The 64,182-nt window shown below is 40.1% G+C and overlaps 2 protein-coding genes and 1 non-coding gene across 4 annotated transcripts in view; all 3 read left to right on the top strand.

The window, feature by feature from the left end:
- The first annotated feature begins 8,540 nt into the window (after positions 1-8,540).
- LEMD1 (LEM domain containing 1) lies at positions 8,541-29,293 on the top strand. Its single transcript, XM_070748897.1, has 8 exons — positions 8,541-9,190; positions 11,710-11,874; positions 17,098-17,217; positions 17,879-17,952; positions 21,467-21,553; positions 22,358-22,453; positions 28,058-28,116; positions 28,980-29,293. The coding sequence occupies exons 1-8, from the start codon at positions 9,148-9,150 to the stop codon at positions 29,182-29,184; spliced, it is 849 nt and encodes a 282-aa protein (XP_070604998.1). The 5' UTR covers positions 8,541-9,147; the 3' UTR covers positions 29,185-29,293.
- On the top strand, positions 8,833-8,904 carry TRNAW-CCA (transfer RNA tryptophan (anticodon CCA)). The gene has a single exon. It is a non-coding gene; the product is annotated as a tRNA-Trp (tRNA).
- A 15,725-nt stretch (positions 29,294-45,018) lies between the features above and the next one.
- The window catches only part of KLHDC8A (kelch domain containing 8A), a 20,408-nt gene continuing 1,244 nt past the window's right edge, over positions 45,019-64,182 (top strand). Inside the window, exons 1-7 of one of the 2 annotated variants that reach the window (XM_070748896.1) lie at positions 45,019-45,083; positions 51,369-51,424; positions 52,591-53,006; positions 54,289-54,453; positions 58,145-58,360; positions 61,310-61,411; positions 63,985-64,182. The exon at positions 63,985-64,182 is cut by the window's right edge and continues 1,244 nt beyond it. In XM_070748896.1, coding sequence (XP_070604997.1) covers positions 51,405-51,424; positions 52,591-53,006; positions 54,289-54,453; positions 58,145-58,360; positions 61,310-61,411; positions 63,985-64,178 — 1,113 coding nt within the window. In that variant the 5' untranslated portion in view covers positions 45,019-45,083; positions 51,369-51,404 and the 3' untranslated portion in view covers positions 64,179-64,182. Of the gene's footprint in view, positions 45,084-50,972; positions 51,425-52,590; positions 53,007-54,288; positions 54,454-58,144; positions 58,361-61,309; positions 61,412-63,984 lie in introns of those variants that run through there. The other variant, XM_070748895.1, reaches the window with a different exon arrangement.

Raw genomic sequence — 64,182 nt, 5'->3', positions numbered from 1 at the left:
CTTGTTCAGACTATGGAAGCTGCTTGAATGAGCAGCAAAACATCTCAAACCAACAAGGCAATAAGTCCAATTGCCATGATGCAATTTTCCAAACCACTCTACCTGGATTGAGAATCTTTATGGACATAAACAAGCTGCCTATAAACAATGCATATACAAAATGAAACTCTTATAATTATTTGTCAAATTACTAACTGCATATGGCATACAGCTTAGTTGGGATAAATCCAAGAGGTTTATTGTAAAATGTTTCCAAATGTAAAATAATGCACTTGGGGAAAAGGAATCTTCAATCTGAGTATTACATTGGCAGTTCTGTGTTATCAAAAACTTCAGAAGAGAAGGATTTAGGGGTAGTGATTTCTGACAGTCTCAAAATGGGTGAGCAGTGTGGTTGGGCAGTAGGAAAAGCAAGTAGGATGCTTGACTGCATAGCTAGAGGTATAACAAGCAGGAAGAGGGAGATTGTGATCCCCTTATATAGAGCGCTGGTGAGACCACATTTGGAATACTGTGTTCAGTTCTGGAGACCTCACCTACAAAAAGATATTGACAAAACTGAACGGGTCCAAAGACGGGCTACAAGAATGGTGGAAGGTCTTAAGCATAAAACGTATCAGGAAAGACTTAATGAACTCAATCTGTATAGTCTGGAGGACAGAAGGAAAAGGGGGGACATAATTGAAACATTTAAATATATTAAAGGGTTAAATAAGGTTCAGGAGGGAAGTGTTTTTAATAGGAAAGTGAACACAAGAACAAGGGGACACAATCTGAAGTTAGTTGGGGGAAAGATCAAAAGCAACGTGAGAAAATATTATTTCACTGAAAGAGTAGTAGATCCTTGGAACAAACTTCCAGCAGACGTGGTTGGTAAATCCACAGTAACTGAATTAAAACATGCCTGGGATAAACATATATCCATTGTAAGATAAAATACAGGAAATAGTATAAGGGCAGACTAGATGGACCATGAGGTCTTTTTCTGCCGTCAGTCTTCTATGTTTCTATGTTTCTATTGTTATTTTGATATTCACTGTGTTCTACACAACCTAGCATTTTGTAACACAAGTATAGCAAACCATCTTACCATCAGATCAGTAAAACTCTTACAGTCTGCTGATGGTTATTTTGGAGTTATAAACTTGTAAGGACATGGAACCTAAAGATTTTTGCTGTAACAAGGTGTCTTACAAGGTTGCATTATAGATGCTTATCATGTTTGCATCTTTCACTGAAATGGTTGCCTATTGATTGGTCTTCTTGCTGATTAATTCCCTTATCTCCCTGATGCTTGTTTTGGAACCAGCTAAATTGCTTGACTTGACTTTTTTTCTCTGTATGTTCTAAAATCTATGCTCTTGAAACAAACACTCTCTTGCTCTAACTGTGAAAGCATGCTTAGGAGAGCAGATATGGTAATTGCTGTAATAAACAAACTTTATTATTACATCTCTTCTCAGTTCACAAATTATATCTGCCTCCTTGGTGCTGTTCTTTTACCCCCCCCCCCCCCTTTTATTGCTGAAACTGATGAACTGAAATATTGGGCACACTCCTAAGCTTGAACAAAGGCATAAAGAAGCGATAGGAACATGAAGATAATGCTTGCTGGGTACAATCAGAAATAGAATGTAGAAGGATAATTAAAATGAAAGGCAAATTAGATCACTGTGGGATAACTCAGTTGTTCACTTTCCTTAATACTATTCTATGTAAAGAAAACAACACAGCACTAGTAAGAGAGTCAGGCTTTTGAATAAAATTTTGGACCTGTTTGCACAACATTAACAGCATAAATTATCTAAAGCAGTGTTTCCCAACCTTGGCTACTTGAAGATATTTGGACTTCAACTCCCAGAATTCCCCAGCCAGCGAATTCTGGGAGTTGAAGTCCAGATATCTTCAAGTGGCCAAGGTTGGGAAACACTGTAAAGATCCAAAAAATGTTATTCATGGTAACTAGCTACATAGAGAAGTGATACTGTCTATGTGATAGTAATTGTAAAAGATTAAATGGATTACATTCCCACCACAAATTATTTATACTTACAGTTTGAGTAAATTGCTAGTCTTAGCTCTAAATATAAATATTCAGGTAACACAGCCAGCCAGAAATCCTTTTGCAGAATTAAAAATTCCAGGCTTCAGGAGCCTATGGATGTGAAAAATGGATCCAATGGCCCAACCAGAAGTTTGGAAATGAACATTGGACTATTTTTCACCCTCCCCAGGCTTCAGGAAAGACTCCTGAAGCTTGGGAAGGGTGAAAAATGGCCCAATGGCCCATCCGGAAGTTTGGAAATGAAAGCTTTTCTGAAGCTTGGCAAAGGTGAACAAAGGCCCAAACATAGGTTTGTTTCCAAACTTCCAGTTGGGCCATTGGGTCCATTTTTCACCATCCATAGGCTCCAGAGGCTTCTGTGAAGCCTGGGGAGGGAGTAAATGACCTCCCCCCCCTCCAGATGGCTGAAAATCAGCAGGCCAGCAAACACATGCACACTGGAGCTGACATAGGGCAACATCTCGCATGTCTCAGATACGGCTTTGCATGCCACCTGTAGTACATGTGCCATACTTCCCCATCTTGAGTCTAATAGGTTTGTATAGGGGTTTATTAACCACCAAACCTATCAGGATGTATCCAGTAATGGGCAGCCAAACTTTTTACTGCCACAAAGTTAGTGTGGCTTATTTTGTGGATTTATTTATTTATTTATTTATTAAATTTGTATGCCGCCCCTCTCCGTAGACTTGGGGCAGCTCACAATAGTAATAGAAAAAACAATGTACAATACAAATCTAATAATTAAAACTAAAAACCCATAATTTAACAAAACATACACAACATACCATACATAAGCAGCATAGGCCTGGGGAAGTTATCTCAGTTCCCCCATGCCTGATGGCAGAGGTGGGTTTTAAGGGGCTTACGAAAGGCCAGGAGGGTGGGGGCAGTTCTAATCTCAGGAGGGAGCTGGTTCCAGAGGGTCGGGGCTGCCTGGGCCCCGCCAAACGTCATTGTTTAGTCGACGAGACCTGGAGAAGACCAACTCTGTGGGACCTAATCGGTCGCTGGGATTTGTGCAACAGAAGGTGGTCCCGGAGATATTCTGGTTCGATGCCATGAAGAGCTTTATAGGTCATAACCAACACTTTGAATTGGCAACCAATGCAGACTGCGGAGTGTTGGAGTAACATGGGCATACCTTGAGAAGCCCATGATTGCTCTCGCAGCTGCATTCTGCAAGGTCTGAAGTTTCCGAACACTTTTCAGAGGTAGCCCCATGTAGAGAGCATTACAGTAGTTGAATCTTGAGGTGATGAAGCCATGGGTGACTGTGAGCAGTGAGTCCCGATCCAAATAGGGCCACAACTGGTGCACCAGGCGAACCTGGGCAAACGTCCCCCTCGCCACAGCTGAAAGATGGTTCTCTAATGTGAGCTGTGGATGTGGCTTAATGATTATGTGACTGGGTAGGAGTGGCTTGCCAGCCATGTGACCAGGTGGGAGTGGCTTGAACGATCATCATTGTTCAAGTGAATTGCTAATTCCTTGACTTACAACCTTATTAGTGTCGATCACCGGGGTGACAATTTGCTTCGCGTTTCACGCGCTGTTCTTCCTGGGTCGCTCCCCCACCTCAGGCTGGGTAGCTAGGCAAATGGGTGCTGCCAGAAGCAAAAATGCTGCCAGCGCTGCTTCCATCCACCTCCGCCTCCTGAATATAGATGATATAATTCTCATTATAGAGAAGGCTCAAATCCTGCAGAGATCAGTGGTACACTTGGAAGCTGTCCTCAGCCAACCTTCAGCTATTAATGACGCAGTTGGTCAACAGGGTTTCTCAGATCAACATAAACCCCATGGACAACCCTTAGTAGCAGCTGAAGTCATGGAAACTGCCAGCCAGTCTCCAATGGCAAAGCCCCAGGGCAGACACCTTACCATGAAAGAGATACAAAGTCAATGCCATGTATTTATAGAGTGCTACAGTATATACAAAGTCAGTACACATGTATTTATGGAGAAACCCACCAGGTTAAGCAAGGATCCATCCTCAGGAAGTTAAAGATGCATCTATAATATACATCTACCAGATGAAGGGCAATTGTCAAGTATATGATAACCACTGAGGAATCTCACTGCTCTCCATCACAGAATAAAACCTTGCAAAAGTTCTAGTAAACCATCTGGTTACTCATCTGGAGCTGGGCCTGTCTCTACAGAGCTGGGATACTTAGTACCCTTCTATAGCCTGTGAAACATGGACTGTCAAAGACATACAAGACAGCTTAACCACTTCCATCCTGGTTTTCAAAGAATACTAGGCATCAGATCACTAGATAAAATACTCAAATACCAAAGTTTTCTCTAGACCAACTCTACATCAGTCTAAACATTGCTAATGAGAGACTAGACTAGACTAGACTAGACTAGACTAGAATAGAATAGAATAGAATAGAATAGAATTTTATTGGCCAAGTGTGATTGGACATACAAGGAATTTGTCTTGATGCACAGACAGGTTGAGCATCTGTATGCTGGACAAGCATGCACCTAAGCAGCTCCTTTTTACACCTACACTAGATGGAAGAGTAAATGTTACAAAGATATATTAAAGGCATAATTGAAGTTACTTGACATAGAGACTATGTTAATATGAGAGTGGAGGCTAACTTGTACAATGAACAGTTGCAGGAACTGGGATGGTCTAGTCTAAAAAAAGAAAAAGACTAGGAGTGACATGATAACATGATAATAAAATAAATTTAATAAATAAATAAATAAATAAATAACAGTCTTCCAATATTTGAGGGGTTGTCACAGAGAGGAAGGGGTCAACCTATTCTCCAAAGCACCTGAGGGCAAGACAAGTATCTTAGGGAAGCTTATCAAAGAGAGATCCAAACTAGAATTAAGGAAAATTTCCTGCCAATGAGAACAATTAATCATAGAAATTGTGGGTGCTCCATCGCTGGAGGTTTTTCAGAAGTGATTGGACAGCCATTTGTCCAAAATGATATAAAGTCTCCTGGTTGAGAAGAACACTAGAAAAACCTCCAAAGTACCTCCCAACTCTGTTATTCTCTATGGAAATATTTATATTTCAGTTATAAAGCTGTAAGCTGCCCAGAGTTGCTGCAAGGAGAGTTGGGTGGCAATGTAACAAATAAAATTTGTTAAATAAAATCCATTATTCTATAAGAAATCCTGATGCAAAATCACTCTACCAGGTGAGGAGGGGAGGGGGGCTTATCCATAAGGGATGTCAAGTTGATAAAGTAAGCTGCACTTTGGAAGCACAACGAGTTGCACAAGTCTAGAGCTATCGGTATAACAACCACAGAATCTACACGTTTGCCCAAAATGTGCCAGGACATTCCCTGCCCAAAGTGCCTGACCAGTCATCTTCAGACATCTTGCCAGACCAATCCTTGAATACAGTTCATCTGTCTGGAACCCATACCGCATTTCGGACATCAACACCCTAGAAAATGTCCAAAGATACTTCACCAGAAGAGCCCTTCACTCCTCCACTCGAAACAGAATGCCCTACGAAAGCAGACTATCAATCCTAGGTCTAGAAAGCTTAGAACTACAACGCCTAAAACATGATCTAAGTATTGCCCACAAAATCATATGCTGCAACGTCCTGCCTGTCAATGACTACTTCAGCTTCAACCGCAACAACACAAGAGCACGCAACAAATTCAAACTTAATATTAAATGCTCCAAGCTTTACTGTAAAAAATATGACTTTAGCAATCGAGTTGTCGAAGCGTGGAACTCATTACCGGACTCAGTAGTGTCAAACCCTAACCCCCAACATTTCTCCCTTAGACTATTCACGATTGACCTCTCCAGGTTCCTAAGAGGTCAGTAAGGGGCGTACATAAGTGCATTAGCTTGCCTTTCGTCCCCTGTCCAATTGTCTCTCCTTATCTCATATATGATATATCTTTTCTTCCATTCATATATCTTCTCCTCTACTTTTATATCTTTTCTTTATATATAATACTTCATGTCTATCCTCTTCAATATGTATTGTGTATTGGACTAAATAAATAAATAAATAAATAAAATATCCCATTTGGGTTTTAATATAACTAGAAATGTTGAAGTCTTTATTAACCACAATGGACAAAGTAACAACACAACAATTTATCTAATCTTTTAATAGTCAAAATAGCTCTATTTATTCTGGGATCAGCAAACCACCCTCGATTTTTTTTAAAAACTATTTTTGCAGGTTTAGTGCAGACATTTGAAAAACATGATTAGCTAGTCTCTTTTTGCATTCCCCACTGCCTGGAATAGCTTGGAGACAGATCCGGAAAGTAAAAAAGGACCAGACAGTGCCATCTGCCGGGCTTTTCTTCTCTGCAAAAATTCAGCTTGAGGTGGGGGGCATCATTTGGAAACTTGTTACATTCCCTGAATGAAATTCTCTGTGGCATTTCTTGATCCATGTTAGAGATGACCAACACAGAGACAAAAATAAAAGTGGCAGGATTTTAAATTTCTCTGTAATTAAGAAGGTGTGAGCTTTGTTGAGAAAGAAATATAGCAGACATTTCATTTGGCACATACTCACAGTGATGGGGTTGCCAAAATATTTACTGCCACACTGTAAGAATATAACAAGAGCCGTGCTGAATCAGGCCAAAGCCCATCGAGTCCAACAGTGGACCACCAATTGTCCATGGGGATCCTGAGCAGAAAGGCAAAACCCTCCCTTTCCCTTTACCCCCAACAAATGGTACTCCAGGGAATCCTGCCTGCCTCAACCAACATAGAGGTGGCACGTGGATATCCGTTTCAATAACCATCGATACACTTGGCATCCATGAATCTGTCTAATCCTGCCTTGAAGCTATCAAGGCTGACAGCTGTCATGACCTCTTCTGGAAGTGAATTCCATAAACCAACGACCCTCTGGGTGAAGAAATATTTCCCTTGATTTTTCTTCACTATGAGCTTTAGAGAGTGCCCCCTCGTCCTAATATTGTGTGATAGAGAAAAGAACTTTTCTCTATCCACCTTTTCTATCCCATGCATGATTTTATAACTTTGATCAAGTCATCCCTTAAACACTGTCTTTCAAAGCTGAAGAGACCAAGGCATTGCAACCTGGTTTCATAAGGGGGATGCTCCGTTTCCATGATTATTCTTGTTGCCCATTTTTGTACCTTTTGCAGCTTCAACACAAGGCTAAATTTTTGAATGATGGGGTTTCATAAGATCCCAATAGAGTACATTATAACTATGTACTCTATTGCAGTGTTCCCCAACCTTGGCAACTTGAAGATATTTGGACTTCAACTCCCAGTTTTACCCAGCCAGCATTTGCTGGCTTGGGAATACTGGGAGTTGAACTCCAAATATCTTCAAGTTGCCAAGGTTGGGAAACACTGCTCTATTGTACATAGAGCAGATGGCATGTTTTGAGAAACTAAGAAAAAGCAAAAGCTTAAATCTATATCAAAGATCTTGCGAAATGGATGTGGCACCACCCACCCACACCTACATCACCACATAGCCTTTGAAATGAAGGCACAGATTAATAATGAACTAAAATGCTTATCAGAAAATTTGAACAGGAAATTCATGTGCTGAAGATGACTGCATGTTATGCTCCAGTATATTTAGTGCATAAGTTTCCACCATGGCATTTTTTGTTGTAAACAATATAAAAGTTAATTCTTTTTCTGATGAAGGGCAACAATCTTGCATCTATTTGGTTCCTAACTGTTGACAAGGATTTGATGGCAGATAAGCAAATCAGTTTCCAGACAGATTCTGATTCCCATCAATCCATACTCTGCTGGCTGGGGTAGATGGAACCTAAAATCCCGCAAACTGTAAACCACAGATTTATTTCTTATTTTATTTATATATCCCATCTTCAGTATTTTTAAATAAATATCTCAAGGCAGAAAAAAATATCTAATATTCCCTCCTCTCTCGTTTCCCCACTACAGTCCTGTGAGGTGAGTTAAGCTGGAAGTGGAGCCTTCTTTCGTCAAAAGCATGCCACAATTTGGCGATACAGAATGACATTTCCAAGCTGTAGTCCGCAAGAACTGATATTATCTATTTCAGGGCTCTCCAACCTTGGCAACTTTAAGCCTTGTGGACTTCAACTCCCAGAGTTCCTCAGCCAGCTTTGCTGCCTGAGGGACTCTGGGAATTGAAGTCCACAAGTCTTAAAGTAGCCAAGGTTGGAGATCCCTGATCTATTTCTATTAACGTAATAAACCCAGTAGTCGAGTTTATACTTGAAGAATTTGTAGGGGTGGGTGGGTGGAGGGGAAGATGCCTGCCTTTGTTACAATAGATCAAGTAAATAGCCTTGAAGAAATGCAACTTTATGGTCCAAAAGAAAACCACAGCGCAGCACACCTCTCTCAACTTCTAGGGATCCCGAATCAAAACAAAAAGTTGTCTCCCCCCATCGGCAAATGGTAGCGTCCGCTATTACGTCTCTTACCTCACTTTTATTTTTTTCACCTGCGGGAGGCGTGGTCTACCCATTGATTGACAGGGTGGCGTCCGACAACGGACTTGGGGTTGGGGGCGGGGTGGCACGTTTGGGGATCGCTTCTTTGCCCTCAGAAAAGACGAAACTCTGGTTTTACTTTTTCACACAGTGAATTCAGCGGTAGAAATAAAGGGAACACAGAGCATGTTTTTAAGCGTATCTAATAGCTGCTTTTAATATAGAAGAACTTAGGCGCATGCGCGAAGAGAAAGGAAACAAAAAAAAAATCGGAACTCGGACGGAGCCGATCAGTCTCTTGGATGTTTGCTTCCAGCTTGAGCCGCAAGACCTCGTGGCGCAACGGTAGCGCGTCTGACTCCAGATCAGAAGGCTGCGTGTTCGAATCACGTCGGGGTCATAAGGATCCCCCTTCGAAAGAGGGATTTATTTTACCCCCTAAATATAGGCCGTATCACTTTTCTCTTCCCCTTTAAAAGCGGCCTCGCGGGTTATTTGTTGGATTGCAACAAGGGGGAGGAACGCTAACACGTCGGAAGGCCTGAAGTCAAGAAATACGTAATAAAGGTGTTGGGGTCAACGGGAGGCGGCTCACGTTGTCCCCATAAAGCGCCATGAATGCAATTGAAATCATGGAACATAGATGATCGAGCGGGAAATCATGGAAGGAAAAATAAACAAAGAAGGTACAGTGGCCCCTCTTGAAAAGGGAGGAGAAAGGAAGCGAAATCTTAAATCAAATAGAGCAGGAAAGAGAGATGCCTCTACACGTTTACTATTGAAGCCGTTTTATTAAATAATTAATAGTAGTAGTAATAATAATAATAATAATAATAATAATAATAATTTATTAGATTTGTATGCCACCCCTCTCCGAGGACTCGGAGTAGCTCACAACAACAATACACAATGTACAAATCTAATTTTAAAAGAACAATTTAAAAAGCATTATTATTATTATTATTATTATTATTAATAATAATAATAATTTATTAGATTTGTATGCCGCCCCTCTCCCAGGACTCGGAGTGGCTCACAACAACAACACACAATGTACAAATCTAATGATTGCCTTTGCTGATTAATTTTTTGGGTTGACCAGTGTTAGAGTAGTTTGGGGAATGATCTCCAGGAGCACAATGAAAAAAAGCACTTTAACTTTAAATCTGTTGTGATTAGGGTTGTTTCTGAGGAATGCTTTTAATAGTAAACCAGCTGGAAAGTGGGTAAGAAAATGAAATAACAGTTTGTCTGTTAATGATTATTAATAAAATGAAACCCCAATGACCAGGGGCAGATTGCCATTACTGCTGCTACCAGGGCGCTGTGCGTGCAGCTTCAGTGCAAAAATGCACTGAAATCCCACGAGGGGATGCGCACATGAGAGAGATTCAGGCGATTTTCCCCCTTCTGCGCATGTACAGAAGCAAAAAAATCGCTGAAATGTTGCATGTGCACATGTCCCCTTGCGAGATTTGACGTTTGTGCATGGCATGAAGCAAAAATATGAAAAATTGAAAAAACAAGATGGCGGCACCCATAGGACTGGCATCGTAGCGGCCGCAAGCAAATTGCGCAAGCCGGCGACCTCTACCGGTGCACTGTCCCCTACCGTAACGGTAGCAACCCACTACTGCCGATGACCCTCAGCAGTTCGAAGACTTCCCACTTTAGAGGATTACAGGGATAGGTTGGGGAGTCTGCTTTCACCCCAATAAATCCTTCAGTTGCCACTATAACAAACCAGAGACAACTGGAAATTGATCCCAGGGGCTGATGGCAAACTACATGCTTCTGGCAATGGTCCAGCAAATCAGGAGTACAGTACCTTAAACTGATACCCTATGGTCCTAGGGATGCCCTCCGACCGTTCATGCATCTTAATTAATCTTAAAGCAATATTTGAGTATTGCTCAAATATTCTTTACTGGCCAAGTATGATTGGACACACAAGGAATTTGTCTTTGGTGCATATTTCGGAGAGGGGCGTCATACAAATCCAATAAATAAATAAATAAAAATAAATATTTGTCTTTAGAACTGGGATTCCCCCCGCTTTTAATTGCTAATGAAATATGCCACTTTATTTGATGTCTGTGTTTTTATGAATGTTCACAGAGCTGACAAAATGAAATCCAACATAGAAAAAAGTAAAGTCTTACACTTAGGGGACAGAAATTAAAAGTACATGTACAGATTAGGTGAAACTTGGCTTAATAGCTGTAACTGTGAGAGGGATCTTGGAGTCCTAATGGACAATCAATTAAATATGAACCAGCAGTGTGTGCAGCAGCAAACAAAAAAGGCAAAGCAATCCTAGGTTGCATTAACAGAGGGATTGAAACAAGATCATGTGAGGTAATCCTGCTCTATAAAGTCTTAGTGAAGCCACATCTAGATTACTGCACCCAGTTTTGGTCACCACACTGTAAAAAGGATGTTGAGAGACTAGAAAAAGTGCAGAGAAGGGCAACAAAAATGATTAGGGGCTTGGAGGCTAAAATATATGAAGAAATTAGAAGAACTGGGCATGGCTAGTCTAGTGAAGAGAAGGACCAGAGGTGACATAAAAGCAGTGTTCCAATATTTGAGGGCCTGTCACAGAGACGTGGGTGACAACCTATTTTCTAAAGCAGTGTTTCCCAACCTTGGCAATTTGAATATATTTGGACTTCAACTCCCAGAAATCCCCAGCCAGCAAATGCTGGCTGGGGAATTCTGGGAGTTGAAGTCCAGATATCTTCAAGTTGCCAAGGTTGGGAAACACTGTTCTAAAGCACCAAAGGCATGACAAGAATCAATGAATGGAAACTGATCAAGGAGAAATTTAACGTGGAAATAGGGAGACATTTCCTGACAGAACGATTAATTGCTTTCAGAAGTTGTGAGTTCATCGGCTTTTAAGAAGAGTCTGGACAGCCACTTATCACAAATGGTCTGGGGTCTCCTGCTTGAGCAGGGGGTTGGACTAGATGACCTACAAGGTCCCTTCCAACTCTCTTATTCTAAGTTATTCTGATCAACATTGACATAGTGTTCGTTTGATAATACTGATACATCATTTTGAAATCATTTCAAAATTGGCAGGAATCTAGATGCATTAGTTAAGTAATAGGTGTTTATTAAATACAAAAGCAATTAATGAATATTTTTTTCAAAGTCTTGAAAGAAAAATTCTTAACCAGCATTATGCCTTCTTTTATAGGCCCACTATCTGGAGACATGGAGAATGTAGATGTGCATATAAAAAGCAAGGAAAAAGACGTAGAAGGACAAAGTGCGAAAGAAGAACTTGATATTAAAAGTCTGACTGACGCTGAACTATGGAAGCAGCTTTGCTCATATGGAGTTAACCCTGGACCAATATTACGTATGTATCAGATCCATGATGACCTTGGGAGATATAAAAGAAAGCCGGCTCACTACTTACTACTCACTATAACCAAGAGTTGGTATTTTTCCTAGCACTACCACCACTGCTTAACTGGTAGGAAATGGTTCTTGAAACACATCCAGCTTTGAGGCAAGCTCATTTTGATAAGGGAATAGAAATGCAACTGTTTGTTCCTTGTGTGTGTGTGTGACTATGAGACAACAGTGGAAGCAAAATATGTATATACCTTCGTTTATATTGAGGTTTATATTCTGTTTTATCTTGTGGGCTCTGGCTATACTTTTGCATACTTTGCTTCAAATTTTCCAAATCATGAATGTTGTTTAATGTACTCTTAGTTAAAAAATAAGGTTTAGTACATCCAAACTAGGCTGATAAGCATTTGCTAAATTCTCTAGTTCTTTTAATATGGTATTACTTTTTCTGGTTTAGGTTTAGGTTCTTCCACTAATATTTTCAGCGTTGTTATAATGAATGATTTAGCTGAAGGGTAGAATAAATCTTTTATTGAATTTCCACATGACATTACAAGGAAACACTTTGAAGAGAGCTGTACAATTCAAAATGGAATTGTATCAAAAGGAGATGGTTTCTCATTTTTTGTATTGTTTCTGAATTTGGATAAAAACAAATTGCATAATTGCAGGATGAGAGGCACCTGGATTAATGGAGATAGATTTGAATATCATTGCAAGGTTGACATTAGTTTTTGATAGGCCTTTAAGAGTATTATTGCATTGTTGTTGTTGTTAGTTGTGAAGACATGTCCGACCCATCATGACCCCATGGACAATGTTCCTGTAGGCCTTCCTGTCCTCTACCATCCTCTGGAGTCCATTTCATACCTACTGCTTTAGTGACCCCATTCCGCCACCTCATTCTCTGTTATCCCCTTCTTCTTTTGTCCTCAATCTTTCCCAGCATTCGACTCTTCTTCAGTGAGTCCATCCTTCTCATTTGGTGGCCAAAGTATTTGAGTTTCATCTTCAGAATCTGACCTTCTAAAGAGCAGTCAGGGTTTGATCTCCTCTTGACTGACCGGTTTCATCACTTTGCAATCCAAGGAATTTGCAGGAGCTTTCCCCAGCACCATAGTTCAAAGCCTCAATTCTTTGGCTCTCAGCCTTTCTTATGGTCTAACTTTCACAACTATACATTGCAACTAGAAAAACTATAGCCTTGACCATACAAGTATATTATATAATACAATATAGTGTGTTATAGTGTACTCTCATCACTTCTCTCTATATACCAATGATTGTATCTCAAACGATCCATCTGTTAAACTACTGAAGTTTGCAGATGATACAACAGTGATTGGTCTCATTCGAGACAATGATGAAACCACGTAGAGATGGGAGGTTGATCAACTAACCTTGTGGTGCGACCAGAACAATTGGATCTGAATTCACTTAAAATCGTAGAAATGGTGGTAGACTTTAGGAAAACCCCTCCCATCTTACAATTCTAGACAACACAGTATCAACAGTAGAGACCTTCAAATTTCTAGGTTCTATCATATCTCAAGACCTAAAATGGTCACCTAACATCAAAAAGTCATCAAAAAAGTGCAACAAAGAATGTTCTTTCTGCACCAATTCAGGAAGCTCAAACTGCCCAAGGAGCTGCTGGTACTGTTCTACAGAGGAATCATTGAGTCTGTCATCTGCACCTCTACAACTCTGGTTTGGTTCTGCAACCCAACAAGACCAACACAGACTTCAGAGGATAATCAGAACTGCCGAAAAAACAATTACTGCCAACCTGCCTTTCATTGAGGACCTGTATACTGCACGAGTCAAAAACGGATGTGAAAATATTTATGGACCTCTCACATCCTGGACATAAATTGCTTCAACTCGTACCCACAAAACGTCGCTATAGAGCATCGCACACCAAGACAACTAGACACAAGAACAGGGTTTTTTCCCCGAACACCATCACTCTGCTAAACAAATAATTCCTTCCCCACTGTCAAACTATTCACTAAGGCTGTATTACTATTACTATTAGTTTTTCTCATCATTCCTATCACCCATCTCCTCCCATTTATGACTATATGACTATAACTTGTTGCTTGTATCCTTACAATTTATATTAATATTGATTGTTTCCTGATTGCTTATTTGTACCCTATGACAATCATTGTGCTGTATCTCATGATTCTTGAGAAATATATCTGTACACTAGGATTTTCTATACACTACAGTATTTTCTGTACACTGAGAGCATATGCACCAAAGACAAATTCCTTGTGTGTCCAATCACACTTGGCCAATAAAGAATTATAGTTATAGTTTATTAGATTTGTATGCCGCCCCTCTCCGAAGACTAATAATATATTCTATTCTATATGTTGTATGGTATGGGATGGGATGGAATGGGATGGAATGGGATGGAATATTCAAGTATATTACAGTGATCCCTCGAGTTTCGCGATCTCGATATTCGCGATACGCTATATCACGATTTAAAAAAAAAAATTAATTTAAAAAAAACCAACTTCCGGGTTTGGCTTCGGGAGTCAGCTGGGAAGCGGCGCGGCTGTTTTAAAAGGTCGCAGCCGGCCTGGGGGGCTTCCCAGCACCCCCCCGAACCCCCAACCCGGGTTCGGGGGGTGCTGGGAAGCCCCCCAGGCTGGCTGCGACCTTTTAAAACAGCCGCGCCGCTTCCCAGCTGAGTCCTGAAGCCAAACGCGGAAGTTCGACGGCCGGACAAGCGGCGGCTGGACAAGCGGCGGCCGGACAAGCGGCGGGCGGACAAGCGGCGGGCGCGGCAGCAGCGAGGAGCCGAAGATCGGGGTTTCCCCTTTGCGGCGCTGCCGAGCAGATCAGCTGCTGGGCGGCGGAAGGAACCTTCCCTGGGCCAGGTGCGGAAGTAAAAACACCATCTGCGCATGCGCGGCCATGGAAAAAAAGGGCGCGCATGCGCAGATGGTGTTTTTACTTCCGCACCACTATATTGCGAAAAATCGAGTATCGCGAGGGGTCTTGGAACGTAACCCTCGCAATACTCGAGGGATCACTGTATACTATAAATTGGATTAATGATTCCGTGTCCCTCCTGGCTGGTTTCGGCCAGCAGGGAGGTGACACGGCGCTGGATCCAGGAGATTGTCAACGCTTCCTTGGGGAGGGGGTCTTTTCCATCACCCTATAAAGAGGTGCTTGTGCACCCCCTCCTCAAGAAACCTTCCCTGGACCCAGCCGTACTTAACAACTATCGTCCAGTCTCCAACCTTCCCTTTATGGGGAAGGTTGTTGAGAAGGTGGTGGCGCTCCAGCAGTCCTTGGAAGATGCCGATTATCTAGGTCCCCAGCAATCGGGTTTCAGGCCCGGTTACAGCATGGAAACTGCTTTGGTCGCGTTGATGGATGATCTCTGGCGGGCCCAGGACAGGGGTTTATCCTCTGTCCTGGTGCTTCTTGACCTCTCAGCGGCTTTCGATACCATCGACCATGGTATCCTTCTGCGCCGGCTGGAGGAGTTGGGAGTGGGCGGCACTGTTCTTCAGTGGTTCTCCTCCTATCTCTCCGGTCGGTCGCAGTCGGTGTTAGTGGGGGGTCAGAGGTCGCCCCCGAGGTCTCTCCCTTGTGGGGTGCCTCGGGTCAGTCCTCTCCCTCCTGCTATTCTATATCTACATGAAACCGCTGGGTGAGATCATCCAAGGGCATGGGGTGAGGTATCATCAGTACGCTGATGATACCCAGCTTTACATCTCCACTCCATGTCCAATCAACGAAGCAGTGGAAGTGATGTGCCGGTGCCTGGAGGCTGTTGGGGCCTGGATGGGTGTCAACAGACTCAAGCTCAACCTGGATAAGACGGAGTGGCTGTGGGTTTTGCCTCCCAAGGACAATTCCATCTGTCCATCCATCACCCTAGGGGGGGAATTATTGACCCCCTCAGAGAGGGTCCGCAACTTGGGCGTCCTCCTCGATCCACAGCTCACATTAGAGAACCATCTTTCAGCTGTGGCGAGGGGGGCATTTGCCCAGGTTCGCCTGGTGCACCAGTTGCAGCCCTATTTGGACCGGGACTCACTGCTCACAGTCACTCATGCCCTCATCACCTCGAGGTTCGACTACTGTAATGCTCTCTACATGGGGCTACCTTTGAAAAGTGTTCGGAAACTTCAGATCGTGCAGAATGCAGCTGCGAGAGCAGTCATGGGCTTCTCCAGGTATGCCCATGTTACACCAACACTCCGCAGTCTGCATTGGTTGCCAATCAATTTCCAGTCACAATTCAAAGTGTTGGTTATGACCTATAAAGCCCTTCATGGCATCGGACCAGAATATCTCCGAGACCGCCTTCTGCTGCACGAATCCCAGCGACCGATTAGGTCCCACAGAGTGGGCCTTCTCCGGGTCCCGTCAACTAAACAATGTCGGTTGGCGGGCCCCAGGGGAAGAGCCTTCTCTGTGGCGGCCCCGACTCTCTGGAACCAGCTCCCCCCAGAGATTAGAACTGCCCCTACCCTCCTTGCCTTTCGCAAACTCCTTAAAACCCACCTTTGTCGTCAGGCATGGGGGAACTGAGATATCTCCCCCGGGCCTATATAATTTATGTATGGTATGTTTGTCTGCTTAAAAATGGGTTTTTTTAACTATTTTAAATTTTAAATTGTAAATTATTAGATTTGTCAGGAATTGTTTTTATTGTGTTGTGAGCCGCCCCAAGTCTACGGAGAGGGGCGGCATACAAATCTAATAAATAAATAAATAAATAAAATAAATAAATAATTCATTACATATAATCAGATATAGTGAAACAAGTCTAGTGACTATTTGAAGTTGATGGTTATTTAGCGGCCTACAGAAGAGACAACCAAGATGGGGACATGGTAGTATTTGAAGAATGCTTAAGACAGCAGATATACTATAATGTTTAAGATGCTGGACTTGGCATGCAGAGATTCAGGTTCAAATTCCCAGTGTGGAGTAGCACAGTAGGCAGTTTTAAGAGAGGCATTCTCTTTCATCTCAACTTACAAAGTTGCAGGGATAAAACATGGCCTCACATACTGTATATACTGCCTGGAGCTTTCAATGAAGGAAGTGATGTATAAGCGTGAGATGCCTTCTATGTGCTTTGAATATTTAAAATTTGAATTCCATATATAATATATAATATATAATATGGAATAGAACAAAAAAGTCATTAAAGCCAAGAATCATGTTGGTCTATTTGTTTTAGCATCCACAAGAACCGTTTATGAAAGCAAGCTTCAGCAATTGATGAAGCAATGCCCAGGAGCAGCAGCTGGAGAGAAGAGACGGAAGGTTGATTGTGAAAAGGAAAATGTTGGAGCAAAAGGTAATGCCTACTAATCATTCGCTGAATGGAATGTTGCTCTCTCTGTGTATGAATATAATGATTACTTAATCTTTGCTATTATCAGCAGATAAAATTAACATTAATTGGCTTTGCTCCTGTCTAGAGTAAGGTAATTTAAGGCCCATTGATTTCAGAGAATATACCGAGTGAATTATTTTGTACAACAAACAATTTATGTCTGATGTATAAGTAGCATGCTTATCAACATTGCTTTGTTCACATCCCAGAAACTTCTTTATTAGAACAAAATAAAAAAACAGATCACCATGCAAAACCCTATAATCTTATATTTCAGCTGGAAGCTCTTTTCATAGAAATTCACGCTGCCCAATTGCTGGGCAGAATTAATTATACAGATAATATTTGAACAAACGTTGGCAGAATTGTCCAATTCTCATTGTGTCTGGAGTAAGTCTATTTCATGAAATGTCAAAATTAATGGCTTTCTTTAACATATGACTGAATAATGACCCAAACGTATGCAAATAAACCCTAGCTAATATTAATTGGTTTTAGATGTAATGACAAGTAAACAAAGTTGCTGGTTTTCTCGTGACCACATTGAAGAAGTAGAAGAAATAGCTACTGCTTCTGAAATGGGTAATGGGAGAATTGCTCAGAGGACCTTATTTTACCCTAGGACCAGCTGCAGACGTCGTTCTTCAGAACAGTAACTTCAGAGTATCAGCAGAGTGTGCCTGTGGTTCTGATAATGTAAGTTACACCAATTATGGAAATCTTGTGTCTATAGATAAATGCAAGGCAATTACAGGTGAATATAAACTGATGTACTTTGTGTCAGACTCCTGACAAGTGAAGCAATTACTCCATTCACATAATTAGAAAGTATTTCAGTGGATTCTGTTAATGCATTAGGGCCTCGGGAGATCGGGAGCAAAATAGACTGGAGTATTCAGGTGTTTAAGAATGAGCCAATTTTATAATAAGATAATTCAGAAGGAATTATTACTAGAAAGGTGGAAAACATTCACACACACACAAACACACACAGACAGAGAGAGAGAGAGAGGATTGTGGGAATATTGTTTTGGTCTTTCTGTTTTTCTGGGCAATTGTGGGGAAGAGGCTTTAACTCCCTTCCCCATGGATCCTTTCTATAGATCCTTTGCATTTCTCCTCTCCACCTACAATTGCTACAGCTTGCACAGAATGCATCTGCAGCTGTTGCATAAGCTGCACTGATTCCCAGTCTGCTTCTAGGTCCAATTCAACGTGTTGTTTATGACTCTTATTGCATGACTCCAGGTTATCTTAGGAACTTTCTCACTCTAATGGGATTGGACCTCTCATTCTGGTAGAGGGGGTTTATTGTGGACCTCATTGGTCTAGGAATTCTGACAGTCAGGTTCCAGGAGAAGGGATTTTTCTGTTTGACTCCCACTTCTAGGACATTGTTCCCTTCAAGCTGAGATCCACCCTCACTTTCCTGACTTTCTGTAAGAGCTTCAAAACCTGGCTTTGCCCGGGGAGGTCTTTAATGGATTAAATAGCAGATCTCATCTCATTCTGGTTTTATGCATTTATTTATTGGATTTATTGGATTGATTTATTGTATTTTTATCCAGCATTATTATTTTTACTTATTTAATGTCTAGTGTTTTTATTATGTTTGTAAGTCTCTTGACAATGAGATGGGTGGAATATAGAGTGTTCCCTCGATTTTCGCGGGAGATGCGTTCCAAGACCGCCTGCGAAAGTCGAATTTCCGCGAAGTAGAGATGCGGAAGTAAATACACTATTTTTGGCTATGAACAATATCCCAAGCCTTCCCATAACACTTTAAACTCCTAAATTTACAATTTCCCATTCCCTTAGCAACCATTTAGATTATTACTCACCATGTTTATTTATTCAAGTTTATTTAAAAAAATGTTTTTTAAAGGCAGATGAAAGTTTGGCAATGACATGACATCATCGGGCGGGAAAAACCGTGGTATGGGGGGAAAAACCGTAAAGTATTTTTTAATTAATATTTTTGAAAAAACGTGGTATAGACGTTCTGCGAAGTTCGAACCCGCGAAAATCAAGGGAACACTGTATATTAAATAAATGTCCCAATTTTCTCAAGATTAGAAAATAAATGAAGTCTTTTTGTTAAGGAAAGGGAGTCTCCATTCTTACCAATTGTGCCCATAATTTTTAATCCAACAATTAGCTCTGCATATGATCTTTAGAACCAAAAGATTGTCTTGCTTTTAACTATTAACTTTTAAGAGCTATTAACCGGCAAATAAATTCCTTCTTAACTATGATAGGGATCACTTCAGGAGAATGACCTGCCCCAGAGAATCGGCTTTCTTGAGCATTGAATGGCAGCTGTCTGATTTCATTTGTCCATGTTTTCAACCATCACATTGTACCTATCAGAATCCAGACCAATGTAGGCTGTGGCAAAAATGTTGAACTTTAACAATTCATGCTTGTAACTTCAGTCCATCAAATGTGTCAACGCACAAGACTCCAAACTGTATCCCCTAAAGGCCATAAAAAGAAGTAATGCATGCTTTTCAAGTGAACATTGTAGATCACTTTTTAAAACCCCTCCTTTATTTTCATCCTCCAAGAATTACTCCTGTGTTTAAATAAGTGTAGAATGAGGAAGGCACAGCATGGTCAATCGCTCTGTTCAGTCCCCGCCAAGAAAATAACACAATACCCAGTTTATGTACACATATTTAATGCAACCACCACTAATAAATGTCTTAGCATTGAATATGCACATACCAATATACAAGCAGTCTTTTTTGGAAAGCAACCAGCTACTAATTGATCTTCATTAATCGCTTGTATCAGTTGAAAGAGTTTTAAAGAAGAGCTTAAGATTTAAGATTTAATTGGATTTGTATGCCACCCCTCTCCGAGTACAAAAAACCAGAAAATAGTAATAACAATCCAATTAATAATACATTAAAACAATCTTTAAAATCCTAATTAAAAAAACTATCAATACCATTCATTCGACAATCATACTAAAAACATTCATTGGTCAAGGGGGGAAGATCTAAAACCCCCAGGCCTGGCAGCAAAGATGAATTTTCAAACACTTTCGGAAAGTGAGGAGGGTGGGGGCAGTGTGAATCTCCAGGGGAGCTGATTCCAGAAGGCCCCCCCCCCACAAAGAAGGCTCTTCCCTTAGGTCCCGCCAGCCGACATTATTTGGTCGATGGGACCTTAAGGAGACCAACTCTGTGGGACCTCACCGGTCGGTGGGATTCATGCAGCAGAAGGCGGTCTCGGAGATAGTCTGGCCGTATGCCATGTAGGGCTTTATAGGTCATAACCAACACTTTGAATTGTGTCCGGAAACAGATCAGTAGCCAATGCAGTCCACGGAGTGATGATAGATATGGGCATGTCTTGGAAGGCCCAAAACTGCTCAGCGGCTGCATTTTGGACAAGCTGAAATTTTATTAATTAATTAATTAATTAATTCATTAATTCATTAATTCATTCATTAGATTTGTATGCCACCCCTCTCCGAAGATTATGTCTTATGTAGCTTCAGAGAGTTGGCAAAATGCCTAGAGGTAGTTCTTGACCGAAACGGCAGCAGAGAAAAACAAAGCAGAAGTCTTTCAGACACTATCATCAGGCAGGTTTCTCACACATTTTTCTCTGCAGCTTGTTAGCTGCATCTGATGTCCTTAAGTAGATTAGGGGAGTGTCCAATTAGCCTCCAGTCTTACTTCTGAGAAGACCTCCTCTGGTGTAACCATTCCTGTCTCTTGGCAGCTCTGCGGGCTCTTGCATCAAGAAGAGGAGAAACCTCTTCTTCCTCATTGCTGCTCTGAGGTGCTGGAGGTTCGGAAGGCCTTGGCTGAACCTCTGCCTCTGGCACAAGTCCTCCCCATCCTCCCCACTATCTGACTCAGGTGCCAGCTGCACAGGTTGTTGGCTCATCACCAAGTCGGTCTCCTCTTGAGATCCGCTATCAGCTGCATGGACTGCTGGCGGGCCACAACACGCTGAAAATGTGCTCCTAAAATATCCTTCTTATTAATAAATAGGTATACTTTTTGAATTGTGGTGTGGGTAAGCCTAGACCTCTTGTATGTGTGGCTGTACTAGTTATAGTTACCAGTCACCATGTGAAAAACACAGGATTTTTATAGCCTCACATTTGAAGAGTTTTACTATCCCAGCACCATGCACCTGATACAAGTCTTATCTTTTTGCAACCTCAGTTATGCTTTCTCTTCTACCTTAGAAAGCACCTGTAGATGAAATAACAGAACGCCAGAAGAAACTCTTGTCGCCTGATTCTGAGCACAGTTTAGCCAAAATAGTAGCAGAAGTAAGTACTGTAACTGCTTGATCGGGTTCCCAAAGATGTAATGTGTCTTCTGGTACATACCTTGGCATCTGGATCCTCCCCCCCTCCCCCCCCCCAAAAAAATGAGTCTATGGCACACACACCACAGGTAACAAATTTGATTTCCGTAAGTATAGTTATGAATTAAGTAGGAAGTTTGTTCGAATAACATTTCCAGTAGTGCCAAAAGAAACCAAGTAGACTCCGAATGCATTTTGGGATGGGAAAAAGGTGGGTGGCTTGGTACTTTATTTGGAAAATAACCAAACTAACAGAAAACAGTCAAACAAAAACAAGCTGGTCATATGTAGAATGGCAGTGATTTTGTGAGATGATTGATAATATTCACTTAAAATCCCAGAAAGAGCATCTGTGGTGCTTCAGAGTCAAAGAGAAAAAGACTTTTTGGCGAGTATAGGGCACTTACACTGCACTTATAGCAACACTTAAAACAGCAAGGGGATTCCCCAGGTAGCACAGCTGCCTTTCACAGCAGTGGTGGTGGCAGCAATACGATCCCAGGAAAATATATGTTTTGTTTAAAGGTTTGCTGACAGGTGCTGTATGAGTGCCTTTGCATCTGCTAAAGCTCCTTTATTTCTTTCAAATTGAAAAGTCAAAATGGCCCTAGTGTTTTTTTAAAGCAGGTACATTTTAAATTGACATGCAGTTCTACTCCCAATATCTCTGAAATGTGATCAGAGACAATAGATATTTGCTGTGGAAGTTTCATGTATATGCCCTGTTGGTGTGTTTCTTCATTACTAATAAATTGTCTGTTAACAGCTCCAAGAGATATTACCAGAAAGTAAAATGGCACCACATCGGTCACAAGGATTAAGGAAGAAAGCTGGCAACAGCTCTGAGACGAGCAAACAAAAGGTACCTTTTGAACACTATGCGAAACACAAAGTGTTTTTTTTAAACATACAATTTGTTAAGGTAGAATTTTGGACAAAACATAAAAGAAATTATTATTGAGGAATAGCACATAGCTCTAAACAGGCCAAATGATACGTTTCTCTTGAAAATAGCCCAGTTGCTTGTTCTGTCTGGGTCACTCCGGAAGCTATGACCAACCCAAAAAGATAAGCCAGACACACCGGTTGAATCCAAACACAGTTTTATAATGGTAAAGAGAAAAGAAGCCAAAAGAAAATGTCCTTACAGATCAGGAAAACACTGGAACTCCAAATAGATACACAAAGGCAATTGTTCATACAGAAACACAGGATCCTTAATGCCAGACGAGGCTGTTGAGATAACAGACATACACCTCCCACCAGTCTTCAAGGCTGCTGGGCCACAAGCCAGGAACAAAAACGCTGAGAGAAAATGCAGATAACACCAATTTCCCGTTGATAACACTCCACGCTGCCGAAAGGGTTTGCCTGCCTTATAAACCCTTCCCTGCTAATGAGGACCACACCCAACCCCCTGGTGTTCCTCATTCAACGCTGATAATATCTATTCAGTTGATTTCTCCTTTGATCTATGCGTCTCTGTCGCATACTAATGATAGCTTGTGCTTCGTCATCCAATGACTCCAGGGACTCCAGAGAATCCAAGCTACTTGCTTAAGATAGCCCTTCCCCAGGGCTCCCAGGCCTTTCTTCCTCGTCACTTTCCTGACTGCTATCTCCCCTGTCTGACTGCCAAGAACTCTCCTCTCCGCTCTCAGCCTCCCCCGGGCATGGAGCCAGCAGAGACGCAGCTGGTCTTTGATCTGACTCAGGCTGAACCACAACAGTTGCTAGAACTTTCTTTGAACTCAACTAGACCAACATTTTTAAAAAACTCTGCATGAGCAAGAATGTAACATTCAAATCAAAAGAAGTTAAGGGTACTACCTATATGACTTGGTCACAATTGACCTGGCATATGATAGCCAAATCCAGCTCCCTCAAATTAAAGATTTTGGACTAAAATATTATGAGGAAGCATCATTAAAGTACTTCCTTTTTAAAATGTACATATAATCTGGACTACTTTTACTATTCTTTCTTCATCTGAAGCATCCTTAGAGTACTGTCCAGGTTTGCAGAGCAGTAGAAGATATTCTGGATTTTGGGGGGAAAGCTTGGAACTGAATGACTACACTTTTTTCCCATTCCTAGTCTCCAAAGACACACTATATTGCAATAAACTGCTCAGATCCAGGTCTACACACCAGTCCCGACAATGTTTATTTTCCAAGTGGATAGGGGAAAATCCCTGCCTTTTTCTTTTTCATCACTACTCAAAATCTTTTCATACACTTTCCCATAAAGGTGAGTCTTAGAAAGTGCTCTATAGGTGCTTCAGGACCGAAGGCTCCAAATCAATGGTTCTCAACCTTTCTAATGCCGCGACCCCTTAATATAGTTCATCATGTTGTGGGGACCCCCAACCACATGTCTAGTGCCAATTCTCCCAGCAGAGGTTTAAGCTGATTGGCAGGACACCCCCTGTACACACTATAAATGCCTGATTGGTCAGATTGTAAAAATATGTTCCAAGGCGCCAGAATAGAAGCTTTCATTCCTAACACCATGGGAAATTTGTCTTTTCCCATAGTCTTAGGCAACCCCTACGAAACGGTCATTCGACCCCCAAAGGGGTCCTGACCCCAGGTTGAGAACCACTGCTCCAAATGCTACTTGTTAAGAAGAGGATTACAAATTGAAGATGACAATTTCATCTCTCTACATGGGGCTACCTTTGAAAAATGTTCAGAAACTTCAGCTGCAAGAGCAATCATGAGCTTTCCCAAAAATGCCAATGTAACACCAACACTCCGCAGTCTGCATTGGTTGCCGATCAGTTTCCGGTCACAATTCAAAGTGTTGGTTATGACCTATAAAGCCCTTCATGGCACCGGACCAGGGTATCTAAGAGACCGCCTTCTGCTGCATGAATCCCAGCGACCGGTTAGGTCCCACAGAGTGGGCCTTCTCCAGGTCCCATCAACAAAGCGATGTCGTTTGGCGGGGCCCAGGGGAAGAGCCTTCTCTGTGGCGGCCCCGGCCCTCTGGAACCAGCTCCCTCCAGAGATTAGAATTGCCCCCACCCTCCTTGCCTTTCGTAAACTCCTTAAAACCCACCTCTATCGTCAAGCGTGGGGGAACTAAGACATCTCCCCTTGCCTATGTAGTTCTAGTAGATGATATGACTGTATGTATGTTTGTTATATTGGGGTTTCTTGCTTTTAGATTTTAAATGTGTAATTGTTATCTTAGATTTTTTAATTATTAGATTTGTTAATATATATTGTTTTTGTTGTTGTTGTGAGCCGCCCCGAGTCTGCGGAGAGGGGCGGCATACAAATCTAATAAATCAAATCAAAATAAATCAAATCAATGTCTACAAACAATTTTCACAAGACAGAGAAACCATGTGCTAACAACTTCCGGAGCCCTCTTAAACCCTAAACTCTTTTTTAAGCTTACAGGAATGACATACAGTAGCTGAGAAAACTTTACAAACAATCCAAAATATTTATAGGTCCCTGATTTCCCTCTGTTTTAAACCCACGTATTGTATTGAACTCCTTTCTTTAACGAGGAATTAATAATATTCTAGAGGCCTTAAATGTATTTAAAACAGAGTAGACCGCAGGGAGCTAACCTTTTTAGTTATTCTCTAACATCACTTAAAGTGCTTCATTGTTGTCCCTCCTGACCTCTTATTTCTTCTTGTATAGAGAGGATAAAAATAGTATTGCTGAAGGCTTTATTGGCTCAAGAGACTTTAGATCATAAGGAATAAGAATGGCTTTGTTTGAAAAGCATTTTCCCTTGAAGAATGCTTTAAAAATGAGACAAAAGTAATTCTTATTAGCATAGCTGATAATCTCTGAAATATTAGGCAGAAATTGTTTTTAACACATTTTCTATATTGGCTTTTGTGACCATGGATAATGATAAAAGATAAAATCTTGAACGATTAATTCCAATCCACTTCCTCCAAAAGGTGGTGTTGTATCTAAAGACTTTTGCCTGTTCTTTTATGGTTTCCTTTTTCTATCTTGGAGAATTGTGTGGCATGTAGTTTTTATAGTATTAGCATAGCATCCTTTGGAGCAGGGGTCACCAACCTTGGCAACTTTAAGACTTGTGGACTTCAACTCCCAGAATTCCTCAGTCAGCTTTGTCCACAAGTCTTAAAGTTGCCGAGATTGGAGACCCCTGCTTTGGAGGACAGATTCTTGAAGATTTTTGAGGTTTTTGTAATAGGGTCCTTTGGTTTATTGCAGATTATAGTAAATTGGTTGAAAAGTTTGTACACACAATGGCGAATCCGCAGACAATCAATTCTGTAACAACATTGAGTTAGATCCCAAAGCAGAACAACTCTTTATCATGCTGGCTGGGGAATTCTAGGAGTTAAAGTCCAAGGATCTTGCCAAGGTTGAAAAGATAAACAATAGCAGCTCTTCTAGTAATTTTCTTTCCTCGGCCACTAAGGTATTCTAGGTGATTTCCTTGAGACCTTAACTTCATTGTTTATTTCTTGCCCGAGGGCTGCAGTTTGTGTTCATCAAGATTGGCATTTCTATTATGCTATTTGAGTGTAGACAAGTATGTATTTCAAAGCTCAAGCTAGAATTTGGAAAGCTTAGTGAGACAAAACATGGTGCTCAAGAGCAGGAAGAAAAAAATGCATCCAGTAAAGAGACAAGTTTTAGCTTTGAATCAAACCTTAGATAGTGAACAAGAGATAGGTCCTTGCTTAAGATGAAAGCACTATATTTCCTCCTAGGAAGCAACATCTGATTTGAAAACTATAGTGAATATGTCAGTTGGAATAGTGGTGGTTTAATCAAGGGTTGCAGTTTATTAACTGTATATATATACAGTGATCCCCCGATCATTGCGAGGGTTCCGTTCCAGGACCCCTCGCAATGATCGGTTTTTCGCGAAGTAGCGCTGCGGAAGTAAAAACACCATCTGCGCATGCGCAGATGGTGTTTTTACTTCCGCCGCAGCAGCGAGGAGCCGAAGATTGGGGTTTCCCCACCGCCCACGCAAACTCCTCGCTGCCGCTCGCACGCCCTTCGCCCGCCCACGCCGTTCGCTCGCGCCGCTTCCCAGCTGAGTCCTGAAGCGAATTCGCTTCAGGACTCAGCTGGGAAGCGGCGCGAGCGAACGGCGTGGGCGAGCGGCGGGCGAGCAGGCAGGCAGGCGGCGGACAAGCCGTTCGCTCGCGCCGCTTCCCAGCTGAGTCTTGAAGCCAATTCGCTTCAGGACTCAGCTGGGAAGCGGCGTGAGCGAACGGCGTGGGCGGGCGAAGGGCGGGCGGGCGCACGGGCAGGCAGGCTGCGGACATGCTGTTCATTCGCACCGCTCGCTCGCGCCGCTTCCCAGCTGAGTCCTGAAGCCAATTCGCTTCAGGACTCAGCTGGGAAGCGGCGCGCGAAGCGAACGGCGTGGGCGGGCGAAGGGCGGGGCGAGCGGCAGCGAGGAGTTTGCTTGGGCGGTGGGGAAACTCCTCGCTGATGCCCGCCGCTCGCCCTCCCGCCAGCAAGAGGGGGAAGACCCAGGGAAGCCGCCCAGCAGCTAATCTGCCCGGCGCCATCTACGCATGCGTGGCCATAGAAAAAAAGGGCGCGCATGCGCAGATGGTGTTTTGACTTCTGGGTTGAAAAATCGCCATGTAGCCGTTCGCAATGATCGGGATCGCGATACCCGGGGGATCACTGTATTGCCTTATCCCTGGCAACTAAGGAACTTTTCTTTCATTCACCTGACAATAATAATCCATTTTGGTAAGTTGGGACTGGAAGTGATTTATCCAAAGTCATTGAATAAGCTCTGTTGTAAATGCATCTTCCCAATGATGGTCTAGTATTGCCACAATACTTGGCACTGGGCTTCAAATCATTTTAAGAATATATATTCATTGCCTTTTTTTATGTTGAACATGCTTTTAATGAAAAAGAGGATTATGCATTTAAGGATAATTTATTAGGCAGTTTGCTTCTGGAATAAGTTTTTGTGGTGAAAGTAAATGGAACCCACCTCTGAATAGAATCGATACTGAGTGTGGTTGATCTATGTAAAAATACCTTTGGCTATGGATTATATTGTATGGCTTTTATAGTTTATGTTTTTATTGTTCTAAAATTGTGTTGAACAAATTGTGAAATCCTTCAAAGAAGTTAGTTCCTTTAGTTTACAAGAAAAAGAATGTGCATTTCATGTTTTTATAATCACAGTACAGTAGTACCTCTAGATACGAGTGCTCCACGTGCGAGTATTCCAAGTTATGAGCCGAGACGCGAGCAAAATTTCTGTTCGACACCCGAGCTCAAATTTGGGATACGAGCCGAGCTTCCACTAGGTGGCGCAAGAATTCCTTGCTTCCAGTTATCTTGGCGCGAAAAACAAAGTCTAAAGGCATTCGTTCGAGATGCAAGTTGATCGACATACGAGCTCGGGTCTGGAATGAATTAGACTCGTATGTCGAGGTACCACTGTAATTCATAAATCTCTCATTATTTTTCAGAAAAGTGATAAACTGCACCTCGATTATGGTCATCCTGATGCAAGCACCGTAGGAACTAGGTAAAGTTCTTGAGAATTATCTTATCAGTAAAGAAAGTCTAAGAAGTTCTTCAATGCCTTTCCAAGTATCCTTAGCCATAATGAAGAAAAACTAGTGTTTATTAGGCAACCCGGAAGGAGTTGGGCAACTTATAAATAACAAAAATAAATAAGTTAGCAAGTAAGTAAATCCCTCCAGCAAACCTATTTTACTGAAACAAAACACGATTTCCACAGAAATCAGGTATAGTTAGTTGCTCTGAAAAGTTGAAAATATTAAAAACAATTTGTCTACTTGAATTAAATTCATAGAATTTGTCTATGAATTAAAAGAACGTGTTAAGAAACGCTCCAAAGGGTGAATTTATAATATTTTAAAGTAAAATTGAGTAAGATAATGGGAATGACTTTCTAATGAGAAAAAGGCAAATGTAGCTATAGGCTAGTTGAGATATTCAGTGCTTCAGCAATTAGCTTAACAAAACAATTGCTAGATAAAAGGCCTTAAATGCTGTTAAAAATGGGACCAAAAACTGTCACTTTGCATGCATTTTTTTCTTTTGTTATATAGGAGTTCCTGTCACTAACTTGTACCTGTTATATACAAGCCTCATTAAAATTCTGTGGCTCCAGTTTCTTTGTGTTATGTGCTATTATGTTAATTTTCAACCTGTTGTGAATTATTGAAATATTAGTTATTTGTATCCTTTCATAAACATGTTCTGATTTGTAGCAGCTAGGGTTCTCTAATATGCCTATTTTCCAGGTTAGGCAAATAAAGGCCTATTCAGACACTACAAATCGCAACAGAAAAATATTAGCATTTTTTTCCTTTTGGATTTTAGAAATATAATCAACCAATATACTGCCTTTTGTGTTTCTAGTTCTCGGAGAAGAACATTAAGAGAGACTCCTCCTTCACTTAAGAAATGTCCTGAAAGCAAACCACAGCCAACATGTGAAAAAACAGCTGATGGGCTTATACCAATACGGATAAAGATTGCTGTGTTTTGTTTCTTTGTTTTCCTTCTCTTTGTGTATGTAGCTATGGAAACCAATCCATTCACAACCTTCTTTATTAGAAAATGAGGGCCACCCTTCTTGAGAGATGGGTAGAAGACCAAGGAAGGCAGTTCGGTTATCTGTTTAGGAACAAGTTATTTCAGTAACTCATTAAACGGCAATTGGGATAATCCAATCTGTCTGTGTATGTGTGTGTGTTTTAAAGCATTTTTAAAAATGTTTCTCTAAACTATCAGATGGGGCAGCATTTGATTCTTTACTATTTCTGTCTTAACTGGGTAATTTGCAGGAAGATTCTTAACTGATTTTATGAAAGCACTTCATCTGGTATTTTGTCCCTATTTTATGGGTATAAGATGCACCTTTCCCCCCTAAAAGAGAGAGGAAATGTCAGTGCATTTTATACACTGAATACAACCATTTTTGACCTTCTGAAGCCCCACCCACAAGTCCCATTTGTTTTTCCCCAAAGTGAGGTACACAGAGAATTTTGGAGGCCTGCAGAGTGCTCCTAGGAGCTGGGGGAAGGTTAAAAAAAACCCTTTTTATGGAAAAATGGGTTGGTTTTTTTTTTTTGCAAAAATGGGGGTGTTTCTGCCTTTCCCCAGCCCTCAAGAGCACTCTGCAGGCTTCCCAAACCCTCTGCATGCCCCATTTTTCACAAAAAAGGGTGAAAATGCCCTTATTTTTGCAAAAAACGAGCACATGGGGGGTTTGGGAGGCTTGCAGATTGCTCCTGGGGGGCTGGGAAGGACAAAACTTTTTTTTCTTATTTACCTCTTGGAAATCTTGGTGTGTATTATACACCGGTGCATCTTATAGTCTGAAAAATATGTTAATTTAGAAAGTGACCTGCGAGGTTCCAGAAATTAAAAAAGACATGTTGAGGTTCTTCTAAACAGTTTCCTTTATTTTTCCTTGCCTATAGACAGAAACCTTTCCAAATTAAAGCAAACTACTTGAACCATTAAACACACACTCTGGGAAATCCTAAGAAGGAACCCTCTTAACTCTCTTCCTCCACACATATTACCGATATCTAAACCTTGCTGTCTTTTGGTCCTCTCAAATGCACTCCCTCCCTCCTGTGAATCCAGACTACATTCCACCACATAAAGGATTCTCTTAGTAGTTTCGCCCGTCCCCCATCCTTATCTGTATTGTATATGAAGAGGTGAGGTCTTCTTGTCCTACAGAGCAGAGAGCTGTCAAAAAGAGGTCACTATTGCAACCACCCAATCAATGGCCTACCACTGTCTAGTATGTGTAAAATGGGGGCAGAGATCCAATTGTGTAGTTGTGATTCACATATTATGCCAGAGAACTGAGATTGGGTCCAATAAGTTCACCTCAACTTGCTTTCTTAGCTCTGTAGCCATAGCACTTACTGCTTCATAGTGCTTTACAGCTCTCTCTGAGTGGTTTACTTAGTCAGCATATTGACCCAACAATCTGGGTCCTCATTTTACCGACTTCAGAAGGATGGAAGGCTGAGTCAACCTTGAGCTGATCAGAATTGAACTGGCAGTTGGCAAAACTAGCCTGCAAGACTTCATTCTAATCACTGTGCCACTACGGCTCTTCAAACTCTAGCAAGACTATTCCTCACTTTGCATTGGATAAGGGTTCTGGCTGGATCTGAAAGGTTATCTCAGAGTGATAACTTACTCTATGAGAAAACTTTATTGTTAAGGCTTGCAGGCATTGCTTTAATTTATCAAACTCAACACAGAGTAAGCTTTATTGCTTGCTTGCTTGTTTTGTTATTAGTATTTTAAATTGGGCATAAGGATTTAATTTCAGAAAAGTGTTTTTCTTAAACTGTTACTTGTACTATGGTGATATTGTCCATTTTGGACTCAGAATTAGATCTTGAATTATTATTTATTAGATTTGTATGCCGCCCCTCTCCGAAGACTTGAAAACTTCATAGTTGCCTACCAGCTTTACAAACTTGAACCTACGCTTTTTAAAACTAAAAACATCAGTCTAAGGTTCAATTCATCTTTCTTTATTATAATTGGTAGAATAAATTGAAATACAAAGTTGAGCATTTGCAACTGCAATAACTGCATAAAAGTGACATAAAAGTGACTCTAGGTGGATACAAGAAGACTGTACAACAGTTAATATATTAAAACAATCACAGTAGCTTATAGATGAGAACTGAAAAGTTACTCTCTGAAAATGTATTTCCTACAAATGCCAGGTTCTTTGTACCATTTCTACAGTATCTAATGAGGTGCTTTATTATGCTTCTCTCCTCCCATCTTTCTAAATAGCACACCTTGTGGTTTCATTCTGTAGCAATAGAAGCACAAGCAGCAATCTAGCTGTCATAGATTTTCAATGAATACTTCCTATTATTACCTCTCGACATAAGATTTATGAGAAGGAGAGGCTGTTTGGCACATCTTTACATATCCATCCCAATGATATTATACTATTGCACTGTAATAATATACATACAAGAATAGAAAAAATATACACGAGTTGAAATCTAATTTTTATTTATTTATTCATCAAATTCCTTCTGTGTCCAATCATACTTGGCCATAAAGAATTCCAATCTAAATCTAATCAAAGTTGTATGGCTGCCCATCTTGCATAAAAGTGACATAAAGGCGATTCTAGGTGAATACAAGAAAACTGTACAACAGTTAATATTCTAATTATGAAATTTAAAAAAAAGCTAAGAAAGAAGAGTAGACCTTAATAACAATGGAGGTCATCTTTACTTTACCTATGCCCTGCAGACCCAGCCCTGCAGACCCAGCCCTGATGGCATAACCAGGTTTTGAGGGACTTCCAGAAAATCAATAGGGATGGAGCCAGCCTCACTTTTGTAGAGAAGAGTGGGTTACCAGGGAATGAGTAACTGTAAGCAGAGCACCCCAATCTAGGAATGGGTACAACTGGCATGCAATTCAAAGGCCCTCTTAGATGTGACTATTAGCTGCTCATAAAGCATGAGTTGTGAGTCTAGGGCAGGTGTAGGCAAAGTTGTCTCTTCTATGAAATGTGGACTTCAACTCCCAGAATTCCTGAGCTAGCATGATTGGCTCAGGAATTCTGGGAGTTAAAGTCTTGTGGAAGAGCCAACTTTGCCTATCCCTAGTCTAGGGGGATTCCAGAGGGGGCATTCAGCTGGTTTGGACTGGTTTGGATGAACCAGTAGTGGAAATTTTAACTAGTTCTGAGAACTGGCAAATACCACCTCTGCTCTGCCTTACCTCACTCAGTTATTCCTCATTTTCCTTGCTTGCCTGCCATTGCTACCTGCCTTTGCCTGCCATGGCTGCCTGACTTCTGCCATGGCTCTGATCTCCCTGGGTGAGTGAGCCTGCAAGCAAGCCTCTGTTGACTCCCGGGCTGGCCTAGGCTACCATCTTGGGTGGACATGGTGAGGCTTGGCTGGCTTTCAGAGCTGGCTCTCACCATCCTTCCACCCACCATGCCAGCCACCCAGTCGCCCTCTGTCTTAGGTCAGGGGAGGGACCAGTTCCTGGCTCAGGCACCCCGGGGCCTGTGCCCACATACTGCCCTCTCAACTTCCACCTCGGGTCAGGAGATGCTGAGTTGGTCACGCCCACTTAGTCATATGGCTCCACCAAGCCATGCCCACTAAGCCACACCCACAGAACCAGCCATTAAAAAAATGAAAATTTGAATCCTACCACTTGGAGGACTCCTTTCAAGACTTTTAAGACAGAAATAATGGCAAATAGACTCAAAAAAATTTAAGCAAATTTATACATTTAGATCAAAATGGATTTTTACCTAAAAGACAGGCTAAAGACAATATGTGAATGATTTTAAATGCATTAGTATATTATGAACAACATCCTGAAAAACAAGTGGCTTTAATGTTTCTAGATGCACATAAAGCATTTGGCAATTTATGATAATGCAACTTCAAACTATGGATTTTGGAAAAAAGAATTATTAATGTAATCAAAACAATTTATAGTAAACCAAGTATTAGTGAATGGAAATATGACAGTGAAAGAACAACACAAGGATGTCCTTTATCACCATTGTTATTTGTGTTGACGCTGGAACTACTAACTAGAAATATACAACAAAGTGGAGGGGAGTGATAAGGGGGAAAACAGGTGGATAATAAAAGTATGAAGGGTGGATATTGATTTTATTAAACAGAAATGTATAATTATATGTATTTTGTTATGAATTATGGATGTATTGTGTAGAAAAACAATAAAAACTTTATTTTAAAAAAAGACAGCAAAGTCCACATTTTGGACAGAGAGGAATGCTGGTTTTAAAGAGGTTTCCCCCACCCACCCACTCCAACTCTTTGAGATATTTGCTCAATTGCCATGAAAATATCATAAAACCTTAGGAGACTCTCTAGCAGCGCTATCCAATTTTAACTGGGTGGGCAGGCGTGCTATAATTCAAACCATTAGACTAGATTGCCTAGCTTTCCAATGTATACATGAGGCCTCTGTGCATGGTCCAGAAACTTTCTTGGAAATAAAAATTATACAGAGGTTGGCAGCTCTGCTGCATGCCAATGTTCTATTTACAATTCTTTTTTCCTTTAAATTTGAAACCCTATTTTTAAAAGAGGGAGGGCTGGGACAAGGAGTCTGACAGATGCCAAATATATGTGCTGGAGTATTGTTATACACACAAGCAAGTTTATGCTATTACGACCATTAGCTTTTGACCATACAGATTGTACGTTAAAAGTCAACTCTGCTGTTAACCCAGTATGATCTCTGGGAAAGGAATACGCAATGTACAGCATGCAATTTATTTTTCATTTACAAATCCAATGAATTCTTTTGCTGCTATTCCCATGGAAACAAATGCTGGTCTTTTAAAAAAACCTACAACCCTTTTCATTTTTGCACATGGCAATCCACAGATATTTATCATAGCTATACTTTAGCTCTATTTTCACCAATCTGAGTTTATGGTGGGGGTGCACGTGCAAACACATGCCCACACATGCCACATTGCACAAGAGCTGGCTCTGGAAACTGCAGAGCCTCTTTTGTTCAGCCAGGGCATCACATCCCTGTCTCATTGTCACAGTGAAGCATGATCTTCCGTGTGAGAGCTATACAGCAGCTGGAGACAATGAAATCTGCATGCAACTATCCTGATTGTATTTCAGCTTAATAAAGCTGCTGTCCAAATCTTTTCCTGCCACACGTAGTGCACTCTTTCTCTCTCCCCTTTTCCCCTTTAATAATCTGACTCTTAAATCTTTGGGTTGGAGGTGTTTCCATGGCACTGTTATCCATCCCTACACAAAGCTCCTTTTCCACACCCAGCTACCAGTGAAGGCAAAGGAGGCTCACTTCTGCGTGTCCATGTTATCTGTTGAAAAGGACCAGCTATCCAAAGTCGTTTTCTCTTTCCCCCCTTCCTTTGTGTCAAGTGTTTAATATTATACCGGCATGGCTTTTAAGTGACAGCTCTTGTTTGTGTGCGCCGAGCCAGGCATCGAGAAAACATCAGTCCTGTTCTATACACCTTGGATTTTTGTATCGTGACTGAGACGGTCTCGTGATTGTCTTCCCATGTGATTCAGCCTTTTATTTGGTACTGTCCTTCTTTTTCCCTCATTTATATTTTGAGCTGGCATTTCTCTGCGTGGTCAGGTAAGCTCATTTAAATAAATTGTTGAGGACCTATCGCCCTCAATTTCAGTGGCGATAACATTTAACGATATGTTTTACCTGAAATGAGATAATTGCTTATAAAGTCAAGGACTAAAATGATCTTTAGCACTGATTTAAACATAGATTATTATTATTATTATTATTATTATTATTATTATTATTATTATTATTATTATTTGCAAACAAGGCTCTATGCAAGTTCCCCTCACTTGTGTGGCCTAAATTTCAAGATGCTGCAGAATTGGACGTTGGGGTCTGGCTTCTTTAGGATAGAATGTGATTAAGCAGATTTTTTTTAAATTTACAGACCTAGCACAATAAATAAAATGGAATTTGAGGAAGCCATTAAGATGCTTTTACCAAGAGTTTATTTTTATTTTCTACCTCTATGTTTATGTCCATTATGGGTAACTTAGAAATAAGGCAATTTCATTTAGAAACAATTGTGGAAATTTCTTATAGATGAAATGCCTAAGCATTTTGTTCTGACAATGAGCAAATTCCTCACAGGAATTTATGGAGAAGACGCTAAAGCTCATTCCTGTTCATCTTTTAGATATAGAACTACGATGTGTGATTTTATATATGCACAGAGGAAAAATCAAATTTATACTATGCCTGCTAAATATAATGGAAATAGATATAAACAGAGATATAGCTCCTGATAAATTTTGAACTGTAAAATGGAGGGATCGATTAAAGCTAAGGTGTTCTTCCAGCCCTCCTCCCTTTTTTTTTCTGTTGGGGCTCTGTATGAATAAAGGTTAACATCCTGGATTCTATCAATTTTTAGAATCCTAGAGTGGACTCATATAAGGCAAGCTCACATTTACATTCTGATAGGACTTTATTGAAACAATTGTTCATGCTACTTAATATGCTAAGCGCTTGTATGACTAATATTTTAAATTGAACACATGTGGCGACTTCAGCAATTTGACATTATCCCTTCTGAAAGCATTTCTATTTGCTGTCTTTGTTACCCAGATCACTGGAAACAGTGGTTGATTGGTAACAAATTGTTTCTCAGTCATGTGGGTTTCACCGATGATATCAATATCATTCTAAGGAGAGGAGAATATAAAAGAGAGATCTTATAGTTTTCTGCAGTTGTTAAAACAAAACTGTTGCGAGTCTTATGGGGTTAAATACGCATATATGGGTACTAGATTTAGACTTAAAGGTTTTTTGGGTTTCTGAAAAGTAAACATAGACATAACAGATTTACAAAACAGTATTTTAAATACAGTAGTATTTAGTATAGCTTGCAGGAGCTGTCCAGCAGTTCTGCAGGTGCTCTGAAATGGTTCAAAAAAGCAATGTGAAAGTTAAATATAAATGTTTCTGTCACTAACTTAAGATTTTAGTCTTCACTGCCATTTTTATGAACCTTATATAATAGCTACTGATATTTAATCCAATTTACTGTTACCTTGGCTGGGAGAGATCTAATGTGAACATAGCCTTTGTGTTGGCAAAGTCTTGCCACTTCAATTACAGTGTCAATGTGACAGGTTAAAGTACTTTGGAATTCTCTATATTGTGGGCAATACAATTATTTGCACCAATACACCTGAACAAGCTTTTATTTAGCAACAGCCTAAAAGCATATTAATTTGATTGTGTTTTCTATTTCATAATTTTATATTTGCAAATGAGGCTTTAATTACTATTTTAGCATTTTAAGTTAGATTACTTCCCAAACATTATATATATATGGGGAAAAGAATTTGCCCTTATATATCCTGCTGTCTATACATTTTTAATTTTTTGCCTTGCTCTCAAAACCAGAATTGTTTTACACATTGAAAATTTTTATCAATAAACTATATAGATAAGGGGAAAATAGTTACATTTCTTTCTTAATTTTTAAAAAAAATCTTTTTCATTATTGACCATAACTGTACAGAATCTTTTATGCCTTTGACTACATCCTAAGTTTAGCATTAGCCTAAAATCTTGTGGAAAGTTAATATATTGTATGAATATGCAAAGGTCTTGCAGTAAACTAGAGTAAACATGCAAATTTTAAACTTGTTTGGTGAACAAAGTTCTATGTATTTCATGAAATAATATGGGTGAGGGAAACTGGGCCTCATGAGTGGCATATGCCCATGTTTCACCATCACTCCGCAGTCTGCATTGGTTGCCGATCAATTTCCGGTCACAATTCAAAGTGTTGGTTATGACCTTTAAAGCCCTTCATGGCATCGGACCAGAATATCTCCGAGACCGCCTCCTGCCGCACGAATCCCAGCGACCGATTAGGTCCCACAGAGTGGGCCTTCTCCGGGTCCCGTCAACTAAACAATGTCGGTTGGCGGGCCCCAGGGGAAGAGCCTTCTCTGTGGCGGCCCCGGCCCTCTGGAACCAACTCCCCCCGGAGATTAGAACTGCCCCTACTCTTCCTGCCTTCCGTAAACTCCTTAAAACCCACCTTTGCCGCCAGGCATGGGGGAACTGAAACATCTCCCCCGGGCACGTTTAATTTATGCATGGTATGTCTGTGTGTGTGACTGTTAGCATATGGGGTTTTTTAAATATTTAAATATTTTAAATCTGTCGGATTGCTTATGATTTGTTTTTTACATGTTGTGAGCCGCCCCGAGTCTTCGGAGAGGGGCGGCATACAAATCTAAGTAATAAATAAATAAATAAATAAATATGTAGACAGTGATGAGCTTCTATGGGTACGGTCAGGTATGCAGTACTGGTAGAAAAAATTTGGTCAGGTACGCAGAACTGGTAGAAAAAAATTGCATTTTTTTCCTTTTTTTCCCTTTTGGGCTCTGGGTATATTTTTCCTATCGCAGTAAATGAGGTTGAATGTATATAATTTTAGCAGAGCTGTGTGTGCGTACATACACATACAGTTTATATAGTAATGTATATTTTTGTGTACCTGTGCATAATATGTATGTACACATATGGCCTATGTACATAGAATTAAATAGTATATTTTGGATGTTTAGTAATAATAAATATAGAGGGAAATTGTATTGCACGAATCCCAGCAACCAATTAGGTCCCACAGAGTGGCCCTTCTCCGGGTCCCGTCAACTAAACAATGTCGTTTGGCAGGACCCAGGGGAAGAACCTTCTCTGTGGTGGCCCCGGCCCTCTGGAACCAACTCCCCCCAGAGATTAGAATAGCCCCCACCCTCCTTGCCTTTCGTAAGCTTTTTAAAACCCACCTCTGCCGTCAGCCATGGGGGAACTGAAATATTCTTTCCCCCTAGGCCTCTACAATTTATGCATGGTATGTTTGTATGTATGATTGGTTTTATAACAAGGGTTTTTAGCTGTTTTAGTATTGGATTGTCACATGCTGTTTTTATCACTGTTGTTACCCGCCCCGAGTCCACGGAGAGGGGCGGCATACAAATCCAATAAATAATAATAATAATAATAATAATAATAATAATAATAATAATAATAATAATAATAAATAATCTCTTTGAGGCAAGGAGAACCCTAACCCTAACCCAGCCCTTGACGTGAGTGACGTCAAATTGGCCACCTTTAAGCTAGTCACATGTCCTTTAAGTCACTCCATCACATGATTATCAAGCCACTCCCACCTGGTCACATAGCTGGCAAGCCACACCCACAAAATAAGCCACACCCACAGTGTGGTAGTAAAAAAATTTGTAGCCCTTCACTGCATGTAGCCCTTGTGCAAGTAGCAGGCCAGCATGCACACAGAGAGCTCCCCTTACATGAGTGGTGGACTGCATGCAATAATTTGAGTGCATACATGTATACACGCTCTGGCCAGCCAACTGCATGGCCCAATTCTGAATAGGCCATGACCCACTAGTCCCAGTAGTCCCCACAGGGTTGGGGACCTCTGTTTTAAACAGACTATATGATTAGACAATAGCATTGCTATTGGGAAAAAAAACCTACATTCGTCAGTGCATTTTCTTCATCTGTTCAAAACTGTTAGAATAGTTCCAGTCTTAGACCCAAAATTCTATCTGCAAAGTTTCACCAATACCCTAATGTTAATGTTTATACCTCCCCAACAGTAATTCCTTTACCTTGACTAAGCAAAAATTTCCTATGAGGTAATGTGGCACTTTTTATACAGTCATGCTTTATATTTGTCAATTAGGAAATGAGTTATGCTTTTTGCACATATATATGTTCCAGTTTTGAAGAGGTGATCCTTGATATCAAGATCAAAGCAAAACATTTCTTCTCAGCTTTACACTGCTGAAACCTTAGTTCAGTCTCCAATGCCTGCCATATCTTCCTTTTTGAAATGAGACTTTAGAGAAGTTAAAGAAAACTGTTCTTATCTAGTGATGCAATATTAATTAATTAATTAATTTATTTATCAATATCTGGGGGGAGTTGGTTCCAGAGAGCCAGGGAAGGCTCTTCCCCTGGGTCCCGCCAAATTGCATTGTTTAGTCGACGGGACCCGGAGAAAGCCAACTCTGTGGGACCTAACTGGTCGCTGGGATTCGTGTGGCAGAAGGCGGTCCTGGAGGTATTCTGGTCCGATGCCATGAAGGGCTTTATAGGTCATAACCAACACTTTGAATTGTGACCGGAAACTGATCGGCAACCAATGCAGACTGCAGAGTGTTGGTGTGACATGGGCATATTTAGGAAAGCCCATGATAGCTCTTGCAGCTGCATTCTGCACAATCTGGAGTTTCCGAACTCAAAGGTATCCCCATATAGTAGTCGAGCCTCGAGGTGATGAGGGCATGAGTGACTGTGAGTAGTGATTCCCGGTCCAGAAAGGGCCGCAAATGATGCACCAGGCGAACCTGGGCAAACGTCCCCCTTGCCACAGCTTAAAGATGTTTCTCTAATATGAGCTGTGGATAGAGGAGGACGCCCAAGTTGCGGACCCTCTTTGAGGGGGTCAATAATTCCTCCCCCAGGGTTAAGGACGGACAGATGGAATTGTCCTTGGGAGGCAGAACCCACAGCCACTCCGTCTTATCAGGGTTGAGTTTGAGTCTGTTGACACCCATATATGTATTTTATAAGATAAAATTACTCAATATATAATAAAAAGATAGGCTAAACCTTACAGTAGAGATTAGAACTTTGTCTAAGCAAAAATCCAATATTGATATAAAAGAGAAATCAACTTGTCTAAAACTCCAGTTACAAATCTAAAGTATCCAGTGACAAATTTCATAAGTACCCTAGTTGATCTATGGCCTATAAGTTACATGTGTCCTCAAATCCCTATCTCATGGAGTACTCTGAGTGCCCAGATTTATGATTTCACTGTTGCTGACTGAACCGCTACAACAGGGAAAATTATAACCTGAGATGGCATCTTCCTGACTTCTCAAACAGCAATGTTAAAATTGCCAGGAAGACTATTCATACTGGTGCCCAATAGCTTATGAACAAGTATTGAAAAAGTGAATTGCACCTAATACTCTGAATATATTTTGTAAAATATAATTAATCATAAGTCCCACAAAATCAATCATTCATTGGGCTTACATTTTTATTTGAATTCTTCTTACAAGTACTTCACAATTCTTACCTGCAGTCTAGCATCTTGAAAAAGGACAGAAAGAGAGACATGCATCATACCATTCCCATTTTTACACTCAAAGATGAAGGTAAGAATATAGTAAGTACATGTCTGCTTTCTAAAAATCATAACACCAGGGCGCTGCTGGGTATTCTTTGTCAACTAATCAGGTTCGACTGTCATAAAATTGTCTTTCCCAGGAAATCAAGTTTAGGTAATCTGTATCTATCAAAATGCTTCAGGAAAAGCACCAGCCAAGTATTTGATCATTAAAGATTATTACTTTTCTCTTTTAAAAAATAAAAAAATATTCAACTATTGTAATAACATTCTCTGACACATAAAAACCAATTTTTCATTTGTTATACTGTACTCTTGATTTTTCAGATCTTGATTCCACAGAATTTGGATATAATGGATAACATCTGAATAACAGATTTTACCCCAAACGAGAGACCAAGTCTGTGGTTTGGTGAAGCAATTGAAACAACATTTGCTGCTTCTCCTAAAATGTGGCCATGCTTCTGCATATACTTCATTTTAAAGTGAAGACTTAGCTAAAGCAGGATGCTTTTTTCAAATTAATAGGTTGTCCAATATCCTCCTCCTCATCATCATCATCAATGAAACCAGTACCTCCACAACAGATAACTAAAGGTAAGAGTTTTTTTCTTTCAATGGTATGGACAGGTTTTGCAGCTTAAAAAAAATCTAATTTACAATTGAATGGACATTTGAAATGTATTTCTTTCTTTCTTTATTAATTTGATTTCTATGCCGCTCTTCCCTAAGACTCACAAAACGTAAAAATCTAAATAAAATTTACAGATTAAAATCCCCAAATTAATTGATATTCCATCTCCTGGCTATTAAATTGAGGATTTACTATTTTTGTAGTATGAGAACCACTGATTTTTCAGATTAATGGAAGACATAAGCAACCTCTTATGTTTTTCAACTAATTCACCTGATTTTTAAAAATAGCTTTTAAAAATATTGCAGAGGATAAACAAGTAATTGAATTTCTTGTGGATAGAATGTCATGTACACTAGTTGCATTATACACCTAGTGTGTGATGGGTGTGCATCTCATTGTCCTGTCCTTCCCTTATACAATCACCTCCCCAGTGATATGTAGCTTCCCATATTTAACCTAAATCTTTAAAGAAAACTCCAGAATGAAACTTTCCCCATTGCCTTTTGAATAGCAGTACCTGTGTCACCAATAAAGTAGAGTCAACTGGAGCAACTTGAAGAAATGTTCTATTTTCTCTACTCATATATTTGGAGAAGAACTCAAAATGCTATTTGTGCTCAGAATGGCAATTCGCCGCAGTCTACTCTCCCTGCCCAACCTTCCACAGCCATCTCACCACAATTAACTTGATGCAGGACAACTCACTGCGGGGCAAGAGTTACATTAATATCAAAGAAGTGATGGAATAAAATCATTAAAGAAAGGATGCAAAAGGAGGGGCAGAATGTAATATGCATAGGAAAAATTAAAATCATTTTTATTTATTTTAAATCATTAAACAGAATTTTTAGATTGTCCTGCAATGAGTTGTCTTGCAGCAAGTTGGCCATGGCAAGTTGTCCCATTCCTGTCCCAGATGCTGTGGGTAATTGTAACTCTGGGAATTGTAATTTAGCACCATCTGGAGGCCACCTGGAGGCTGCACATGTTCAGATCACATTTAAGTGCATGTGTCAAGCTTGCTTAGAAATAGATTCTATTAATAGCATTGAGTTGATTGCACACAGTATATAAAATGCAGAACGTATACACAGGTAATAATCACTTAATGTCCCTAATTGGGACTGGTAAACCCATTGCTAACTGACAGACTTGTAAAGTAAAAAATTAGGACTATATGCTGATTTATAACAGCAGTCCCAGCAGATCTGGTTACAGTCGTGAATAACCACAAGTCATTATGTGCAATATAACATATGTGTGACTTTCAACCTCCTGCTAGCTTTCCCACTGACTTTGCTTGTCAGATGCCTGCTGGAAAAGTCACAAATGGTGATTGCTATGTGCTGTGACCATTATAAATGCTAAGCACAAAAAACCACAAACACGTGACTACAGAGACTATTGTGACAGCCACATATTTGAAGATTGGTTGTAAATCTGTTTTTTCAGTGTTATCATAATTTTGAATGGATGCTAAATGAATGGTCCTTAAGTGAGAACTACCTTTATAGGATAATAATCCAGTGATGGTGAACCTTTTAATAATAATTAATAATAATAACTTATTAGATTTGTATGCCGCCCCTCTCCGAAGACTCGGGGCAGCTCACAACAATAATAAAAAACAATATTATAGCGAAACAAATCTAATATTAAAAAAGAAGCATATAAAACCCTATCATATTTTAAAAAAACAAACAACACATACATACCAAACATAAAATATAAAGAGCCTGGAGGAAAGGTGTCTCAACTCCCCCAGGCTCATGTGCCAAAAACCAGCGCACACGAGATCATATTACAAGCGCTAAGAGTTAATAACCTAATCCTACGTAATTTCTTCCCTGGCAATCTACTAACCACAACATACAAAACATTTGCTAGACCAATTTTTTAATATAGCTCACCTGTCTGCAACCTGCAGTGAATATCAGATATCAATACAATCGAGAGAGTCCAAAAATATTTCACAAGAAGAGTTCTCCCCTCCTCTGCTCACAATTGAATACCTTATTCCACCAGACTTGAAATTTTGAGCTTAGATAGCCTAGAACTTTGTTGCCTTTGATCTGACCTAAATGTAGTTCACAAAATCATTTACCACAATGTCCTACCTGTCAATCATTTCCTCAGCTTCAATCACAATACAGGAGCACACAATCGATTCAAACGTAATGTAAACCGCTCCAAACTCGACTGCAGAAAATATGACTTCAGCAACAGAGAGATCAATGCTTGGAATGCACTACCTGACTCTGTGGTTTCTTCCCCAAACCCCAAAACCTTTAACCTTAGACTATCTACAGTCAACTTCACCCCATTCCTAAGAGTGTGCATAAGCAGACCATTGTGCCTACCATCCCAGTCCTGTCTTATTGCCCAATTTACCTTTACCTACCTGTCTAATGTTGCTTGCTGGGATGGCTCAGAGGTGTACAAGAGCCATCTCTTGTAATGTTGAGCAAATGAAAGAGAACCAAGCAGTCCCCAAGCTAACACTTGTAGCATACATTTTCAGGGATCAAAACATTATGAACTAAGAAAAGAGATGTAAAAGGTAGTCAAGCAATGCAGTAGATCTATGGAGAGTTTGAGAGAAAATTCTGATCCATGGCCAGTGGCCCTAAAAAGTGATTGAAATGGTAAGTTCTTGGCAGGCACTGATTGACATCACCTAATAAAGAACTATGGAGTGAAGTGGAAGATTATTTGCTAGTTATCTTAGATCTCTGCACCTCTATAACTGTCTGGTTTGGTTCTGCAACCCAGCAAGACAGACACAGACCTCAGAGGATAATTAGAACTGCAGAAAAAAGCAATTGCTACCAACCTGCCTTCCATTGAGGACCTGTATGCTGTACTACTCAAAAAGAGGGCTGTGAAAATATTTACAGACCCCTCACATCCTGAACACAAACTGTTTCAACTCCTACCTTCAAAATGACGCTATAGAGCACTGCACACCAGAACAAGAGTTTTTCCCCAAATGCCATCACTCTGCTAAACAAATAATTCCCTTAACACTCTCAAAATATTTCCTAAGACTGCACTACTATTAATCTTAGCATTCCCATCACACATCTCCTCCCACAAATGACTGTATGACTGCAAATGTGTTGCTTGTATCCTTACAATTTACCGTATATTGACTGGTTCCTAATATGATTTTGATTGCTTATTTCTACCTGGACTATAATTAAGTATTGTACCTTATGATTTTTGATGAACATATCTTTTCTTTTATGTATACTGAAAGCATGTGTACATGTGTAAACATGCTCAGTACACATATGTACTGAGTGCACCAAGATGAATTCTTTGTATGTCCAATCACACTTGGCCAATAAAATTCTATTCCATTCCATTCCATTCCATCCTAGTTTAGCCTAGTCCAGTCCAGTCCATTTTGTGTTGTAGATGCTATGTTCCACTAAAGCATCCTTTGGGTTCTCGGATACATATGATATATGAAATAATAGTTTCTGTGTGATTTGGATGTACAGTTGGTAAAATAATTGCAGAATGCCTCCAGTAGAATGCATTTTAATCTTGGGAAATAGCTGAATTGTACACAAGTAATTTCTCTAAGCTGCTATTATTGTTATAACTGGATTTGTATACAGTATATTTATTCTAACAGAACTTCTTATGGTTTGAAATCTCTTCGTGATTTCTTTCATTAGCATTTCTTCCATTTTCACCCAAGCCCGCCTTGCATTCCAAATGAAGTATCCCTCCTCCCTGCAATTTGCCCCACAAGAGCCTGCTGGAAATCTTCCTATGCACGTATGGGAACCATAAAAGGCTTATTCTGGCTCTTGTAATTCAGTGTTGGTTCCCCCCCCCTTCCCTTGCTCCTTCACTCCCTCCCTCCCTGTTCTTTAGTTTATTCTAGCCTAGGAACTGAGAAAATACAGGTCATCTCAGTCATTGGGAATACTTTTGCATATGACTGTATTCCAGGGCTGGGTTTATTCAGCTGGGGAATTCTCTGCACCTTTTCTTCTACCAACATATATATAATCTGCATCACTTTTGGATTTACTTCCCACTTATAAAAGACTGCAGCCTCCAGGGAAAACAGAGCACAGATGTGAGTAACCATCCATAAATTCAGTTGGAGGGATTAAGGGGGCAAATGAAAGAATGATAGAAAGATTATGGAGTTCAACTATCTTTTTCTTTTGCAAAAGATCTCATTTCACAAGAATATATAACAGTTGGATCTCCAATATCATATGGGGGGGGGGGGGAAGCTTTTTGAAGTAATAAACACAAACTCCATGCTGTTATTTTTGCATTTCTCTCTCTCTCTCTCTTTTCTTTGCCTGATGGAACATCTTTTTTGGTGCACAACTTTCACGAGATCTTAGATTAATTTAAGCATAGAGGTTATCAGCAATTCATCTAATATTCCTCAGTAGTTACTGAGAAGAAAAATGTGACTCAGTTTGGCAAGCTGCATCCTATCAAAAGACATTCTGTATTTTAAACATTCGGGGAAATGGATATGCATGCTATACATGAGGGAATTGCATGTAAGCCTGCAAAGCTGAGTTTACACACCAAGATAGATTTGCATTGGATATGCAATTGGGGTGTTTATTTTTTTTAAAAAAAACATTTGCTATCCAGGGTGAATTTTCTCTAAGGGCAATTTCAAGCAAAGTACAATCCTTGCAGTAAGTGTTACTGCAGTGCTTTCAAGAGATGTGGGAGAAAGAGGCAGAAAACACCAGGCTAGAAATTTATTTTTTTATTTTTTTTATTTTGTCCAATACACAATGAGGGTTTTAGTGGGTATATATCTATATACACATAGTAAAACACATGATGAAGGTTATAGAGGAGATATCATAGTAAAATATATCTAAGAAATAATAGAAAAGAAGATGTAGTAATAGAACATATCAGTGAAAGAATAGAAGAAGAGATATAGGAATAGAAGAAAGGTATAGGAGACATAGGAGAGCAATAGGACAGGGGAGAGAAGGCACTCTAGTGCACTTGTACTCGCCCCTTACTGACCTCTTAGGAATCTGGATAGGTCAACAATGGATAATCCAAGGGTAAAGTGTTGGGGATTTGGGGATGACACTATGGAGTCCGGTAATGAGTTTCACGCTTCGACAACTCGGTTACTGAAGTCATATTTTTTACAGTCAAGTTTGGAGCGGTTAATATTAAGTTTAAATCTGTTGTGTGCTCTTGTGTTGTTGTGGTTATGTTATTGTATTGTGTTGTTGTGGTTATGCTATTGGTGGTCATGGGGGAGGGGAGAGAAGCCAATGTTTCTCGCAGACGGAATTGCACCTCTAAGATATACAAATAAACTATGGGGAAAATTAAATGATCTGATCATATTCAGTATTGAAAGAATATTGAAGAGCAAAATAGGAATAAATGGTTCCTAGCTATGGAAACAGACCTTAGTTGGAAATGGCACCTGACAGCAAATCTTAGGAGCCTGTGCCTGGTTTCTTGTGAAGTGGCTTCAGATACAAAATTGATGGACCTGAACTGCCATACTGAGTATTTTGAGTTCTAACTGGCAAAAGCTATGTTTATACCTGGTCCGGAGTGAGATGCTTCTGGTTCACTTGTGTTTGTCGGTCGTTGGAGAACCAGTCGTAAAGGCAGCACAAAAATTATTTTCTCTATCACACAATACTAGGATGAGGAGGCACTCCCTAAAGCTCATAGGTAAGAAAGTGAGGACAAATAAAGGGAAATATTTCTTCACCCAGAGGGTCGTTGGTTTATAGAATTCACTTCCAGGAGAGGTCATGACAGCTGTCAACCTTGATAGCTTCAAGGCACGATTAGACAGATCCATGGATGCCAATTGTATCGGTGGTTATTGAAAAGAATGTCCAAGTGCCGCCTCTATGTTGGTTGAAACAGACAAGATTCCCTTGGGTACCATTTGTTGGGGGTCAAGGGAAAGGGAGGGTTTTTGCCTTCTCTTTCTGCTCAAGATCCCCATGGACAATTGGTGTGACACAGAATGCTGGACTCGATGGGCTTTGGCCTGATTCAGCGTGGCTCTTCTTATGTTCTTATGTACAAAGCCCGCCCACCCACTGGACACTGACATTTGGGTTCTTTTTCCCTCTGAGCATGCAAAGAGTGCTTTGCACTTGCACAGAGGATAAAAGAACCCAAATGGCAGCATCCAGGCAGAGCCTGGCATTGCCTTCAACCTACAGGTGCGAGCGAACCGGGAAGCATTTTACCCCAGTACCTGGTATTTTAAATCTATAAATATATGTTATGATCCTTTCCATGCAATGTACTTAAGTATATTGTTCTATGATTACTTCTCTGTATGTTTACACGACAAAGGAGTTTTATACCAGAGTGAGACAATATTATATAGTGCAGATAGATAAAATCCTTATGCAAAAGAATAAATGGTCACAGAATTAGCCTCAGAAACAATACTTTAGAGGCAAGCAGGAGAAAATGACATTCTCCTTCAGCCCTTTAAAAAACAGAAAGTTAGATTAGAGAAAAGATGAGTTGCAATTTACCAAGTGTTGAATTCTGTTATTTGAGGCTTTAACCTAGAGAGTTATTTTTGATCCCACTGTAGGTGTTAATTAATTCAACAGTGAAAGGTTCGTTATAAATGCACTGAGAATGATCACTGGATTTGTTTTTTTACACTTCAAAGTGACACACTGTTTTAAATTTGATTTCCCCCCTTATTTTCACTGCCATTATTTTGTTTTCCTCTTATAAATTAAAAAGGAAACTTCTTTGAGTTTGTTTCATGGGATTTCATGGATGTATTGATTGACACAATACATCCACAACAGCATTTTTGGGATTTTTGACCTACCCTATAGCTCTGTCCTCCATCTAAGTATTAACCCAGCCAAACCATTCCACTAAAGCCAGACAAAGTTAGCTTGTTTAAACATTTGATCTAATAACAGACAAATACATTGGAGATTGCTTTATTTTAACACTGTGTTATTTGGTGTTTTTTTCATTAAGAAGAAATGAATTTGATAACTGAACTGGCTTTTCCTAGCCACCCCCCCCCCCCCCCCAAAGTTTGGGTTGAAAATCCCAATTATTGCATTACTGTAAAGGCAAATTAAGTATACTGTAAGGGGGGAAAGTTCCACTAATATTTCAAAGTTTAAATCATTGTCCATCAAATTCATATGTATGTATACAGTACACAGTGGTACCTCGTCTTACGAACTTAATTTGTTCCATGATGAGGTTCGTAAATAGAAAAGTTTGTAAGATGAAACAATGTTTCCCATAGGAATCAATGTAAAAGCAAATAATGCATGCAATCCCAAAACTCACCCCTTTTGCCTTGCGCAGCTGGGAATCCCCACCTTCGGACTTCCATTGCCAGCCAAAGCACCTGTTCTTGCACTGCTGGGATTTCCCTGAGGCTCCCCTCGCTGGGAAACCCAACCTCTGGACCTCTGTTGCCAGCCGAAGCGCCTGTTCTTGTGCTGCTGGGATTTCCCCTCGCCTCCCCTCGCTGGGACTCAAAGCAGTGCCAGCAAAAATGAAGGAAATCCCAGCAAGGGGAGCCTCAGGGAAATCCCAGCAGCACAAGAACAGGCACTTCGACTGGCAACGGTGGGGTTTCCCAGCGAGGGGAGCCTCAGGGGAATCCCAGCAGTGCAAGAACGAGCACTTTGGCTGGCAATGGAAGTTCAGACGCAGGGATTCCCAGCGAAAGGAGGCTCAGGGGAATACCAGCGCTTTGGCTGGCAATGGAAGTCTGGAGACGGGGCATCCCAGTGGTGGCGGCTTGGGTGTGTAAGGTGAAAATAGTTTGGAAGAAGAGGCAAAAAAATCTTAAACACCAGGTTCGTATCTCGAAAAGTTTGTTAGAATAGGTGCTCTGTAGCGATGTTTTGAGGGTAGGAGTTGAAACAATTTGTGTCCAGGATGTGAGGGAGTCATTTGAGAGTAAAAGGGTATCTATTAAAGCAAATGTCCATTCAAACTGCCATAATTGATATTTGCATCAATTTACATGATTTACATATTTTTGTATTTCACATTATTTATCTGATTGGCAGACAAGACTTAAATGCCATCAATTGTTTGAACTTGTTTAGAAACAACAGGTTTGGTGTGTTATTTGGGGTGAAATTTCCACTGACGTTTTATCCATCCAAAACATGCTAAGTTTGTAAAACTGAGCCTTTATTGTACAGTAACTGAATTTAAAAATAAACAAACAAATGAAGAATGTAATTGATTGTTCTCTCAATCTTATACATTATAAACAGACTACTACTGCTTAAGGCCAGTTTCTGCCCAAGTTGTTAAGATCCATTTAAAATAAACCATTCACCCTAAGACAAGGTCTAATGAGTATTTGGAGCCAAAAGGCACTTTAATTGACCCAATAGCACATGTTAAGATCATATTATGGAAATCCTTGAAAAATTGTTGTCTTGGCTAATAGAAAAACACTCTTATCAGAAAGTAATTTGGTTTAAACACTTATTTGTTTGTTTGTTTGTTTGTTTGTTCGTTCGTTCGTTCGTTCGTTCGTTCATTCATTCATTCATTTATTTATTTGTATGATGCCCCTCTCCGGAGTCTCGGGGCGGCTAACAGCAATAATAAGACAGCATATAACAATAATCCAATATTAAAAACAATTAAAACCCATTATAATAAAAAAACAAACATACATACAGACAGACATACCATGCATAAAATTGTAAAGGCCTAGGGGGAAAGGGTATCTCAATTCCCCCATGCCTGGTGGCAGAGGTGGGTTTTAAGTAGCTTACGAAAGGCAAGGAGGATGGGGGCAATTCTAATCTCTGGGGGGAGTTGGTTCCAGAGGGCCGGGGCCGCCACAGAGAAGGCTCTTCCCCTGGGTCCCGCCAAGCGGCATTGTTTAGTTGACGGGACCCGGAGAAGACCCACTCTGTGGGACCTAACTGGTCACTGGGATTCGTGAAATTAAAATGAATTATTCCATTCATCCTGCATTTAGTTTTACAGTGATATAACATTCCCTTTGCAAAATAGGGGGAAAAAACAACAGAAGCACTAGACTTTGTTAGCATCAACAAAAACTATCAAGCACGTGCCAATTTATCTTCTCATTTTTGAAAACATGAAAAGTCTGGTGCTTTTTTTATAAACCATTATGTGATCTTTGGATACACAGCAGTATATAATCTGGGCTAATGCTTCTTCTGGTATAAATATCTCCGGGACCACCTTCTGCCGCACGAATCCCAGCAAACGGCTAGGTCCCACAGAGTTGGCCTTCTCCGGGTCCCGTCGACTAAACAATATCATTTGACGGGACCCATGGGAAGAGCCTTCTCTGTGGTGGCCCCAGCCCTCTGGAACCAACTCCCCCCAGAGATCATAATTGCCCCCACCCTCCTTGCCTTTCGTAAACTTCTCAAAACTCGCCTATATAATTTATGTATGGTGTGTTGTGTGCATGTTTTTTAAATTATGGGTTTTTAACTTCGTATTATTAGATTTGCATTGTACAGTACATTGTTTCTATCACTGCTGTAGGCCGCCCCGAGTCTACGGAGAGGGGCAGCATACAAATTTAATAAATAAATTAAATAAATAAATAAATAAATAAACCAATCTACTTCATGTAATGAAATGAGCTTTGGTTCCTGAGTGGATGGAATAATAAAAGTGCTATCTAAAAGGCCAGGGATTAGATATTATTGTCATAAACAGGGCTGTCTTTTGAAAAATACCTCACTGCCACATTTGTTTTTGCATGATTGGTTTAAATTTCTGTTCTACTGCATTTTTCTGGATTACATGTAGGAACCTTTTCCTTTATCTTACCTGCAATAGCTGCATGCCAACTTGGTGGGAACCCCAGTTACACACATGTATTTGCTTACATCTTTAAAGCCACTTAATTTCTTCCATTTTAAAGAGGAAAAAAAAAATCCTGTCTGGGAAGAAAGCATTCAGCCTGAGCCTGCTTATGCTCACAGGGGGACATTGGAGCAGCTGCTGCTTGCTGTAAGCATAAGCAGCTGGGTCCATTTCTCCCTAACCTCATTTACATACTTGTCAGCTGTTCAGAACAAGACAGGAAAAAAAATAATCCCTTCGCTTGTCATAGGAGTTTGCAATTTTGACTGTGCCCTAATTAGTGCGCTGTTTCCTGGGGCTCATAGCTCACTGTTGTGCTTGCACCAGGCAGCAGAAATTTATGGGAGATGAAATACAGGTGTGAATGAACCTGGTAGACAAGAAATAGGGGCTTCGAAGGAGGGGCCCAAGAGAGAAGCCAAGTTGATTGGAGCAAAATCTTCACAGCTGATCTGCATGGAATTTTGGAGCTGCAAGAACAAAAGGAATAATTGTAACTTATCTTATTATTTAGGATCAATACCCAGCAGATTAAAAAATGGAGGATTAAATGAGAAGACCCATTAAAAGGTATGTATATTTGTATATCTGTAGAGTAAAGGGGACAACTTCCTCTATATTTTAAGCCTTCCAGATCAGTATAATGCCCAGAGCCAGAGGTTATAGGAGCTGAGGCCTAACCAGTGATGGGCTCCTATGGCTACGGTCAGGTACGTAGAACTGGTAGGAAAATTTTGGTCAGGTATGCAGAACCAGTAGAAAAATTTTGAATTTTTTTCTTTTTTCCCCTTCTGGGCTCTGGGTATGTTTTTCCTATCACAGTAGGAAAGGTTGAATGTGTATAATTTTAGAAGAGCTGTGTGTGTGTGTGTGTGTACATACACATACAGTTTATATAGTAGATATGCCTGTGTATAATATGTATGTACATATATGGCATATATACATAGAATTAAATAGTATGTTTTGGATGTTCAGTAATAGTAAATAAATAGGGAAATTGTATCTCTTTGAGACGAGGAGAGGCCAGGCACCCTAACCCTAACCCAAACCCTTGACGTGAATGACGTCAAGTTGGCCACCTTTAAGCCAGTCACATGACCTTTAAGCCACCCCAATCACAGGATCATCAAGCCACTTCCACCTGGTCACAGGGATGGCAAGCCACACCCACAAAATAAGCCATGCCCACAGTGTGGTAGTAAAAACATTTGCAGCCTTTCACTGGGTCTCACATTAGTATTTGATGGGCTCTAGGCCAGTGTTTCCCAACCGTGGCAACTTGAAGATATCTGGACTTCAATTCCCAGAATTCCCCAGCCAGCATTTGCTGGCTGGGGAATTCTGGGAGTTGAAGTCCAAATATCTTCAAGTTGCCAAGTTGGGAAACACTGCTCTAGGCTATAGTACTAGTTTGGTGTAGTGGTTAATGCATCAGACTAGAAATTGAAAGATCATCAGTTCTAGCTGGTACAAAGCCAGTGACATGATCTTGAACTAGTCACTAGTCAGCTCTAAGAAGGAGACAATAGCAAACCACTTCTGAAAACAACTGGCCAAGAAAGCTGTTGAGCATTTTCTAGGAAAGTCTCCAATTGAACAGAGATGATGGGAAAAGTTAAAGATAGTAGAAAAGTTAGCTGTAGGGCAAAGAGATGCATCAATGAAATTCTCAAGCCCCTTGAAATCTGCATCCCAATGTCTGAACATTGAAACTTTCTTATGTTTTGTTGCAGTATACATGGATTACTAAGCAGATGTTTCCCTGTCCCTGAGATGGAAGTGCCAAGCATCAAGGACTTTCAGTGGAAAACCCTAGCACCCTTGCCCAGCCCAAGAGTCTATTCTTCCTTGGTAGAGGCTGGTGGACAGGTGTTTGCCATTGGGGGCTGTGATGACAATGGTGTGCCAATGGACAGCTTTGAAGTGTATTCCCCAGAAGCAAACCAATGGAATTCTCTGCCTCCGATGCCTACAGCCAGGGCTGGGGTAGCAGTAGCTACACTGGGCAAGAGGATAATGGTGATTGGAGGTGTAGGAGCCCATCAGATGCCTTTGAAGATTGTGGAGATGTACAACATAGATGAGGGCAAGTGGAAGAAAAGAAACTCTTTGAGAGAAGCCTCGATGGGCATTTCTGTGTCAGTAAAAGGCAAGAAACTTTTTTTAAAAAAAAAATGAAGTGTGCAATAGAAATAACTTTAATTTTGAAGGAAGTATCCTGTCCTTGGAGATATTTTTGTTTGTAATTGGTGGGATTAATGCTTTTTTGTCATATGCAGAAGCCTAGTCTAGTCAGCAAGAAACTATTAACTTCAGTATTGTCTGAGTTCGACCCTTTCACCTGAATTGTTGGAATAACCATCAATGAATTGCTCTGATTGAGTTCTTGGTGGTTTTCAACCATCTGGCCTAGAACCTGCTGTGAAGTCTGTCTTGTAACTGGACTATGTCTTGACCTTTTCTTCTTTCTCTTTTTAAACCCACACGCAGCCAGGCACATTCTGTATTCCTGCCAAATATGGAAGTTGTTCATTCTGTTTGGCTTGGTGAAGTTTTTACAGCTCTCAGAGGGCAGATAAATCGGTGCTTTCTAGAGTGTGTGACAGGCTGAAGGTTTTTGCAAAGCCTGGAGTGCCAAGATCACTCACTAGGAATTTATATGGGAAGGTGAATGGGTGCAGTGGAGCGTCAATCTTTTTTCCCTTCAGTATTTTTACCCTCACATTACAACCTGCTTTTGAATGCATTTTAGGTGGCTATTTGCGCTGGAAAGTATCAAATTGCTGTTATGAAATAGAAAGCAAAACAAGCATTTACCTGCTTAAATGGGAGCTTGACTGCGGGAAAGATGTGGTTTAGAGAAAGAAGCACTTGTTGGAATTTAGCCAAGCGCAATGAACACCCATTTATCTTTGTTGTTCTGTATGTGAACAACTCTTACTAGATGGACTAAAGTCATAAATAAATTTATGGCAAAACTTGGTGGAAGTTTTACTTTTAATGCAGTAGTCAGGCTGTATGATCTGTGGAACATGGTAACAACGAATGTGTTCCCATTCAGGGATTATTCTGATTTTACATTTAAAATGCATGGATTGCAGCTCAGATATACACTGCTCAAAAAAAATAAAGGGAACACTTAAAAAACAGAATATAACTTCAAGTAAACCAAACTTCTGTGAAATCAAACTGCCCTCTTAGGAAGCAACACTGATTGACAATCAATTTCACATGCTGTTGTGCAAATGAAACATTCAATCAGAATATCAGTTCTAGGATGTGTTCTTTGAGTGTTCCCTTTATTTATTTTGAGCAGTATATTTCTGCCTAATAACTTTGCCCTTAAATCTCCACATATACAATGAGATCCTGGCCTGCTGAAACTCTAGCACCAATTTCATATTTCGTTTCCTTTTCTCTTCCTGTTCCAGACTACCGAATCTATGCAGCTGGTGGAATGGGAGCAGATCTACGTCCTCACAATTATATGCAACATTATGATATGCTAAAAGACATTTGGGTGTCCTTGGCAACCATGCCTACACCCCGATATGCTGCCACCTCCTTTCTGCGGGGCACCAAGATCTATGTTCTGGGTAAGAGTACCCCTCAAGCATCTTCCCATTTTGCAGCTAACGCTAACCCTTGCTTCAATTTGTCTCCACATACATAGCTCAAGAGCCTGTTTTTTCTTTCTCAGACAGCTGCTTAAAATATACAGTGCTGGAAATGTTCTTTGAACAAAAATGTCTGAACAGTAACTGTCAGATTTTCTGCTGAAGCCACAGACTTGTGGCTGTATCTCTCCCTTATAGAGTAAAGAAATATTGCAATATTGTGAGATTAAGGAGAAAAAACCCACAAATAGGCTCTTGGGAAAAAAAATACTGACATTTGTGACATTTCAAAATCACCAGTCACAAATAAAATAAGAATCAGCAAACAGTGTATCCACCTGTTTCAGTTATTATTGATGACATCTGTGGCAGAAAATGTAATATTAGTTATGTCTCCAGAAAGGTAACAACTATAGAACCAATTATTAGTCTTGTTTCTGCAAAAATAAGAACTCTTTTTAAAAAACTACTTAATGTAAGATTTAATTTGTCCTTCAGTTTACTATGTCCTTCAGTTCTACCAACTTCAAGAGAAACTGGAAAGACTTAATGTTTTTTGCACCCAGTGTTTAGCTAATTTATTTATTTATTTATTTATTTTATTTATTGGATTTATATGCCGCCCCTCTCCGAAGACTAGGGTCTACTGTCACATGTTCAGATTGTATACTTCAAACCACCTCTCTGTGGTCCAGAGTAGTCCTCCAGGTAATTCCATCACAATTGCCCCTTGCTACCTCTACCCTACATCCCAAGGATCACAAATTATTATTATTATTATTGTTGTTGTTGTTAATTAGATTTGTATGCCGCCCCTCTCCGAAGACTCGGAGCAACTCACAACAAGAAAACAGTACAAATCCAATACTTAAAAACAATTTATAACCCCTTAATATAAAAAACAGTCATACATCTCAGATAAACCATACATAAAACGGAAACAGCCCAGGGGAATCAGTTTCCCCATGCCTGACAGGAGAGGTGGGTTTTAAGGAGTTTGCGAAAGGCAAGGAGGGTGTGGACAATCCTAATCTCCGGGAGGAGTTGATTCCAGAGGGTGTGGCCAGCACAGAGAAGGCTCTTCCCCTGGGCCCCGCCAGACGAAAGTCCTCGAAACCTCACCTCCGGACCTCTGTGTTTTTGCGATGCTGCGATTTCACTGAGGCTCCCTCGCTGGGAAACCCCACCTCCGGACTTCCGTTGCCAGTGAAGCACCCATTTTTGCACTGCGAGATTCCCCTGCAGCATCACAAAAACATGGAAGCCTGGAGGTGGTGTTTCCCATGGAGGGGAGCCTCAGGGGAATCCCAGCAGCGCAAAAATGGGTGCTTTGGTGGCAACGGAAGTCTGGAGGCAGGGCATCCCAGTGGCGGCGGTGGGTTTGTAAGGTGAAAATAGTTTGTAAGAAGAGGCAAAAAAATCTTAAACCCTGGGTTTGTATCTCAAAAAGTTTGTATGATGAGGTATCACTGTATATCAATACATGATACATACAAAATTGAATTCAAATATTGATAATATAGCTAATAGAAAGCATTTGGAGACTGCAGTATCTCCTCTACATCCAACATACATGTATCTACTTTCTGCAAGGATTAAATCAAAGGGTGGTAAGATCTGAGCAGAATGAAATAATGAAAGGCATTACTATTTTGAACTAGCAGTTTTCAATCTAAGACAGAAAAAAGTTATGTTCTAAAGTTTCTAGTGGGCCAGATCTTCTGTGATCTGCAACAGGAAATTTATCACCCTCCTCATAAGTCATGATATATAATATGCAAAGGTTAGTTCTTGGTCCCCCGAGCCAGAAAATCCCACATTTTTCCCTGGCATTGTCATCTATCTGCAATACAGGCAATTTTGATGAACAAGCAAGTAAGTAAGTAAGTCGTCTTCTTAATTAATAGATGCAAATTTTGTCAACTTTTTATACACTTCAGTATGGTCTTAAAATGAGAGTATGCTATTCACATCCTTACCAGAGCTAACACACTGTACTGAGTACTAAGGCCTGAATAGATAAGTACTGGCTGGGGAAATATGGGACTTGGTCCATACCTCTTAGAGCTGTCCAATTTGAAAATGAGCAGACAATAGTTATGAACCTTCCTGCAAGGGGAGAGCAAGTGAGTTTTTAAAAAGTTACTAAAGTAGTTACATAAACAGAACTTGCACTAAAGAGCCTTCTGGCTCTCTTTTGTTCATTCTTCCTGCAGCTTCGTAATCATGCTTAATCCTTCTTGGATGATTTTAAAGCAGATATATTTCCTGCAAATCTCAAGATCTCCCAGATGTGCTGACAGCTCCCTCTCATTTTTTTTACTTTTTATTGCTCCCTTTTGGCTCCAGTTCTGTGTTGAGGGAGTGATTATCCATCATGCTTTGATCATCGTTTTGGTTAAGGCCAATTGTAAATATAAAAGATATAAAAATATCACCCCTAGCACACACACCCAACAGATCAGAAAATAAAATTGATATTTATTTATTTATTTATTAGATTTGTATGCCGCCCATCTCCGTAGACTCGGGGCGACATACAGATATATTATCAAAGATTAAAATGTTGCTAATCAAAATGTAATATTGTATAAAATGGACAGATTGGTGGAAGCTACTATGATATGCTTAATGATCATAAGTGTAATCTTGAAGAAAATATGCAATACTTATGAAGCATAATTGATAAGACATCTATGGAATAAATTTATTATCCTACAACATCATATTGTTGTTGTTTTTGCTGTTGTTGTTAGTTGCGAAGTCATGTCCGACCTATCGCAATCCCATGGACTATGTTCCTCTAGGCTTTCCTGTTCTCTACCATCCTCTGGAGTCCATTTAAGATCACACCTACTGCTTCAGTGACTCCATTCAACCATCTCATTCTCTGTTGTCCCATTCTTCTTTTGCCCTCAATCTTTCCCAGCATTAGGCTCGTCTACTTTGGTGGCCAAAGTAGTCGAGTTTCATCTTCAGGATCTCACCTTCTAAGGAGCAGTCAGGGTTGATCTCCTCTAGGACTGACCAGTTTGATCGCCTTGAAGTCCAAGGGACCCGCAGGAGTCTTCTCTAGCACCATAGTTCAAAGGACTCAATTCTTTGGAATTCAGCATCACATACTTTATGCCAAATATTTAGAGAATAGTTTGTCTGATTTATGAAGTTTATGAATAACAGTTCTAAGGGTAGTCATAATGATCAGTTCTGATATGTTAGCTTTATAACTGAAATGTTGAAGAATAGCAGAAAAATCTGTTCAGATGACTGACTAGCCAGAGAAAATTGCTTAAGGAGGAGTAATTCTTCTTCCAAATATTTCATAGATATTTCCTGAAATAAAATAAAATAAAAGCAGAAGTCTCCAACCTTAGCAACTTTAAGAATCGCGGACTTCAATTCCCAAAATTCCTCAGCCAAAAAAGGAATTCTGGGAGTTGAAGTCTACAATCCTTAAAGTCGCCAAGGTTGGAGACCTCTGAATAAAAGGACATAAAACTGAGTTGGTTTTTCAGTAGCCCAGAGAATCCCCTCAATTCTGATAGCATCTCTTTACCTGATTTTCCTCAGTTCCCATCCTCTGCTGCTTTCAAAATGATAAAACAAATAATAATATTGGGATAAAGCCAAGCTGATCTTTCACTACAGTATCTGCTTTTCTTTACTGAAGGTGGAAGGCAGTCCAAGTATGCTGTGAATGCCTTCGAAGTCTTTGATATTGAGACCAGATCTTGGACCAAATTCCCCAACATTCCCAGCAAAAGAGCTTTCTCCACCTTTGTTTGCACAGAAAACAACATCTTTAGCCTTGGGGGATTGCGGCAGGGCAGATTGTACCGTCAGCCCAAGTTCATGAAAAATGTGGATGTCTTTGACATCGAGCAAGGTGAGTCTTCTCTGATTTCCTTCCAGATTCAATGGGGCTAGGCATTAAGATGGAGGAGGACAAGCTTTTGATGACACACTTGTTATAACTAGCAAAATGATCCCTCTGTTTCTCTGTGGTTTGCTGTGGATATTCACATGGGAAGATTCTGAAAGCATAAAAAGTGGTTGTATCAGTAGTGGGTTTCTCTTATCTTCTCTACCAGTTTGGAAGTGTGTGTGTCATGTTGGAAATTTGCACTTTGCATATATGCATCACATCCAGGTACTGACCCTCTGTGTAAGGGTAGAAGCCTTTGAGCATGTGCAGAGGGGTTTTTTTGCCCGCCGGTTTGAAGCAGGGAACTGGTTTAGGGGTATGGCAAGCCAGCCATCACTAGCGGTTCGGTGAACAGGGCCAAATTTCCACCACTGGCTTGCATGAACTGGTCTGAACTGGTAGCAACTCACCACTCAGCTTTATGTAAATAATGAACTGAAGGTTGCTTACCCAAGCCTTATAATGGATGTATGATCTGTGTTCCCTGGTTTGCATTTAACTTCTACAAAGTTTAAGATCTATCCTATTGATCCCAAATAAATTACTGCCAAATTGCCATTATTTAAATTGTTACTTCAAACTGGGGAGAAAAGGGAAAATTGCTAAATACATGAAGAATAAATATATGAAATGTATTTATCATTAATATTAATTTTAATTAGAATACCATGTATTTCCATTCTGATTCCTACTTGTCTCTAGCAAAACACAAAAAAGGACAAAGCATCCCACTTCCCCAAATGTTATGCATCTCTGATGTAGTAAGGGAATTAAGGCATGTAATGTAGAAGTAAATCTATTTACTATTACTAGTAAATATTTATTAATACTATTTACTATTAAAATATTTGTCTGATTTATGAACGTGAATTGAAGCTTTTGATTTCACAACCCATGTTGAATCAAGTTGTATACTGATCCCTAAATATTTGAGATCTAAATTATGCCATCTAAGTTATATCTTCAAACCAGGTATTTGCATTGCAAGGCCTTCATTAGTCAAAGTGATAACAAATGTAATTGTTTAAGTAGCAAATGTTTTTATTCAGCTTGCTGACTTGATTGTCCCTTCAAGGATTTTGAGAATCTTATTTATAGCAAAAATAGCTTCTCCAGGTGCCAGAAAACTCATTGTTCCAATTGTACTGCCAATTGTTCCTAAATTTATATTAAGCTTTAAAGTTCAGGTGTAAAACCTGTATGTGAAATTCACAAGTCCAGAAGTCAGTTTTAACTTAATGGAGGAGATGAGTCTGTGGAGAAATGAAGCAATTTATCATCTTACTTTGAACAGTAACTACCCACCAGAGAAAAGGCCCCACATATTATTGAGTTAATGGAGGGGAGCAGCCTTTTATGAGATTCTCTTGAACTTCAGATTGTCATGCTTTTCTAATGCCATGGGCTCCAAATTTGCCGAAACCCAGGAAGAGTTGGATGTGGAATGTTAACTTTTATATGTTAATGAATGTTAATATTTTAGAGCTGTGGGTGGAATTTTACTGGTCATTGGGATAAGGAGATGCTACTTATTTGATTTGCCTAGTGTTAAGAAAAAGGGACAGTGTGATGGCTCAAAGATTGGGCTGTTGTCTGGAAAGCCAGCAGACCAGGTTCAAGACCTGAGCATCACATGATGGATGGGGTGAGCTCCCATCCTTGACCCATCTCCTGCCAACCTTGCGGTTCAAAAGTATGCAAATGCAAGTAGATATTTAGGTACCATTTTTATGAGAAGGTAAAAACACTCTATGAGGTCATACTGGCCACATGACTGCAGAAATGCTTCGGATAATACTGACTCAATGGCCTTGAAATAGAGATGAATACTGACCCCATAGTCAGCAGCGACTAGGGCCATATAACCCACAGGGACCACTTTACCTTTTTCTCTTCTTTTTGGCTAAGAGATGGTTATAAGATGAAGAGTTTTATATTTATTAATTAAGAGAAGATGAGATTATCAAATATTTTATATTTGTTGTGATGAAGGTGGCAAACTGCTTTTTTTAAAAGAGGGGTTCTTTTTACTTTCTGCCCTTGCACTTTTAAAACTTTTTTTTCTTTTTTTAGTTTGCATTATGTTTTATTGTTGCTTCTAAACAATTTATTAAAATTATTATTTAAAAAAGAAACCCAGGATAAGCTGTATGTTGGTTCTCCCCAGTCCTCAGCAAACTGGTATCTTTCCTCAGGCCTTTCTCAAAGGAGTAGAATTTCTCAAGTAATAGTATATATATTCAATGGGGTTGACTAAACAGGGTCCCTACGTTGCTGCACTATGTTACTATAATAATTTCCCCAGAAAACAATGTCAAGATTTGTATATCATTGCATTCTGCAGAAGTTACAATGGCAAAGGGCGGGAATGCAACTGAAAAACTTGGTGATCATGATTCGGGTCTGTACCAAGCAGTAAAACAAGCATAAAGAAGGAGGGAAATATGAGCACACAGATATATATCAGTGGTAAAATCTATTGAGCTAAAGACCTCTAACATGTTATTAGATATGAAAAAGGTCAAGATCATTTAGTAACACAGGTCTACAAAAATATTTTTTGTAATCATCACAGTTAACCTTAGACTTTTCTGAATCATTTTTTTTTGTTCTGATTTCAAAAATATATCTAGTTTTTCTGTAGCAGGTATAGTTTCCCCAGAGCAGCATCATTATTAAAAGGCATAGGAAATATACTGGCGACATTAAGAAAACAGTAATTACCACATACATTGAAAATTTAGAAATAACGTAATAACAAAAAATGCTTCTATACCAGAAACTTTATGTGATAGAGCAAAAGTAAGCATATTTTTGTAATCAGCACCTCAAACGCCACAAAACAGACATATTGCCTTTGCTGATTATTTTTTTGTGTTGACCAATGTAATGAATTAGGTTAATTTTCAGGGGGCTGGATGAAGATCGATCGCTCATTTTTTCTGAAGAAACGACGGGCAGATTTCGTTTCTGGCTATTTAAAAGGAAGAATTGTTGTTGCAGGAGGACTAGGTGAGGATTCCCTCCCCCCATCCCTTCAAAGTGAATTCCAGTTTGAACTATATTTTCCTGAAAAAGTTACTTCCAGTTTTCTTTATGTTGTGAGTAAGAAATAGGCCTGTCCATGAGTCTACCTCAAAACCTTTCCAATGCAGAGGTGGTCATTACATAATGTAACAACCTGTTCACACAGGACTGGAAATGTGGGTGCATGCATCATTCACGCATATGCACGGCCTTCCATGCATGCACAAGGCTCCAAAAACACAGTGATATACGATCAAAATAGCACCAGGGCGGATAGTCAGAGCCTCCCACTAGACCAGGGGTCCCCAAACTTGGCCACTTGAAGACTTGTGGACTTCAACTCCCAGAATTCTCCAGCCAGCTATGCTGGCTGGAGAATTCTGGAAGTTGAAGTCCACAAGTCTTCAACTGGCCATGTTTGAGGACCTCTGCACTAGATAGAACTACTGGTTCATCTGAACCAGTCTGAACTGGCAGCAGCCCACCACTGCTCCAATGAGTCCTGCTCTCATTAGTGACCTCCTTTGCCCATTCCATGCCTTTGGAACCAATCAGGAAGCAGTTAGTTTGGGAATGCATAAAGCTTTGCCATCATTAATTCTCTGAATTCCTTCCTAACCGTGAAACTCATAGGGTGCAATTCAGAGAATATAAATTAGGCATACAAATCTAAATAATAATAATAATAATAATAATAATAATAATAATAATAATAATAATAATAATAATAATAATAATTATTTAGATTATTATTATTATTATTATTATTATTATTATTATTATTATTATTATTATTATTATTATTATTATTATATCTGAATAGAAAGTCACAAACGTCAGATAAATATGTCTAGGCAGCAGACGATGGATTAGAAAAAGTGATTATTCTAGGTAAGGTTGAGGAAAATAGAAAAAAATGGATGGATGGATGAAATTTCCTTAGAAGAGGTTTGTATTATTATAAAAGTCCGTGTGTCAAGCATATCTTTACCTCTACAATTATCAGGAATAAAACTTGACTTAGTAATGCTGAACTAAATCCATTACAGTATAGCTAAAATATTCACACTTCCAAAATGAACTGAAAAATTGCCAGTACTGTATATGGTTTTATTGTGTAAAGTTAAGGGTCTGGGAAGAGAGAAATACAGGATTTAAAATTGAAAAATTAGAAAGAGTTAAAACAAAGAATAAATAAATCCACACAAAACTACGTGGACACCTATGAGAGCCAAAATATCTGAATAAATGTTTAAATTCACAGTTATTTGTGCAGCTCTGAATATGATAAGGTACAACAACCAAAACTATATTCAGGGATATGTGTTTTTGTGCCTTTATTTATGTTCTGTCGAGCTCTCTGGTAGAATCCTCCCAAAAATTCACAGGTACAAATTTCAGACACACACACGTTTGAAAATTCAAAACAATGTTCTTTATAATGAAAATTCACTTAAACCAAGCACTCTTTTGGTATAGCAAAGAGCACTCATCTCCAAAAAAACTGGTAATTTGTACAAGTCCCTTATCAGTTCTGTGATACTTAGCTTGCAGCTGTGAGGCAATTCACAGTCCTTCTTCTTTCACAAAGTGAAACACACTTTGCCCTGGTGTGGTTTCAAAGTGGGGAAAATCAGCACACAAAAGGTCAAAGTCAGTAAAGCAGGCACGAAATACAAGGATCAGATAATCCTCCACAATGGCCAAACCCACAGGCTGCTATTTATAGCAGCCTCACTAATTACCACAGCCCCACCCATCCACAGGTGGCCTAATTTTCTTTGATAATTATCTCTCAGTTGTTGTTGCCTATGCATCACTCTCCGCATGCGTGGCTGTATCATTAACTCTTGTTCTGAATCCAAGGAGGAGCTAGATAATTGATATCCTTCTGAGCTGTTTGCCACACTCTCCTCCTCCCTGTCACTCATGTCTTCTTGGTCAGAGGAGCCTTCATCAGCAGATTCCACCGGGAGCAAAATAGGCCTGCGGCATGTGGATGTCTCCCCCACATCCACAGTCCTTGGGGCAGGAGCTGGGCCAGAGCTAACCAGAACAATTTATATCACAGCTGAAGGAGGAAATCACCTTTTCCTGAAACTGTTCTCTGCACGCAATATGGCATGTAATCAATTCTGTTTTCTGTCTAGGTCTAGGAGAATAACAGCACTAGAAATGCAGCTGATTCAACTTGTTTTCTGTGATTTCTCAAAATCAATTAGTTAAGAAACAGCAATAATCTCTCCAAAAATTATGGTTCCGACAGCGATTTTTTCAAGTTTGAGAACTTGAAGATGTGTGGACTTCAGCTCATAGAATTCCAGGCTGTAATGGGGTCAACCAGACTGGCTGAGGAATTTGGACAGGTGAAATCCACACATCTTCAAGTTTTCAAGCATATATGCCAAAGGATATATTTGCTCCAAATATGTATACATAAATACACACACAAACACATATACATGAATATCCTTCTTTTTAAAATCAGTGATCATTGGATGGCTTTGGAATTCTGTGTGTTTTTTAATCCATCTGTCATCATATTTTTCTCTAACCAGGAAACCAGCCAACTGTTCTGGAATCTGCTGAGGCCTTTCATCCTGGAAAGAATAAATGGGAAAGTTTACCACCTATGCTTACTCCACGGTGTGCTTGCTCCACCATCGTGGTAAAAAACTGCCTTCTAGCAGTAGGTGGAGTGAATCAGGGTTTGAGTGACGCAGTAGAAGCATTATGTGTCTCCGATTCCTAGTTGG

Source organism: Erythrolamprus reginae, chromosome 3 (genome assembly GCF_031021105.1).
Source record: "Erythrolamprus reginae isolate rEryReg1 chromosome 3, rEryReg1.hap1, whole genome shotgun sequence".
NCBI lineage: Eukaryota > Metazoa > Chordata > Lepidosauria > Squamata > Dipsadidae > Erythrolamprus > Erythrolamprus reginae.
Note: the sequence above shows the minus strand (reverse complement) of the source record. Positions and strands in the feature narration are given on the sequence as shown.

Bases quoted from the DNA above. Each gene is read 5' to 3' on its own strand.
- LEMD1 (XM_070748897.1), top strand. From the start codon at position 9,148: ATGATCGAGCGGGAAATCATGGAAGGAAAAATAAACAAAGAAG. The intron at 9,191-11,709 runs GTACAGTGGCCC...CTTCTTTTATAG, and splicing joins AGGAAAAATAAACAAAGAAG to GCCCACTATCTGGAGACATG. The intron at 28,117-28,979 runs GTAAAGTTCTTG...TTGTGTTTCTAG, and splicing joins GCAAGCACCGTAGGAACTAG to TTCTCGGAGAAGAACATTAA.